The sequence below is a fragment of the Ixodes scapularis genome, unplaced genomic scaffold, assembly GCF_016920785.2.
Source record: "Ixodes scapularis isolate PalLabHiFi unplaced genomic scaffold, ASM1692078v2 PGA_scaffold6__148_contigs__length_123643588, whole genome shotgun sequence".
NCBI lineage: Eukaryota > Metazoa > Arthropoda > Arachnida > Ixodida > Ixodidae > Ixodes > Ixodes scapularis.
Window position 1 is genome coordinate 25274865 of NW_024609881.1, and position 60948 is coordinate 25335812.

General features: G+C 46.4%; 2 protein-coding genes across 3 annotated transcripts; both read left to right on the plus strand.

Moving 5' to 3' along the window:
* Nucleotides 1-17066: 17066 nt before the first annotated feature.
* LOC115309144 (zinc finger protein 431) lies at nucleotides 17067-39600 on the plus strand. Its single transcript, XM_040217727.2, has 4 exons — nucleotides 17067-17270; nucleotides 18915-19008; nucleotides 29790-29888; nucleotides 33091-39600. The coding sequence occupies exons 1-4, from the start codon at nucleotides 17118-17120 to the stop codon at nucleotides 34146-34148; spliced, it is 1404 nt and encodes a 467-aa protein (XP_040073661.1). The 5' UTR covers nucleotides 17067-17117; the 3' UTR covers nucleotides 34149-39600.
* A 5207-nt stretch (nucleotides 39601-44807) lies between these two features.
* Nucleotides 44808-59999, plus strand: LOC120846073 (zinc finger protein OZF-like). Of its 2 annotated transcripts, XM_040217728.2 has the most exons (5): nucleotides 44828-45059; nucleotides 46702-46795; nucleotides 48728-48850; nucleotides 52186-52284; nucleotides 58037-59999. In XM_040217728.2, the coding sequence occupies exons 1-5, from the start codon at nucleotides 44907-44909 to the stop codon at nucleotides 58858-58860; spliced, it is 1293 nt and encodes a 430-aa protein (XP_040073662.1). In that variant the 5' UTR covers nucleotides 44828-44906; the 3' UTR covers nucleotides 58861-59999. The 2 variants fall into 2 exon arrangements, with proteins under 2 accessions (XP_040073663.1, XP_040073662.1); XM_040217729.3 differs by lacking the exon at nucleotides 48728-48850 and having other exon boundaries at nucleotides 44808-45059.
* Nucleotides 60000-60948: the final 949 nt, after the last annotated feature.

Below are 60948 nucleotides of genomic sequence, written 5' to 3' on the forward strand. Positions count from 1 at the left end.
AGAATAAAGCTGTGTTTGGAGGTGCATTTGACCTGCCCGTCCTTTCCCCCGCCCCCCCCCCCCCCCCCCAAGATGAATGTTCAACACACCTGGGGGGCTATGTTGGACAAAGGTTTCGTTTCTCCTAAAAAGGAACGGAAGTGATGGAAGTGACGATATTGCGTCTGATTGGTTAGAGGCTCAAATGATGAAAGTTCCCTCTTTCGTCATTTGAGCCTCTAACCAATGAGACGCGATATCGTCACTTCCACCACTTCCCTTACTTCTTAGGAGAAACAAGACATTTGTCGAACATTGCCGCCCTGGTCAGTTTTCTATGAGATATGTTGGATCTAGCCAGTCATTTTCTTCAGCACAATGTTTAGCTGTTAGGTTCAATGACAGTGCGCCTTTACAACTCTGTCTCCTGATCTGCCTAACAGGGCTACTGGCCCTTCGATAGAAATATCACCTATCGACAAACCGTAAGCACCTAGAATGCCACACTCTGACTGCAGCATCACCATCGAACATTGTCGTCCATGGAAGCAACCTCCTGGCTGAGCATTCTTCACTCGTCGCCCTTGCCAACAACCTCACCTAATCCCGTTATTGCTGATCACTGGTGATGCACGCCCGCCGGCAATATGAAGGTGAACACATACCTGGATTGTTGCCCGTTTTACGGCTCCCTAAAGCTACATTAACTCTCAACGTCTCAAATAGTATGTGGCTTGGGGTCTAAACTTTGCGTTCTAGCCCTCTTTTGGAACAGAGCTTGTTCCAAAACTTGCAGGAGCGTCAAAAACAAGAAGAGGGCTGTTCACCTTCATATCGCTCATGGGTGTACCTTCAAACTCCGGCTCACGTCCCACCTGCCCCTGCTGTTCGCCGTCTGTGTTCGGCAATGTCGCCACTCTCCATTGCGACGTTCGTGATTTGTGATTCCACCAGAAATGTGAAGATGTACTCTCGCTTTGTATAGACGCCTCTCCTCATTATCAAGTGAGTGGCTCTGTGCGGCGTGCCAGCTCCCACCTCTGGCCGATGACCTCTTTCCATTCCCTAAGCAGCACGGAGCCCCTGCGTACCCCACCATCATCGCCAGCTCTACCAGGTAGTTCTCCGACCCGCCTTCGGCGAGCAACAACATCGGCAGCGTTCACCGTTCGCACGACAACTCCGCGTTTGGCATAGTTGTCTGCGAAAAGTGCGCGATCGGAGTCTACAGACTCCAATCACGTTTGGTTTTCCAACGTTTGCTTCCTAAAGAACAACCTTCCTGACTTTAAAGCGCTGAAGTAATCTTTCCCAAATACAATATTCGCTGTGCGAGACATGGCTGGACGCCTGTCTTCGGTGGGTAATTAATGGGGAATTAATCAACCTCGCACAATTCTCTTTATTCCAGCAAGACTGTCCCTCCTTGGGGCGAAGGCGTCCGTCCTCACCATGCCAAAACACCTGCCCTGCCAACGTCTCGACTACCTCACCCCTCCGGGTCTAGACGCCATCTTTGTCTAGGTATTTTGCAAACATGAAAAGCTTCTTCTGGTGTCTACCTACTGCCCTCCCTCCCTCCATGAACAATCGTACGCCCTCCTCCAAGAGAGCCTACAGTGCGTCGACCCCAGCAAGTTCTCTGCACTGTTCATCTGATCCACTTGATGACATGCTGTTAGACGTATTGGAAACTGCTGGCCTCACCCAACTTCATAACGCCTCATTCTACATTTCTCAAAACAGCAACGCTACATTCCTCGACCTCGTCCGCACCAATAATCCCACCTTATCCTATTGTTGCACAGTGAAATCCAGCCTACCAGGCAGTGATGATCGCAATGCTCTCCTCACCAATATCCATTGCTCAGCTTCTAAGCGAAGTCATCAAGCCAAGAAGTTCTAGCAGTTCTAAAAAATTGATTCCCCTCATATCAATCAGCTCATCCACCTCGCTCCCAGGTTCATCGAGTTTGATCGCCCATCGGCTGACGAGGCCGACGACCTCTTACTCAACATATCAGCAATTCAGCACAAATATGTTCACCCCAAGGATCAACAGGAGGCACGGCAGCCTTCCATGGATGACAAAGGAGATTGCAGTCTTAATCAGACGTAAACACTGACTATTCAAGAAGTGCCTCTAAATCCCACTTATCTTAACCAAGCCCACCAGGCACATACCGAAGTCAAGCATCTCATCCATATCTCCCATAACATTACCTACAGTAACTAGGAGCAAAAGCAACCTGCCAGCCATGTCTTGGCCATGTTTTCACTATAAAAAAAAAATTGTTCCATGCGCCGGTCTTCACACATCACGGCAGGCCCTATTCTAATCTTGACGACATAGCAGAGCTCTTCTCTTACCACTTTTCTCAGGGTGCAGCATTACTCGACCCTACCGCACCTAACCTTTGTCCCACCCAACCCACAACTCTGCCAGTCAAGGCCATACCAGTCAAACCACACTCTCTTCCATAGTCATTCTTCAAAGTGAAACCTACGAAGCCCTTGCCTCTGTCAACTCCTCTCAACACCCTAGACCAGACAGCCTCCACCCTGCATTGCTTAAGTCCTGTGCTGGCGGTATCTTCCCCCTTCCTCACTCGCCTCTTCAACGATTTTCTCTCCCACAGCTCTGTTCCCAAATCCTGGAAAGTTGTGTCAGTAACGCCTCTCGACAAGGGACACAGTGCCCCCTCAAGTCTAACATCCACTCATACTGACCAATCTCCATAACCTCCATCGTATGCCAAACAATGGAGCCCCCACCAATACGGTTTCCGCTCGGCAGGAGCTACGAATCGGCCCTTCGCAGCTTTCACCCATGCACTCAGCACCAGCCTCGACAACCGAACTCCGTGCGAGATCGTCCAGTTAGACTTCAGAAAGGCTTTTAACAGCGCAGACCACAGCTTGCTCCTATCCAAACTCCAACAGATGGGAATCTCCGGAATGAGGAATTAAAAATTTACTTTTTCACAGCACTACCTTATTCTTCAAGGGCTCTTTTCGTGATTTAGTACAAACTGGAAACACTACTAACAGGTAGAGTGTCCACTGAGCTAGGTTATGTGTGCCATTGCGTGTCAAAGGGGGTTTGAGGAAACTAATTGAAGAACACTTTGTCCAAGCTTAAGAGAAAAAATCTTGTTCTTGACCACTGGCTAACACAACATGATGGCAGCAACTGGTTATTGTTGTTTTCTTCCGGTGACTTCAGAACGAGGTCTACTGGCACGACAACCAGCTGTGGTTGTCGTGCTGATGGGAACAGTTCCAGTATTCAGGAGCTCGAAGTTACAATTGCCAGAACTGCTCCACAGCTTGCATGCCAAATGCTGAGACCACTCGTACAAAGCAGGACTTGATCTAAGTCATCGTCACAGTTTGCAACCTGGTTCGCAGCTTGCAACTCCATAAGGTTTTCCTTCTCAAGTGTCTCATAGATGCTGGAAACTACTATGCGTCGGTGGTATCCCAGAAACTTCCTTTCAGACTAATGACTTGAAAGGGGTTTTCAAGACAGCCCTCCCTAATACAGATTGTGATGAGGAAGAGCTAGAGCCCTCCCAGCCACTGTTTTTTTCCCAGATATGCAGAACTGCCGTTGCTGCACTTGCCCCACCATTTACGCAGTTTGTCATATGACGAGTTGCAGATTATTGTCAAGTTATCACTTGTGGCTGCGACATTCATAACTGCATAAGAGATCATAGAATAGATGCCAGAACCCTCATGAGGAATGTTATGCCGCAATGTCAATTTCGGTGGCCACATTACAGCTATAATCTGTTTCAGCCTAATTTTACAAAGAAAAAAAAACACTGCCGCCCTTTGGAGCTAATCAGAGCAACGAAGCAAGTTTTGTGAGAGCTCTCTGTAGGAGGAGTATACTCCCACAATATGTTGTCTCGTCCCTCAGCCAAATGCTCCAGTTGTCTCGTTGGTGCCGTAGTTTTGGTAACGCCCTGTAAGCTGCAGATGGATGAGTCAACCTAGTTCCAGTAACAGTTCACCTCACATACTAATATGACCAGAAAATGCTCATGCCACCCAAGCATGAGGGTCGACAAATTTCCCAGCGTACGGTCTCAGATTTTCTTCTTGTGGCCCAGATGATGAGCTGCCTCTTGAGTTTTCTCAGTTCATCCCCCTGGTTACTGATGGTCCTTGTCACTGGTGTCCGGCCCTTGCAGCTTGCCTCCACACGTTTGTCGCCCTCGGGGTATTTGCTGTGATTCTCCGATGAACCATCGTAGTGGAACAAGAAAGTAACAGCATACAGTGAATGGACGAAGTGAGACACACTTTATACTCAGGGGCAGATCCAGAACTCCGTTTGGAGAGGGGGGGGGTGCAGAAAATTTGTAAGAATACTATTCTCCCCTTCTTTCGTGTGCACCGGGGGGTCCCCAGCTATTTCAAATTGCCCTCTGAGAAGGGGGGAGGGAGGGGTTGACCTTGTTTGGGGGGGCGGCCGCCCCCGTCGCCCCCCCCTTGGATCCGTCCCTGCTTATACTTCTAAATTAGATAAGTACTGTGGGTCTTACTGCATAACGTGCCAAGCGGAGATAAATGATGTCTGGAGCTTGACGGGGAGAGGGGGGGGTCTCGACGCATGCTGAACGACAGGTGCCAGATGCTGCCATACCCACAGGGTATCCTGAGGAGAGAGAGAAGACAGGTGTGAGTCCAGCAAATTGGCATGTTTGAGCAACACTTTCTTTAGAGGTGCCTTCCCGTTAATTCCCTTCAAAGGACATCCATCTGACTAGTTAATTCAGAATTATGTCCAATGTACAAAGTCAACTTGCTTAGCCTGTTTGCAAATATATAACAACTGGTACATTGGTGTTGATGTCGCTGGCCTGTAATAAGGCGGAGCCTCCTGAGGGGGCGGTTCACCGAATGATACTTTAGCGAATAGTTGGGCGCCGCGAAGCGGCGTTTACGTGTGGGCCAATACACACACACATGTGGGTTCATATTTTTTGTAATGAGCCGCCTCAGACTGTCGCCGCGAAGCGGCGTAAAGCGCAGCGCGGCGGATGGGTTAACGCGCGCCCCCGTTATTGCCCCGGAGGCTCCGCCTTATTACAGGCCAGCGACATCAATACCGGTACATTTACTTTCTATAATGTTGCGTGTTTTTTTGTTTTGTTTTTATATCTTATGCTATGATGCCAACTTCTCTATTATGATTTTACAGATTAGCAAATCCCAGGTTCGGTCCTGATCCGCGTCATTTGCCACGATATTTATATTTTTCCAGTAAAGTGGTGTGAAAGTCTCGATACGTGGAGGTTGCGCGTGATCAAGCAATTCATTACGTTCGACCGTTTTACAAGTCACGTCCGACGTACATACGACTTAGAAATTAACCGAGTCACATACACTGCGTTGGAGAAAAGACGATCGCGCCATGGCCTGACGCGAAGGACAGCACGAGCACTTTAAAATGTTTGCACTCACCAGCAACGAACTTGAAGCGGAATCCCGGAATCTCGAACGGCGAAGTGAGTCCCCGGCTTTTTGGCTTCTTGCCTGAGCAGGCCCATTTAGAACAGATTCATAGCGTGATTCGGTAACTCACGTGACATTAAAACGCCAAGCGAGGATCCAACCGAAAGGGAAATGTGCTAGGAAAGAGAAATTCACAGAACAGGAACACCGACAACGCGACCGCCGACGTTTAAAAACATGGCTTCGGTTAGGGCAATGAACTTTGAAAGCTAACGGTAACTGCTCAATTTTTTCTTTCTATATTGGTTTATCATTATCACCTAGCTTATTATGTTTTCTAAAAATATTAACATTAACGCACTTAATTTAATTAATTGCGATTCTTTCTGACCCTGTTTTTTTGTTTGTTTTTGTTTTACACCTTCAGTTGTCGCCATCCGGCTTGAGGAGCGCTGTGTATGCGCGATTACCGGAAGTGGCCTTGAGTGGGACCGGATGGATGGATGGATGCTATTCGCGACTCCAGCGACCTATAGGGGGCGCCACCACCAAACAAACATGGCGGCTGAGTCCAGGTCGCGTCGGTTCGGCCGGGCCGCCTAAATGGGTGGCGCATTCAATTTAACAAATTTTCTTTTGTTGAATGCCCAATTTTATGGGTATTTGAGCTGAGACAGTTAAGTGTAGCCGGTGCGCATAAACTTGCCAAGCATAGTTTTGTTTTGCCGGTGTTTTTTGTTCTTTTCATGTCAAAATTTCGTTTCGGAGACTTCGATCAAAACCGAAACTATGGGCTCCGGAGAAACGGTAATAGACTCTAATTAGTTTTGATCATCTAAGAAAAGCGGCGAGGGCTACAAAATTGTTCCACCGAGAGTAATTTTTAGCTAACTCGCATGCCTCGACCATGAGACTTATCTGTCCGCGAAATTGAGCTTTTGTGCCTGTCCGCGTTTCAAGAAACAGCTCCAGTCGTGTGCTCGGTCAAGAACACAGGCTGCAGGAAAATTACGAAAATTAAGCAAGCGCTTCTTGAGCCAAGGAGCATGTCAACTCGCGGGCGCTTCACTAAGCAGCTGATACTCGTATTTCAATTCAGGTTTTAGTAGCAATCGAGAAGTCATTTTGACGAATATGTGGATAATGTATTATATTACGTACTATGGTCCCACTAAAGCGATATTAGTATATTCTTCGTGTTGAAATATGAACTTAGTTAACTAACTGTTGGGTGAACTGCTGAATAAAAGTATATTTGACAGACAGAGAGATACTACTTAAACTTAGCCAAATGGTTCTAGCCGGTAGAACGGAGACGAATGCGGACAAACTGAGGAGAGTCTTCATCGGAGATTCACTCAGACCTCTCTGCATTGAACTTGACTTCGAATTCTGAACGGATAAAATGAGTATTTTTTGTGGCCGGTCAACCTGAGCAATGTAGACGTATATTGCTGCTGGCTTCGACAGGGGTTATAATATAAATATTGGAGGCGCGATAGATCCTGATGACGTGACAGCTTCTAACTTTGCGAGGCGCGTCCCCCACCTTTTGAAAGCAGATAATTTCCCTCATTAATCATATGCATGCAGTAAGCAGGTTTTCTGAATCAAGTAATAGCGAAATTAGCCCAACTCCTTTAATGTGGTCTTTTTCGGCGAAAAGCCGCCAAGATGAATACCCAACACACCGGCCGGCCTTAGTGGCTCAAATTAACTTGAAGCTAATCGAGCACAACTAAACTCAAGGAAAGCAGCTATCGAACCTTCCCATTCACTTGACTGCAACATTCGTGTTCCCTCCAGTGAAACACTTCGTCTGTCGACCTCAGTCCACTGTTCTACATCCTTATAAAGAAACCACTTATCAGTTACCAAGCAGTCGTCACTTTGAATGTGATTAGAGACAGACGAGAAATCAAAACGTTTTTTCGTGATTCCTCCTCATCCAAAAAATTGACAGCACGCGACCGTGTGTTGTGGAGTAAACGGGCTTTCAAACACGTGATGGAACGAAACAATCTACTGAGGCTTCACCACACTAATGAACACTTAGGCAAACTTAAGAAATTTTCGGACCTTCGTCAAATTACATTGCTCGCCCCCGCGCCGACAGCAAATGTCCGCGAAAGCCATCAGAGACGCGGCGGGGCGGGGAGCGACCTGGACCGACTGGTTCCCGGTTTTCCCGCTTGGTGGCGTCCGTTTTGCTGGAGTCGCGAATAAACCCTTTGTATCGGGCGGTAGCTTGCGCCACCTAGCCTAAGTCTAATAAAGACAAACATTTGATTCCCCCGCCCTTCTAAGCCAATTTTCTCTCCCCCCCTCCTAACTATCACCAGGTAGTGCGGGATATCGCCAGGCTGACCTTTGGGGGATCGGGCAAAAAAACTAAAAACATCACCCCCCGCCTCTTCCCCCCGGCGAGGGAGTCGCCAATTTTCCTCTGGTCAAACCTTTTCGGCGTTACCCCAGCACCGGACCCACTGGGAGACAGGGTTGAGACTTTGGGCCGGAGCCACGCGGGAGGGAGTCCCAATTTTCCTCTGTCCCGCCTGTCCCCAGCTGTGCTAGTTAGTTGTGCATCATTCAATTTTCCCTAGATAATTTCCACCAATCTTCTAACCGCCTCTTTGTTATTGTGATCCTCTTCTCCTCCGTCCTTCCATCGTCGCCAGCAAAGCCCAGGGCCCCGGCCAAACCCGTCACACCCTCAGGAGGGGCAGGACGAAGCCTCGTGCACCTTAAAACTAGGTGCTCAAGTGTCTCACTCTCATCACGGCATGCAGCGCATAATGTGTCTATCTCCTGAAATTTAGCCCTATACGTCTTCGTCCTCAAAACTCCCGTTCTCGCCTCGAAAAGTAAAGAACTTCCCAGCGAGTTGTCAAACACATTTTCCTTTCGTATGTCCTTTTTTTGTGACCTGTAAACCGTTAGAGTCGATTTTTCCTGCATTCTTCCCTCCCACATTTTCCTCTCTGCCTCTTTCACTCCCTTTTTCACTGAAGTAGTCTGCTCAGCCCCATCATTAGTGAGTAGGTATTTAAATGTAAGCTTTCGGGTTCGGTTTGTCCATTTTGTGTTTATGCTTTTCATGTATAAATACTTGTACACCTTACGTGCCCATCTCGTATCATCCATTTCAGTCAACCTTTGTTCAAATTTCAACTTACTGATTGCTTCCCTGCTCTCAAAAGACGACCAGCCCATGTCCCCCTGCACTCCCTCATTTGGTGTGTTTCCATGTGCTCCCAGTGCCAATCTGCCTACGCTTCTTTGCCGAATTTCTAATCCTGATTGAACCTCTGATTTCATGCAGAGCACCCCATTGACAAAAGACAGTCCAGGTACCATCACTCCTTTCCATATACCCCTGACCACTTCATATCTGTTATAGTTCCATAGTGCCTTGAGCTTCATAATAGATGAATTTCTTTTCCCTTTTCTAATTATATTCTCCTCATGTTCTTCTAGATATTTCTTTCCCTCATTGAACCAGACTCCCAGATATTTGTATTTTTCTACATGGTCTATTAAAATGTCTTGTATCTGCAGGGGTCCCCTCTTTTCATCATTAAACACCATTACTCCAGATTTGTCGCTACTAAAGCTCATGCCCAAGATGTCCCCTTCCTCTCCACACATGCCGGCTAGTTCCTGTAACATATCCTGGTTGTCTGCCATAAGTAATATGTCGTCCGCATACATCAGTCCTGGTATTACCTGTCTTACCTTTCTCCCTCCTTCCATATAACTCACATAAAAACCTAAGTTGCTCTGCTCTAATTTCTTTTCCATTTCCCTGAGATATATCATGAAGAGCAGAGGCGACAGTGGACAACCCTGCCGGAGCCCTCTTTTTATTGCTGCGGGTTGTGTAATTTCTGCTTCCCATGTTATAACTACCTTATTGTCTGTACACCTGCTGCAGAAACCTAACCAAATTTGCATCCAAATTATACTCTTTCAGCCGACCCCAAAGTATTTCCTGGCTCACATTATCGTATGCTCCCTTGATGTCCAAATAAGCTAACCACAACGGAGTTTGGTTCTTGATTGCTATTTCTATACATTGAGTGGTGACGAAAAAGGTATCTTTCAGTCTTCTATCTCTTCGGAATCCATTTTGAAGCTCACCCAGTATTTGCGTATCTTCTGCCCATTCCTGCATTTTCTGCTTTACAATCTGCATAGCTAATCTGTAAAGAACTGAGGTTACCGTTATCGGGCGATATGACTTAATGCTGTCTTTGTTTCCTTTGCCTTTATATATTAGTCTCATTCTACTTAGTTTCCAATCATTGGGTACTTCTCCATGGGCGTACCAACCGGGGGGGCAAGGGGGGCACTTGCCCCCCCAGTTCTCAGAGTGGGGGGGCAAGGCATGCGTTTTGCCCCCCCTGAAACGGCCGCCATTGGGCAGAGCAGACACAGGCCGGCGGCGCCCAAGGAATACCAAGGGCACTGCCCCCCGACCCGCGCGGGCATATTTTTAACGCGCAGGCGATACAAACCCTAGCAACGGTGCTCACGCACGCCGGATTGGCTGGTTCGCAAAGCCTTGCTCCATGAACAAGGCTTCACGGTAACCTTACGGAATCCATCCGCGAGACATGGGCCGGACGGGCCGTCCAGACCAGGACGTAGGCCCTTACACAAAATAAAGTTTTGCTTGCTTGCTAGGCGCTGCCGCCGTCAACATAGGCAGCGGATGCAATGCGAGTTTCCGAAGAGGTAGCGTAACTTAGTGGTGAGATGTCTGCCTCATACGTGTCAGACCCGGGTTCTATTTATGGTGTGGGCCGGCTTACTTCTTTTTATTTTTTTTCTCGAACATTTTGTTTTGTCGAGGCATTTGGCGATATTTACATTTCTTTTTTACCATTAACACTAAAAAAACGAATGTTGTTGACGAAACATCGCTAAACTAAATCGTATCGACTCTATTTACGGAAGTGCATGGGGGGCAGCGGGGCTTGGGTTGCCGACCGGACGCCGCAAAGCGGCGTGTACGGGGGGTGGGGAGGCTAGGTGGGTTAATAGATTTGTAATTAGCAGCCGCACACCGTCACCGCGAAGCGGTGTGAACGCAGGCGCGGGGGTGGGTTAACGCGCTTCGAGTGATACACGAGCAGCCCATCCGGCGTGAGCGTCGTTGTTAGGGGTTCTATCGCCTGCACCGTAAAAGGAGCAGTGTGTGCACCTCCTGTAGTGGGCAAGGATTCCTACATTGGAGAGAAGCGGAGACAAGCCCTTTCTTCAAATGCGTCAAGTCTCCTTGAGCTTCGGAATACAAAGAAACGCCACTATTCGGAGCTAATCCCACAGTTACTCGATCTCTCTTGCGTCGTGTCTGTTCGCTCCCCGCGCCTCGTAGCAGTGTTGTTGCAGTGGGGGGGCTCGTAAACATTTTGGGGTTTTTTGGACTATCTAAATCACTTTCTTCCTTCCCATCCCCCCCTTTTCTACTCCGCATGCTTTCCCCTCTGCAAATATCAGCTGACCTTCCGACCTCTGTTCTCTGTTGATAGGCAAAACAACCACTAAAATTAGAAAGTAATTTGTAATTTGAGGGGAAGTCACTCGGAAAAGTAGTTAAAGTAAACTACTGATTACTAGAATAGAAATGTAATTAAAAGTTACTAAACTACCCAGAAAAGTAGTTAAACTACAGTAACTTGAGTAAAGTAGTTGAACTACGTACAAGTCTGGCCTGGCAAGCGCTCTGCGTAAGTGTTTTCACTGATCTGCCTAGCCCCGCACACCATCACATGGGCCAAGAAAGGTGTAGTTTTACTGCAGAGGAGAAATCAGCAGGGTCCAAGATGGTGACAATGGAGGATGGGGGACTGTTCCAGTGGCTGATGGCTTGAGAAAGGAATGACCAATTGAAAGCGTTCGTAGAGCCAGAAGTGTGTTTGATGGTGCAGACGTTGTTGAGGCGAGAAGATGTTCGGTCGAGGGGTAATAACAAAGTGGTTTTGAGGTCGGGAATGTGGTAGTAGATTTTGTGAATAAGGCACAGCTGAGAGACTTTCCTGCGAAGCTGCAAAGAGGACATGGTTAGTTCAGTTTTTAGCGCCGAGACACTGAAAGAAAAGTCATAAGTGGATGAAATGAAGCGAGCAGCTCTGTTCTGAACTGCCTCTACAGGGTATTGATGAGGTACAGTCGATGGGTATTCCAGATGGTTGAAGGATATTCTATTTTTGGTCTGACGTACGTGTTAAAGGTTAGCTTAGGGACAAAGGGTGGAGCGATTTTTTAAGTTACGTCTGCTTAGTCCAAGAGTTCCAGGTGAATCGGCGGTAATGACTTCAATGTGGTTATTCCAGGGAAGGTCAGATGTTAGTCTTACACCAAGGTATTTATACACAGTAGCGGTCTCAATCAGATCGGAGTCCAAGAAGTAATTAAATGACAGAGTGGTTTTTTTCTTGGTGAAGTGGATTAGTTTGCGTTTATACTTGTTTGGTGACATAATCCACTCTTTGCACCAATTGTTAATTTTATCTAGATCTTCCTGAAGCTGGTTATTATTTTGCACACAAGCTACTTTGTTATGGATGATGCAGTCGTCGGCGAAAAAGCATTTTTTTGAAGAAATCCCAATGGGAATGTCATTAATAAATATTAAAAAGAGTAAGGGCCCAAGTACGAACCCCAGGGGAACACCAGGAGATACATTTATTAAGGAAGATTCATGATCATCATGGACGTGACCTGTACATGGGAAAAAAGAAAGTCACGAATCCATGCAAACGGTTATTGGTCGAGGCAAAAAGATGATAGCTTAGAAAGAAGGCGTTGATGGAGGACACGGCCGAACGCTTTGGAAAAAAAAAAAAAAACTGCGTCAGTTTGGACGTGACATTCAAGGTTAGTGTGCAAGTCATGGATGAAGTCGCAGAGTTGCGTTTCGCAGGAAAGTACCTTTTGAAAACCGTGCTGCTGTTTAAAGAAAAGAAATGGGATGATAGGTGCCTCATGATATTGGAGTAGAGGATATGCTCAAGTAGTTTGCAAGAAATTGAAGTCAATGAATTAGGGCGATAATTAGATGCGGAAGAGCGGCTGCCCTGTTTAAAGACTGGGAATTACCCTTCCCACCTTTTGGTCAGATGGAAGGCAGCTTTGAGATGAGGACTGAATGAAGATGAGTTTCAAATACTCACTAGAAATAACACGGGTGTTTCTTTTAAATTTTAGGGTTGATGTTATCGGTTCCAGCGGACGAAGTAAGTTTTAGGTTATCAATCAATGTTTTAATACCAGCGGAGTTAACGTTAATAGGATGCATGCGCTTGTAAAGCTCTTCAGGGAGAGTGGGGACGAAGTCCAAGCACTCGTTAGTAAACACTGATGAAAAGTATTCGTTAAACACAGAACTATCATGCTCGACGTTGCACATCCGACATTCCTAACTCTCCCCATCTTCCTAAACGTCTGTGTGTGTCCTAACACCAGAAACCGGAATTTTAAAGGTTAAAAACGGCACGTTGCGAATATGGAACGCGCACTTTCATGCAAAGCTGACGTCAAGTGACTCAAATCGAAAAACATGCATATTTACAGTATTGTTTGTTATCTCTTCTGGTGAAGGCTAAACAACCGTTGCATCCGTTTTCGCGCACGAAACGGTGACTCCCAGAGAAAGTAAGAACGCAGTGATTGTCTTTATTTTAACAATGTAAACACACTTGCAGGCGTGCGCTGATGAAGCCTCAAAATCAAAACTCTCGTAGTGTGATTCGTGACTGCTCCGGCTACTACCCAACCTCGTTGTCACGCCACTTTCTGCAAGCAAACACTAAAATTGCCAGTAAACACACAAAAGCGACATTGATACAATTATCTTGTAGAATATCACCTTATTTAATCATTACTGTTTCAATAGGCACTACAAGTTGTATTTATTTTAAAAAGAAGAAGCAACATTTTTTTTGTGAGAAAAAAGAAAATATCAATGTTAAGTCTGGTAACGTTGTAATTTTGCCGAATCATTGCCACATCTTTAGAAAACTTCGACAAAAGTTGCGCCGAATTTTCGATTAAGGGGGGGGGGGGGGAAGAGGGTCGGGTTTGCCCCCCCACTCAAAAACAAGTTGGTACGCCACTGTACTTCTCCTTTCATAATTGCTTGATTAATCACCTGCCGTAACTTCAATTTGCTTGTTTTTCCTAGTGTCTTTATGAGTTCCATGGGTATGTTGTCGGGGCCTGTTGCTGTACCTGCTGGAACCTTACTTTCTGCCTTATCCCATTCTCTTGTGTTTGTCTCCATTGTTATACAATTCTGCTCCTCCTCTACAGTGCTGCTGACAGTGCTATCCACCGTCCCCCTCTGCTCAAGCTGGGAGAAAGCCTTTTCGATTGTCTGTCTAATATATTCCTGTGCCTCTTCCCCCTGCACTCTTCTCCCCTCCTGTGTGGTCAGCGAGTGTTGGAAATCCTCTGTTTTTCTCCCCTGTGCTTTAATGTGCTCCCAAAACCTTTTTGCCGCATTCTTATCTTTTTTATTTATTTCCATCATCCACTGCACTCCTGCCCTCCCAATTTTGGCCTGTATTAAAGCTGATGCCTCCCTTTTCCGCTCTTGGAATCTCTCCCATTTTGATGTTACCTCAGCTGGCAGAGCTCCCCTTTTTTTTGCCCACCTATGCTCCCTAGATGCCTCTTGGCGCCGCAATATGGCTGCTTTAACCTCCTTATCCCACCAGCTTTTTGGTTTTGCTTTCCTCTTTGTTTAATTCGATGCTTCTCTAATTCTCTCTTAAAGATTCCTATTAAATCCTCATATGTCCACTCTTTTTCTGGTTGTTTCGATACTATGTCCTCAATACTTTTAGATACCTTTTGAATTTGTGCTTCACTTAGTTTTTGTTTACCCGCTCGTTCCTGGGCTTGTTCAGGTTCAGATGTACCGAATTTAATCTTAATTCTTTTGTGGTCACTCCCTAAGCTTTTTGTACCTTCCTCATCTATTTCCATACTTTCTAGCCTGTCATACAGTTTGTGGGACATGAGGCAATAGTCTATCGTTGAGTGTGAGTTGTTTCGTTCCCACGTTATTTTCCCTTCGCATTTTACTTGTGCATTAACTAACACTAGGTCCAGGGCATCACAGAAATCTTCTAACATTTTTCCAGTTGTATCTGTGAATCCATCAAACTCTTCTATGTGGGCATTCATGTCTCCCATGATAATTATTTCCTGATTAAGGCCAATTTCCCTAATGTCCTTCAAAATACATGCAAAGTGTTGTGAATTTTCCTCCCTTGAGTCACTTCCTGTTTTTAAGTATGCAAACCCCAGAAGAGTGTTCAGACCTGTTACGCTACCCTTCAGCCATAAATGTTCCCTGCAGTCTTCTCTCTCCCTTTCCCAGTCCTGTCCTTTTACCAACGCTCCTAGGCCTCCGCCTTTCCTTTCCCCTGCCCTCCGGTTGCAACTCACCCAAGAATAACCTGGTATGTGGGGCGGTTCCTCCTCATCCCTAAGATGTGTTTCTGCGACACCATAAACTGTAGAACTTTCTGTCCCTAATTGTTCCCCGATCTCTTCCCATTTTAGCCTGTTTCTACCCCCCTGCATGTTGATAAAGCTTATATTTAGCTGTTTTCTTTTCTTTTTCCTACGAGGCTTCCTCCTGCCCCCCCCCTCCCACCCCCCTTACCAAAGTTTTGCCCGAGTTCTCATCTACCTTCGGGCCCTCGGTGGGTCCAAAAAAACCCTTGCCCTGTCTCCCATCTTAGCCCCGATACGCCACCCCGTGTGCTGTCCATAGTGTATCCCATCTTTTTCGAATCGGGGTGATGGCCCTCTTTGGTACACTCCCTTGTTCACCTCCAGCACCTCATAGCCCAGCTTCTCTCCCTGTTGCCTGATAGTTCGGTTGGCTGCTACAACATTTTTCTCGGTTGCTACCGACTGTTTCTCCACCTCCGGGATCGTGCACATTAAGATGTGCACCCGCTCAGAGACAGCCCTAAGCTTCCTCACCCCAGCCTCTATCTGCCTTCCCAAGTTGTGGCCCCTCCCATTGAGGACATCGTTTAGTCCAGCGTGTACAATCACCAGGTTTTTCCCCTGCTCATTTTCCCACACTATGTCCTTTGCGCTCTCCATCACTTCGCTCACCAGGGTGGGCTAACACCTTCACCCTATCGTCTCCACTCACCCTGCTCGCTACCCCTGTGGCACACCTGGAGACATTAGAGCTACCAATAACTAGTACTCTCCGAGTCCCTGCCCCTGCATGCTGCTGCTCCCCTTCTGCCGGCTCCTGATTTCCCACACCTTGGGTGCGGACGCATTGACTTGCACACGCAACCCCGATCTGGGTGCGGGAATGGGGAGCTCTGTGCCCTTGTTTTCTTCTACTGTGGGGTTCATCCCAGTTGTCCCCTGTACGTTATTCTCCACCTTCCTTTTCAGTTCTTCAAATTCGATCTGTGCCACCTCTCTTTGTTCTGCCTCGCTTCTCCATCTCCCCTCCATTTCCTCCAGTCTCGCCTTCAGGACTACAAGCTCTATAAGCTGCCCTTCAAGCTTCCCACGTTCCTCCCGCTCTATTTCCAGTTCCTTCTGCATCTCTTCCAGCCTCACTTCGGCTATCCTCCCTCCCTCCCCGGTTTCCTCTGCCTCCCTTTTCTCCACTGCTTTCCTCATGGCCTCCGCCATCTCCTCTAGCCGCGTGTTTAGAGTCGCGGTCTCTCTCGCCTCTCTCTCTCTTTCCGTTCGGCGTTGAGCTCCTGCCTCATCTCCTGCAGCGCCTCAGTCAGCCCCTCGATTTTTACGCAGATCCGGCATAGGTATTCCCTATCCGTAGCCTCCTCGATCGAGCTGAAAGGGGTCTCCTCGAGGAAACACCACCTACCGCAGCCGCCACACTCGACGTTCGGCACCTCCGGGTCATCATTCCCTCCTTTCTTTCTTTCCTCGTTCGCCATGCCTCTGCGTCTCCCACGTCCGCGGAAACTTACCCGGCTACGTGACCACACGCGTAGACTAAATGACAGCAAACACTAAACTCATTCGTCGCTCTTCAGCGACGTGTCCCGCCAAAAATTCAAACGGCACTGTTCTAGCACCACGTGGCCCCGCTAAGCCAACTTCCCTGTCGCTACCGCCACATTTAGCCAAACTACCCCAACTAAACAATATCCCACACTCTGCGCTACTACCCCATACACAGTTGGATAACAAACTGCAAAGAGTGAAAATGAAAAATCAAAGGCTACTTAGCTACGCAGCAGATCCGTCGCGATGTCGCATCCGTCTTCCGTGTCGCTTATCATAAGCTTGTCGCTTATCAGTGAAATCATAACCACTGGTTATGATTTCACTGTGGACCGATCGGCTCAGAACTGTTTCTCGCTACCACCGCCAGGGGATTCTTTTCGGCTTCTGGTTGGTCAAGAGAGCATGCCAAGCCCTCTTTCCGAGTCTGCCGCACGCCCTGGGTCTGCCCGCACCTCCCATTGACCAAACTCTCTACATATACGGCTCTGAGGCATAGTACACTTATCTAGGAGGCTCTGCTAGAGCACTATCTTTAACCCCGGTACCAGTCTTCTAGTACACCATAACCCCGGCGCCAGTTTACCAGTTTACCACCCCGATCGGCTGTCGATGCACGCGTGGGATCGCGAAGTCTTTTGCAAATGTCGGGTTGCTGCGTGCCGCAGTGTTCGAATCACTCGAGGAATGGGTGGAAGGTATACGGCGTTCCGACAAACGCCAAACGGAGGCGTCTGTGGCTCGTACAGATAAAGCGCGACGACTGGGAGCTGAGCCGTAGGTCGTATGTGTGCAGCGTGAGTACCAACTTTGTTTCCTTGCAATCGCCGCGTCTTTTGCCGCGCAGTTGATTGCTAGGGGAGGCATTCACTTGATCGAATGACGTTTTAGCGAACGCCCACGTTTCATCGAATGACACTTTAGCGAATAGTCGGACGCCGCGAAGCGGCGTTTTCGGGTGGGCCAAGTGAGTTCATATTTTTGTAATGAGTTGCCGCAGACTGTCGCCGCGAAGCGGCGTAAAGCGCAGCGCGACGGATGGGTTAACGCGCGCCCCCGTTATTCGCTAAAATGACCATTCGCTCAAATGTCGCCGTTCGCTAAAATGTCATTCGCTCTTGTGATATGGACCCGTTTGTGTGCGCCCGCAAGCAGTCGGACCATCGGCAGAATGTTGTTGTTTTCCTCCATTTCGTCCCGAAGTCCTTTCGACGCTGCTAATGCAGAATGTGAGCTCGGCATTGGCGTTGTTTTGCAGATATCGCTCTGGTGCTGTACGAACAGTTTCTCGTTTGATGAACGTCCGAAAGTAATGATTAGCTATCAAAATTTTGCGCTTAGTTTTGCGACTACTGTCTTGTTTCTAATGGAGTGCTAACTTTAATAACGATAAGTAGAAAGTATGTTATGTCACCGTCTAACCTCTTTTATTGATGAGAAAAGCTATACACACCACATAGTGCTGCTCGACTGGAAATGGCTATACGCACTATGCGGAGAGCTCGTGTCATTTGGGTCACCCTCTTCGAATGGCGCGTGTACAGGGGCGGATCCAGAACTCCGTATGGGGGGGTGGGGGAATCGAAGGTAGCATAAACAGGACTCCGGTTGCACCTTTTGTTTTTGCCGCCACAGAACCACACTGCACCGATGGCCCTTAGATGTGCGCCGCTGCGCGGACTTATTGGCTCCAAGCCGTGCTTTGAAACCGACTCCGCGGACTTTAGTCTCGGTTGAAGCGACGGAGTGCATCTCCAAGTTTAGAGTTTAAGTGTGCCTGCTAGGGTGTGACCTGCCCTACTTTGAACCCTCGTCCTTGAGTACCGAGTCTTTACCACCTGGCAGGCCGGTAGTTGGTTTTATTTCGGGGGGTTTGCCCTCCGAGAAAGGGGAAAGGAGAGCGGCGGCCCCCCCCCCCCCTTGGATCCGCCCCTGCGTGTGTATCACTGGGGAACTCGTTAACACCCCCCTGCCTGCGTTCACACCGCTTCGCGGCAGCAGTGTGCGGCTGCTAATTACGAAACTTAACCCGTATACGCCGCCTCGTGGCACCCAGCCGGCAGCCCAAGCCCCGCTGTTCCCGATTGCACCTCCGGAAAGGGAATCCCATACCATTTAGTTCTGCAAAATTTCGTCGACAACATTTGTTTTTTTTCTTTTCAGTGTTGATCGTAAGAAAGAAATGTCGTAGATATCGCCAAATGCCTCGACAAAACAAAATGTTTGAGAAAAAAAAGTAGGCCCACACTGTGGATCGAACCCGCGTCCACTTACGTATAAAGCAGAACCTTTCCACTGTGCTATGCCACCACTTAGAAAACTTGTTGTAGCCATTCGTTTTATTCGAGTGTCGCATAGTGCGTATAGCCTTTTCTGGCCGATGTGCACGACGGAGTGCGTATAGCTTTATTCTTTATTGATGCCCCATATGCTATTTCCAGGCCCACTTTGAACCCTGTGCATTCGAGGAGAGGAGAGCTGATGGGTGGCAAAAGCTCAAGCCGACTGCAATCCCAACTTTGTTTTCTTTCCGTCGTAAGTATGCATACCGTCGACTCTTTTTCCAAAAATTTCCGGCGGCGCGTCTTATACACAGGTGCGTCTCATACATAAGTCACTTTTTTTCCACAATGTTTGGCATTGCATCTTAGTTTCTAATTTTTACTTAGAAACTTGTGAAAAGTGGGGGGTGTGTCTTATACACAGGTGTGTCTTATACTCCGGAAAATATGGTAAGTACTTTAATGAGCAACAATAAGAGCAACGGAGATTTCTTTCCGTTGCTCTTTGCGTTGCTGGGTGAAGTCCAGGACTGAGCTATGTAACAAGTAACACTGAGAAGTCTCTGTCTCTTGTCGTTTGCCGACGTCGCTCGTTAAATCGCTTACATCCGGTTCAGACGAGTGACAGTGGCAAGCAATAAGTCGGCAATGAGCGACAGAAATTTCTCACTGTTGCTCGTCGCCCGGAAGTGACTGAAGCGATTAGCCAATAGCACCAAATGTTCCGTTTTACGTCTCTACCGGTTCGCTAGCGCGACTGCATGGCTAGTTTAGGTTGTATATTGTTGAGAAGCTTTGTTTGATCACCGGCTGCGATGGGTAATAACCCCGACGACAAGCATCGCTTCAGTGAACACCACATCGATGAGGTGGAGTGAGGGAGGATCCTTTGGGACATGTCCCACACCAAGTACAAAGCACAGAATTTAAAAGCTATTGCGTGGAGCCACATCGCAGCGGCTCTCGGATCACTTGCTCTATCGCTTTCATGCAGTTTTCCCTCGTCACGCAACTGACTGAGTGACAGTGGGTCCTCTTCGTCGTCACTTGTCTTGTCGCTCGCTAAATCGCTTGCACGCTGTTTAAAATTAATGCTTTATTTAGTGTTGGTGCCCTGGTACACGCGCTGACCTTGGATCATGATGGGGTACTTGAACGTTAACCCTAAAGGCGGATATGACCAGTGGCTGCTAGAGCACATGCGGTCTCAGTACGGACTGACGCTGTGCACGGACACTAACGAAGCCATGTTGCACAACAACATCACTATAGATTCAATCTTCAGTTGCAATGTACATAACAACAAACGGCAGCATATTAATCATGAGCAAATTGCAATTTAAAAAGTCACAATTGCTTGCATTCGCTAAGGTGCGTGTAGCTACAACTGCATCAACACTTTAGGCTTGACCAGGTGAGACTGGCAGGATCACGTTTGGGCTTTCATTCCATTGTCTCTCCATTCCGTTCAAACAATGATGCTCTTGAAACCCAAGAAGAAATACTTCCAAGTGTTATTGAAGTCCTATATGGCTGAGACCCCTAAATGTCTCTGCAGTACCCACCCTTTCTCGTACGATAGCAGTAGTCATGAGCGAGCAAATCTATTCGCGACTCCAGCAAAACGGACGCCACCAAGCGGGAAAACCGGGAACCAGCCGGACCAGGTCGCTCCGCGTCCTTTCGCGTCTCTGATGGCTTTCGCGGACACGTGTTGTCAGCGCGGTGGCGAACAATGTAATTTGACGAAGGTCCGAAAGTTTGCATGAGTGTTCATTAGTGTGGTGAAGCCTCAGTAGGTTGTTTCCTTCTACCACGTGTTTGGAAGCCCGTTTACTCCACAACACACGGTCGCGTGCTTTCGATTTCCTGGATGGGGAGGAATCACGGAAAAACGTTTCGATTTTTTGTCTGTCTCGAATCACATTCAAAGTGACGACTACTTGGTAACTGATAAGTGGTTTCTTTATAAGGATGTAGAACAGTGGACTGAGGACGACGGACGAGGTGTTTCGCTAGATGGAACACCAATGTTGCAGTCAAGTGAATGGGAAGGTTCGACAGCTGCTTTTCTTGAGTTTGGTTGTGTTTAATTAGCTTCAAGTTTGAGCCACCCACGCCGGTCGGTGCGTTGGCTATTCATCTTGGCTGCTTTTCGCCGAAAAAGCCCCTGAACCACACTGAAGGAGTTGGGCTGATTTCGCAATTACTTGATTCAGCAAAACCTGCTCGCTGCATATGGTTAATAAAGAAAATTATCTGCTTTCAAAAAAAAAAAAAAAGGGGGGGGGGACACGTCTTGCTAAGTTTGAAGCTGTCACGGCATTATGATCTATCGCGCCTCCAATATTTATATTATACCCCCGTCAAAGCCATCAGCAATATACGTCTACATTGCTCAGGTTGAGCGGCCACAGAAAATACTCATTTTCTCCGTTTAGGATTCGAAGTCAAGTTTAATGCAGAGAGGTTCTGCGTGAATCTCCGATGAAGACTCTTCAGTTTGTCCGCATTCGTCTCCGTGCGACCGGCTAGAACCATTTGGCTAAATTAAAGTAGTATCTCTCTGTCTGTCAAATATTATTCAGCAGTTCACCTAATAGCTAGTCAACTAGCTCATATTTCAACCCGAAGAATATACTCATATCGCTTTAGTGGGGCATAGTACGTTATATAATATATAACCCGCTCGTCAAAATGAGTTCTCGATTGCTACTAAAACCAAAATTGAAATAAGAGTATCAGCTACTTAGTGGGGTGCCAGCGGGTTAAAATGCTCCTTGGCTCAAGAAGCGCTCACTTCATTTTTGTAATTTTCCTACAGCCTGTGTTGCTGACCGCACAAAAGCTCGATTTCGTGGACAGATAAGTCGCATGGTCGAGGCATGCGAGTTAGCTGAAAATTGCTGCTGGTGGAACAATTCTGTAGTCATCGCTGCTTTCCTTAGATTATCAGAACTGATTAAAGTCTATTCTCTCCGGAGCCCATGGTTTCGGTTTTGAACGAAATCTGTGAAACGAAAGTTAGACATGAAAAGAACAAAAAACACAGGGAAACCAAAACTATGCTTTGCAAGTTTATGTGCACCGGCTACACGTAACCGTCGCAGTTCAGATACCTATAAAATTTGGCATTAAACAAAAAAAAATCTGTTAAATTGAATGCGTCACCCGCTCAGGCCGTTCAGGCAGCCCGGCCGAGCCGACGTGACCTGGACTCAGCCGCCATGTTTGTTTGGTGGTGGCGCCCCCTATAGGTCGCTGGAGTCGTGAATATCCATATTGGAGTAGGTAAAAACAGGAACATACCTGTTTTGAAGTCTCTAGGAAACTTTGCTCTATGTCTTCGAGCGGCTCCAAAGCGAAGAAAGCCACCGAAGCTAAGATGTCCCCTTCCGTTTGCTCTGTCTTCAGCAGCCAAGGGCGGTTGTCAGGTGGCTGCCACACCTGATGAGAACCTGGGTGAGAGCCTGAGTTCTCCACCACCACCTGCTCTACCCAGTCCCGAGATCCCATCATCTAAAGAAGACTTTCCTGGTCAGTGTCGGTATTGCCCGCCAGCAGGTGCAGCTACTGCATCTGCCATGAGTACAGATGAGTGTAGGAGTTCTTCACCTCTTCCTGCTGTGTATGATATGAATGTCCCGTATGCATTTGCACCACCTGGTAGTGACTTTCATGATCATTATCACTTAGCAGCTAGGGACAACCTGTTCACTAGCAAGAGTCCTGATGGGCTAGAATGTGCAGAACTAAAAAAACAACTGGCTGATGTCGCACGAAAGTACACAAACTTTCAAGAAAATCACCAGATGGCTAGGGGAACCGTTAAAAGCCTGAAGAAGAAGGTACAAACACTAGAACAGGAACTCCAAAATCTCAAGGGTAGTATGAAGTTTCTGAATGATGATGAGCTTCGTGCACTTTCAAGAAACAACACCTAAGGCTGCACATGGTCTGTGAACACTATCAAGCAAGCCCTTCAAATCAAATATGCTTGTGGGACATCAGGTTATGAAACACTGAGGACACTGGGCTGTCCATTACCATCCAACAAAACCCTTGCTCAAATGTTGCAAGGCTTAAGCTTCCTTCCATTCATTCTTACGGAGGTATTCAATGTTTTAAAGAGCGAGACACTGAGAATGGAGGACATCGAAAAAGACTGCATACTTTTTCTTGATGAGACGGAGATCATGCAGGGTTATGAGCATGACCGTTCGCACAACTCTTTTTTTGGTGATATGACACTACTAGATCGACCTAAGGATGCTGCACACTGTGCATTGGTGTTTATGGTGGGAGGCCTGAATAGGCACTGGAAGCAGGTAATCGCATATCACCTGACTGGACGATCCGTTGATGGCTCTTGAAAGACTTTGTTTTTGAGCTTGTGCAGCTGTGCTCGGAAATTTCTCTGAGGGCCTTTGTGATCACATATGATATGGGATCTGCCAACAGGGCCACGTAGCGCAAGCTGGGATTTTCCAGCCACAGGAACTCCCAAACCATTGCTTCAATTCCTCACCCTCACTTAAAGGGGAGAGGACTTTCCAACTATAATGGGAAGAAGAGTTGAAGTCATATTCGCGCTAACAGTGTCGCGCGGCGTGTTATCAATCAGCACGGATCAAAGTGGCGATGCAGGTGAATTGGTTCATGGCACAACTGGAAACAGCACACAAATATCAGACAAGTACCGTATTTGCACGAATATAACGCAAGTTTTTTTCTCGAAATTACGTGCTCTAAAATGCACCTCGCATTATATTCGGAATCGAGTTCAGCCACGAGGCGCGCGAGTCTGGAGAAAGCCATCCCTCCGGCTCAGTGCAGGAGATTGGGTGGGAAAAGAAATTGAGGTGTGGGAGGGAATTTATTAGCTATTAGGCCACGTGAAGGGGCGAATAGAAAACATAAAAAAGCATTTTTATCGCTTTTGTGTTTGTACAATGCGCGCACCACGCCGCAAAAACTCAGCGTGCGCGCGCGCGCGCCATGCGGGAATGTGGGAATGCGGGCACTGGCCAATTCTGGGCCAAGTTAAGTCAACAAGCCAAGCCAAGACCACCGTTTATGCAATCATGCAACACGAGGTATTCGTTTATGCAGAGGGACCAGAACAAGAAGTGTGATCGTGTATCCGATCCAGCAGTCTTTTTTCTGCCTGCGCATTGTTTAGTTTCTGCTCCAGAGTGATCTGATATTTGTGTGTTGGTGCTTCTGCTTCGTGCCTAGTTTGGATTGTGGGCTGCCGAGGAGCTCGCACAGAAGAAAAAGGAACTACCAGACAAGCAGGTGCCATGCTGCTGCTTATCTGTTTAGTCGCCAAGTGGATTGTAAACGGAAGGACCTGAGCAGTGAGGATGAGTGCAGCCAAAACATAAACTGATATTTCTTCCATTTCCATTGACTTTTCACATCTGCTATGCCCCCGAGTGCGAGAAATTGATGCGGCCTTGGTTCACATTATAATAGCAATAATATTTTTTTTTCTTTTTGAGGGCATCTAAACCTGCCCTCGCGTTATATTTGTGGTCGCGTTATATTCGTGCAAATACAGTAAGGTGTAGACCGGGACAAGCGCTGAACTTCCGACTGATTATTTAATATAAGAAAAAACGTCCAACCAAATATCCACATATCATGTCAACACATGCTTCAAAAAGGCTACCTCAGTCTTACGTAAACAAACCCACGTTTGACTGGCGCACATTGCGCCTTCCTTTCCTATCCCAAATGCTTCCAGCAGTTCTCTCAGTTTTATCAACCCCTTTTTTCCAGGGTCGCGTGATCTCTTGTCTTGTCGCTCCCTATGTTGTTTGTGTTCTGTCTTAATCTTTTGAAGTAGCTCTTTGGCCATGGGCACAAGCCCGACGCTGGGTGACTTGCAAGTGCCAAGCCCTCCTGCCTGCCACCCCATTTGGAGCGTATTGTGGCAAGACTTTTCTAGGGCAGCTTGCAGGCATGATGACGCAATGCCCCTCTTGACCAGCTTGGAATGAGCAATGGTTCGACTACTGCGCCAGATGTGCCGTTTCGTGCCAGAGGCAGGTTTCATACAAAGCACGGATGTCCCAGTGATTCTCGACTTATGCTGACTACTGTGACTGAACTGATGTTTATATTATTTGGCAGGAGATTGAACTATGGCGGGTGCTTTATCGAGCTTGTCCACATAGCCTGGTGTTTACTAACGCACAGGGGTGGAACGGCTGTGCCATTTGCACCATCTTGCGCCAGACGCATTTGTCTGTGCCATCCTGCGCCATTTCGTGGAAACTGCGCTACAGCCAGACTTGTACACGTTACTGAAAAAAAGTAACTGATTACAATTACAATTACTACAGTCAAAAAAGTAACCGATTACCGTTACTGATTACTGCCTCCCAGAAGTAATTGAACAATTACTGCAAAGTAATTGATTACTTTTCAAGTTACTTTCACGTTACTTCTTATTGCGATGACAGAAATACACAAATACACAGTAAAATATTGCGTACACAATTTTGTTTGGTTATTGTTCCCTTTTTTTGTTTTCAGACCCGGACCTTGTCGTGTAGCTGACGCGTCGACCTAAGGAACAAAGCCACTAAAAAGTCAATAGCGAGTTCCCGCTTCCCGTCGACTTTATCAGCAATCTGCAACGAGATCGGAACTCGCCAGCCAAGGCTGGTGGCGCGCTTGTAGAAGAGCGTGGCGCAAAAGAAAAAAGGGTTTGCCGACTAATCCTAGTTTTATTTTTTTTAGATGTTAAAAAAATGTCAATCATTTTTGCTCCATGGCTGAGTGACTATGTTGGTTTTTGTGAGAAAAAAAATAATTGTGGAATGAAAAATGTAATTGGCAATTGTGTAATTGATTTTGTAATTGATTACAGAAAAAAAGTATTTGAATTACTCCGAGCGTTACAGCTTGACAAATGTAATTGAAGCGTTACAAAATTACACTTAACTGTAATTGATTACAAGTAATCAATTACTTGTAACGCGTTACGTACAAGTCTGGCTACAGCCAATACCTTGCGCCATTATGCACCAAATCACACAACGTGCGCCAAAACAAAATTGTAGTTTGTCTTGGTTTCGGTTTCTCGATTGGCAACAATGAGCGCGTTTAGCCTGGTCGGCCTTGCAATCCTTTGTTCCGTTTATTCTCCCTGTGTATCCCGAGTCGGAAGCGCGCGAAAAAACTCGGGGATCGGATCTGAAGCGCTATACCTGCGATTGGATTGTCATTCTTCAACCATCATCGGTTAAGCAAGTCGGCCGAGGTGAGGTCGAGTCGTTATGCGTCAGATTGCCTGAGGCTCTGCGGCCCGGGATCCGAGCGTCAGCCAGTTGAAAAAAAATGAGCAAAAGATTACTTTTAGTACTTCATAGTTAGAAGTTGGAACCGCATTCCCGCAAGATAAATTGTGATTTGATAGAACTGAAATGCGGTCCGATCCGAAACCTAGCCGGCCAGCAGCTGTTACGCGAGCGGTAGATCTGCTCGGCGTACTTTAACCTTGCTCCTGCTAATCGCTTTGAATACGATAACTCGGTTAATCTTAGTCTGCTGCTTGGATATTGAGTTGCACAATAGGTTAAAGTCAAAATTTGTTGCCCTGTTCCTCCACGCAACTGCGCGTCCGTTGCTTACGCATGTCAAGAGGTTTGCACATATAGCTACTATGTCAAGCACGTGTGGGTTGTGCGATAAGCAGTGCAGGTTTGCATTTTGAGCCACTGAAAGACGCTCAGAAAATATCAAGGACACCATCTTCAGAAACATATGGTACTTGCTTTTTGGTTCTCATTAAGGCTCCCAAAGTTTCAAGTTTGTGCATCTGTTATACTGTTATCCCATCTGCCTAGGTTCCTAACCACTCATGTTCATCTGTGCTGGAAAGAACAATTGAAATTGCTCCCGTGCTCGTCTAAGACACAAGCTGAAGTGCAATGAAAACTGATCTGAGCTGCTCCTAGCCTGCTCCAGAATGTTGTTTTAGCTGCTCCCAACCCGCTCCAAAACAGCGGTTTCAGCTGCTCCCGTGGCTGCTCCCAAATACATTTAATGAGTTCCACCCTTGACGCAGTATAACAAAGAAATTGAACCTTGCCTAGCATGGTCTCGGCACGAGCGATTTGCTCTGACCAGTGCTTTAGTTGCACAAGGAGCGGCCTTCTAATCATCTTCTCTTTCTTGGAACAAAAACAAGAATAAACACTTTTTAGGAATCACAGCTGAAGAGCCAGTGGCGTAGCTAGACCATCTGGCACCCAGAGCCCTTGGGTCTTTTGTCACCCCCCCCCCCGCTCCCCGAGACCGCAAGCTAAAAGCCATAAAGCGAAGATAAAAATAAAGCAGCTGGCCACAATGGACTGTTGTGACGTTAAGTGCCTCACAATCCAGCGCAACACCACGGAAGTACAGCGCATTCGTATGCATACCTACGCTTGATCAAACTTGAACCGTAAGTATGAGCGGAGCCGAAGCTACAAGCGCGAGCGTTTAGCCTTGGGCTGTGCATAGATTGCACGAGTGCACGTGCAAGGCAGGGACGCATTCTAGATTAAAAGGTTAAAACAGCGCAAAGACACCCACCGACAAGAACGAGCTAGCCCAAACTTCAACAATAGTCAGCGCATTCTAGCTTTAACTTCGCTCAGACATTATACTCCGTTTCATACTTAGTGTGCTACGCTGTCAAGGCCGCCGGCGAGAGACCATGGCTTTGTTAAGCGTTTTATTTACATGCGCTCTCATGCAAATGAAACTCTTTACGGGTATTATAGGTCACATTCATCTCATTTATGGACACGATAGTCAAATTTCAATTTTCATTCCAGTATCTCTTTAAAGACATGCAGGTAGCACTTGTCAGTAAAATATTTGAAGCAGTGTCAAAGCGCCATCGGCACCTCGTCGGCTCCCTGATACCCCGCGACCCCCAGACATCGTCCTGCGACCGCCCTTTGCGCACCTCTGGTTTAGAGAACGTGATGGCTCAGTTTAGAGAAATGCGGTCTGTACGCAGCAGCAAGCTAGGCTTCCAAACAAACCTTGTGGTCACCCTCAATATCGCTCCGGGAAAATATGATATAATATCAAGAACGAGCGTGCACCGCCAAGGGTTCACCGCTAACGATTCGGCAAGCAACAGCATGCCGGCGGCCGCCATTTTCTCTAAACAGAGTTTTGAGGCTATTCGGTAAGATGTTGTCGCTAAAACGAGCCTTTAAACCGCACGCCTTAAAATGGAAAGTAATGCAATCAAACAATCGTTGGCATACGGTACACTGCGGCGCTGAAGCTAGTCCGTCCACGCAGATTTCCGGAAGCTCGACGGTCTCCAGACATGGCACGCTGTGGCAACAGGGAAACGCCGTCGCAGTCACAACCTTACGAATTCACTTGCCAGAACACCACATTGTGACCGCCTCCCGACGGCGAGCGACGCGCTTCTAGAACTTACGGCGGGGTCAGAGAGCGAGGGAGCTTGCTGAGCAGAAGCCTTTCGCCAGCACCTCCTCTCGGCACTTCCCCCTCGGGGTGAGGGAGACGACACGTTGAGAGTTTACCCAACACGTTTACCCCCTCCCCACGACTCCCTTCGTGTAAGACCTTCGTGTGATTTCTTTCTTCTTCGTCTGGCACCTTCTCTTGCTGTTTCGGCGCAGTCCGGCCGTGGTCGGCGCAAGCCAGCGTCGTGTTGCGCTGGGTTTGGCGTAGACTAGGTGGCGTTGGCTCGGCGTGCCCGGGCACAGCTCTTTCTCGAGTGCTCCCGCACTTTCCGCGCTTGTTTTTTCCGCCGGTGCGCGATGACCTTGCGCGAGCCAAGCCAGTTTTGCGACTCTGCACCAGACACGTTCGTGATGGAAGAGTGGTGACCTCATGCGTCTACACATTCTTTGCCACTTACGAACCAGTCAAGCCGGGGGGATTGCCGCCTTAAGTGGCACCCCCCCCTCGTGACTGAGACTCCTGGTACCCGGGGCCCACTGCCCCCCGGCCCCCCCCCCCCGTTACTACGCCACTGTGAAGAGCACTGCTGGAGGTGTGACTGTTCGATCTTCTCCGCAATACTACTAGCAGTGCTACGAAAAAAAAAGAAGGAATGTTTGATTTAAGGGGGCTAGAGGTTGAACCTCTGAACTACTCAAGTGATGAGAATAAAATTTGCAGGGGAGATTTAACTTCAGATGTAGGTGTACTGTGCAAACTTTCAGCTCTCTAGAACAACTTTACATACCTACTGAAGAAGATGTGTCACTCTTCGTTAAGAAGCCAATGATATGCAAATGAAGCTATTAAGCACCATTTTAACTGCTTGATTATAAAGTGGGGGATGTGGGACTTCGGGCTATCTGGTTTTAATAAATCAAATGTAAATATTTCAGGAAGAGTGATTACCTCAAAATTTGACATGCATATCTGTCCTATGTCAATTTTTAAAAACATAGTTTTTTTTCTCAATGAGGATTTTATTGTAAAACAAAATAAAGTAGATAGCCCGATTCCCTACTAAATTTCAGTTCAGAAACATCTTGATTGTGATTTTAGAATAATTTTACCTTGGAACAAAAGATTCCTTCGTATGAAATTTGCAGCAAAAAGTAGAACTGAGAAAAATGCATTCAAACATTGAACTCCTTTACCTTGTTACTGCCTTACAATGTGTTGAAAATATTTTATATCAACGTAACTGTTTGGCGCATGGTTATGAAATATAGTGTAAGGGTGTATAATTAGTCTCTAAAACCAAAAACCTTAAAATTAAAAAAAAAAAAAAAAAAAATTTCAAAAAATTTTGAAACTCAGGCCTATGTCCCCCCTTAAAAGTAAAATCCACCTCAAAGATTTTATAAGTCAGATGGCACAAGCTACCCTCATTGCTAGGGGCACAGGTATTGCTTTTTAATTTTTCTTCATCTTTATGAACCTTTTAATGTGTCTGAAACGAATCATTCTTCTAGCTGTCTCGTTAGGTTGATGCACTTGATGGCTTTGTTCTTAATTAGTGCTGTTGCTCTTCGTGTTTGATCCCAGGCATCTCAAGTGATCCGCTGCCTCCTTTGCTGTCCTGTGAGTCATACAAACCTGACCCGAGAGCAGTTTCTATGGAACCGATTCAGTCCTCAAGTCAAGGTAAGTCATTTTTTTTCTCCAGCTTGTTCTATGAATCGAGGACAGGGCATTCTCTAGAATGCACGTGGTCTTCCCACCTACATTCTAGAAAATGGGCAAAATAGAAAGTCAGGTAAGAAGACAGCAAGGGAAGCAGAAAAAGGAACATGTGAGGCCAGAATGGAAAAGAGGATTAAGGAAAGTGAACATTTCTGACAATTCAAAAAAGAGAGTTCATTGTTATCAGAGGCAAGAAGAGCTACATTAAGAAGTAGGACTTCTAGGTCGACTTCAGATATGACGAGTGCAACACAAATACATACAAGATGGGGAGAGGCGAGGGAAATGGCTGAACGTAAGCACGGAAAATCCGATAAATGCATAGAGGGAGGCATCCTTTTTTTTGCATTGTGATTTGAAAGGGGGGGGGAGAGAAAGAACAAGGAATAAAGTATTTTAAAAAGTTGGAAGTGGACAAGGCTGAAGGAATGGCAGGAAGGGGTGAGTGAAGTGATTTAAGGAGAAAGGGGGGGGGGTGTTATGATATGGCTATATGGTAGTTATTATGGTAGTATGGTAGAGGGTGGGTGCAGCAGCGTGGTGTGTCGCGTTGGTCCGCCCCATTTACAAACTAGGAGGAACTGCCAAAGCTGTCCAAGTAGTTCATCCATTGTATCCCATTCAGGAAATAAAGCTTCCGCAGCAATCTTTTTCGTAGTTGGGACCTTTTAAAAGGGGAGTGTAAAGGCACTGAAGTATGTGAATCCACCAACACAACGGTTTGACCGAATAACCGAATCTCTTGACTGTGACCTCGCTGCAAGCGAGCTAGAGCTGGTGTTGGGGCTGACTAATGTCGTCGTCGTAGTAATAGCAGGAGTATCCAGCCATAGCCTTGGCTGTTGAAACACGCTTTCCATGTCTGAGCGAGCGAAGAGGCGAAAGAGAGACAAAAAAGAAAGCAGGAGAGGGAGGGGTTGGTAAAGAATGTCGCACGCTGTTTCGCTGACAAACGTGCCAACAGACGGCACTAGTACTCTTGCCAGCCAATTAGCCGCATGGGTTGCTGCCCACGTAGCCTGCTTCGTCGCCGCTTGCGTTGCCTGCTTCACCTCTTCCCCTTCCCACTCCTCGCCCTTTTCCGCTCTGAACTATTCCAGAGCGCTTTTTCCTGGGTTACCGCAGAGGAAGCTCAAACAGCTTGTTCTTCAGTGGGCGACAGGCAGGGATCGACGCATGTTCTTTTTATTCATAGTTAAAATAACGGAGATTACGTACTCAACATTTCTGCTGAACACAGGAAACAATCGAATGGACAGCATGTGAAAAAGGGAAAGACAACATAGGACAACATGTTACAAACCAGTGAAGAAAGGCACACCAGGTATATGACATAGACACCAGTGTTGCGGAATGGCCACCGCCATTCCATTCCAATTTCATTCCGGAGAATTAGTTTCTGACAGTTCCATTCCTTTCAACCCCTTGGAACGGAGAAACTGGGCCCATTTTCACACCTGGAATAGCTGAACTTCACCATTCCATTCCTCTAGTTCCTAAAGTTTAAAAATTGGCCATTGACAGCCACATTGTGTTACTGAAAAAAAGCAGCATGAAGCTGCTAACAATTTGAAGCGTGGAGACGACTGCAAAAGTATGCAAAAGCATTTTCAAAGCACTCATTCCGCTAATCCAAAGGATGGTTGCAGAGAGCGCTTCATGGCAACCGCTTGTCACTGCAGACATTGACCGTGCGATGAAGCGTAAAAGGCTTGCACGTCCCAACAGTCGTCAAAAATTAAAACCTCCCATTTTCTTGTCAAACGGACCATATATACAGGATGGGATCGAGGGAACGGTGCAGTCGTGTAGTGGTTCAGTCCTTCAGCACTTCGATTAAGCTAGATTGTAAAGTGTTGATGCCACCTGGCGGCAAAGCTCATAACTACAGTATGCCTTGCCCTGTCGAGGCGCATGATGTTATGGACGTGACTGATATCCCAAGACGTATTGTGCTCCTTGATGGTTAAATTTGAAGCGCTCTTCAAATCCGGTATCTAGGACCAGAGATATAGCCATCTGTTCAACATACAAACTGTGATTAATATTTACAGGTATTGATTCCATTCCGGTTCGTTGCGGATGTTATGCGCCTTCCGTAAAATCCCGTAATAAGAATGCCTGCCCAAAACGAAGATAGATGGTGAAAAACATTGGATGGGCTACCTTTGGGATTGGGCAGCAAATCTTCATCAAAAATTAGTAAAGAATATCAGGGCACCAGCTACCTACAAACCACATGACACGGGAACTTTTACATCAGATTGCAGACGCAGTTAATTAGCATTTCATGATGCGATAGACACGTGAGAATTTGCTACCGACTCCTGTATCACGGGTGTCACAGGTACTGTAAAGACTGTATGAACGCCCACCTCTGAGAGACTGCCCACCTTGTTTTTCGGGCTGAATTTCCATTAAAAAAATTTCAAAGCCTATAACAAAGGTTTAACAACTAAGACCTAAGCTGTCAGTCAAACTCTTAGCCGATGAGAAGTATAGCTGCCGATTGGGGTTCAACGTTACGGAATCCCAATATCGTGGCGCGCGATTTAAAATGGGCGAAATAGCCGCAAACTAAAATCAGTCTCGTGCAATAAATATTGCAGTAAAAAATATTTTTTATTGCGGAAAAATTGTTTTTTGACATGCTTGTCCCAAATTAGGCTGTTTAAAAAAAAACTTTTTTTTCTTTGCAGTTTCCCTTTAAGGTTTGGTTAACTTGTGTTAGCCCCAAGAAAAATAGGTTCTTGCAATTTTGCTCGGTTGTTTGAGGGAGCAAATTAGCTTATTTTATTTGACTCTTTTAGGTGTTTTGTATATTCATTGCATTCAGGACATGAAAAACAAGCTTATCAAGACACCAGATTTATAAAAAAAGGAGGTCAATCAATATAACTTAAAAGTTTTATTCAGTAATCGTAAATAATATTACAAATGTCCTTGTGTGTCTCCTTTAACATAATGTTGTTCATGCTAATAGAACAATTAATAGAGTTAATTGTTTTTAAATGTTTTCTGGAACTGAAATAAAAAGGGCACAGTGAGATTTTAATCCACTCAGTTGATGTCGAACTGCAGTGATTACTATGTAGTTACTTTAAAACCAATTGACTATCTTGGTTAAGCTTGCCATGTACCTCTTAATACTGTTTTATTTTAGGAGATGAAGCTGCACTGTTGGGGAAGACCAGCTGCCCTTTGAAAGTCACGGAGGACATCTGGTTTGGATGCCGTTCCTGTACCTACTTCACGAGAGATCAGCATGGAATCTTGAGCCACTTGGTTGCCCATGGTGATGAACAATTCAAGGGCCTACCTCCTTCCACATTTCCTGCCTCAAAGTTTAAAGTGCACAGCAACACTCAAAAGCACAGAAGTAATAAGCTTTTCAAGTGCAAGCTGTGTCCTCACGTCTTTACTCGGAATTCCTCTCTGATTGAGCATAATCGAACACACAGTGGTGAAAAACCTTACAAGTGCAAGCTGTGTTCCAAAGCCTTTGCTCACAGGGGCAGTCTGAACAACCACAAGGAAACCCACACTGGTGAAAAACCTTACAAGTGTGAGTTGTGTTCCAAAGCCTTTGCTTGTAGGACCGGTCTGATCTACCACAAGAACACACACACAGGTGAAAAGCTGTTCAAATGCAAGCTCTGTTCTCACGTCTTTACTCGGAGTTCCTTTGTGATTGAGCATAATCGAACACACAGTGGTGAAAAACCTTTCAAGTGCAAGCTGTGTTCCAAAGCCTTTGCTCACAGGGGCAGTCTGAACAACCACAAGAAAACCCACACTGGTGAAAAACCTTACAAGTGTGAGTTGTGTTCCAAAGCCTTTGCTTATAGGGGCAGTCTGATCTACCACAAGAACACACACACAGGTGAAAAGCTGTTCAAGTGCAAGCTATGTTCTAAAGAGTTTGCTTACAAATGCAGTGTGATCTACCACATGCAAACACACACAGGTGTAAAGCCATTCAAGTGTGAGCTTTGCCCCCAAGAGTTTACACGCAGTTCCTCTTTGAAAAACCATAATCGGATACACCGTGGTGAAAAACCTTATAAGTGCAATCTCTGCCCCCAAGCCTTTGCTCGAAATTCTGAGGTGAGAAGGCATAATGTAACACACAGTGGTGAAAAACCTCACAAGTGTGAGCTGTGTTCCAAAGCCTTTGCTTACAGGGGCGGTCTGATCCTCCACAAGAGAACACACAGGTGAAAAGCCATACAAGTGCAAGCTGTGCCCCCAAGAGTTTGCTTACAAACGCCATCTGACCTACCACAAACGAGCACATACAGGTGTAAAGCCACTCAAGTGAGGTTTGCCCCCAAGAGTTTACACACAGTTTCTCTTTGAAAAACCATAATCGAATACACAGTGGTGAAAAACCTTACAAGTGAGCTATATTCCAAGCCTTTGCTTGGAAGTCACATTTGGAAAGCCACAATCAAAGAGTGCTGAAAAGTCTTTTAAACCTTTGCTTCTTAGGCCTTTGCTAAAGATAGCAGTCCGATCTATCACAACCAAACACACATGAAATCCATTGAAGTGCGCACTCTGTCCCCAAGCCTTCACTAGTAAGTGCACTCTGACCCATCATTACGAGAACACACAGGTGAAAAGCCCTATTAGCCGTATGCATCAGTCATGACTAACTAGCGCTGTTTTAAAGTTAGTATCGCGACTAAGTAGTCACGAACTAAGAAAAAATCAGCGATTAAGGATCGACTAGTTCTGCGGTACTCACAAGCGCGAAACGAGCGGGTGACTATCAAGTCAGAAATAAGAAGCGGAAGTAACTTAAAAGGTAGGTCACAGACACGCATACTTAAACGTCGCTGCGTAAATGGGTATTTAATCATATAAAAACTAATATTTAAATGTTTATTAGGCAGAAAAAGTTACAATGAGAGACTAATTGCCCGAGACAGAGTTTTACAAAGAAAAATTAAAAGAAACTCAAGGAAGAAATACGAAAGCCGCATCGCCAACAACATAAACAAATATGGATGCACCCGTATGTGCGTTTTTCCCCGCTATCCAGCGTCCTGCTGAGGTCGCTTTAGCGGTACCTCTGGCCATTGAACATGGCTATTTACACAATATTTTGTCCTCTAATTCTTTTTACATGTGTCCCCCTGCCTTCCGAGACAGTAAGTGCTTCGTTAGCGCTGGCGGTCAGCGGTGATACGAGTCGGCCATGGCACTGAGCTGCTAGTCACCCGCTAAATACCGGCTAAGCTAGCCCTACCTCATGACTAAGATTTGTTAGTCGACTTAGCCGCGCGGGGCGACTAGGCCCTAAACACGACCGGTAAATACCAAGCGCTCACTTAGCGGCGACTATCGCTCGCCACGTGATCATTTTAGTTGACGACATCGCTAGTCGGTGGTTAAACAGGCGCTACTTACGCCTGGTGAATACGGGTGTATATGTGTAAACTTCCCGAAACCCTTGTTTCTACAATTGCAGTTTGATCTCGCATAATCAAACACGCAGTGGTGAAAACCTTACAAGAGTTCAAGCGATGTCCCAAAGCCTTTGCTGAGGTCAGAAGAGGCAAACATGCGGGCCGTATGTGGCCTGCGACTCGCTAGGATGCGGCCTGCTGGCAACCTGCTATGGGCCGCCGTTTCCATGTCTGGAGTACTAGAAATGGCATACGGCATAATGATCTCGTGTTGCCAATATATTTTTACTCGGAATAGCTCTGCTCTCAATACATATTCACGTAGTTTATACTATTTTGTTTTAGAGCGCACCTCTTAGTCGCCCGTTCCCGGCTTGAGCGGCGTCCCCGTCGGCGTAACCAATGTCACGTGACCCCCCCCCCCCCCAAGGTCACGTGGCACCCCTCACCCAGGTCACGTGACTCCCCCTCCCCTCCCCCGAAGTTACGCGACACCCCCCAGGTCACGTGACCCCCTCCCCCGAGTCAGGTGACCCCCTGGAGCATATTAAAGAATGAGGGGAGGAGGAGGAGGGGTCTACCCTCCCCTCAGTACCCTTCACTCCTCCTCCTCAAGAGCTGCACTCCAATTCGGCGTTACAGGGAGTTGTAAACGGCTTACACTTTTTGCTTGCTTTGTTTTATTTTATTTTTGCTGCCCAGCTTTATGTCGTGTTACCGCTACCAGGCTATGCTTCAGTCTTTGACGTCCCAGAGAACTTCTGGTTTATAAGAAAAATGAACAAAGGCAACCTTAACACCGCTGTTTGATATGTCGATTACATGTTGACCTGCCAATTCTCCAGGTGTATGCCAAAAAGAATGAAGTGGGAGATCTGTGAGATCTGTTAAAATGTTAATATTCTTGTAAACCAACTTGCCTCCTCCAAGACAATAAAATATACAGCCGAAGGCCTTGTTATATCTCCAACTTTGATGTCCGTGTAGCATTTATACTTTCTAGCACTGGTGACAGAAGCAAGCTAGACAGGCGTGCATAGACAGAATGACTGGAAGTCGCTTTCAACGCAAGCGGCAGTTTATATTAGTAAACAGCAAAAGGGTCTATACTTCGTGTCACTAGTTGCATGCAGTACAGGTGAAGGCAATGCCAGCGAGAGAGAAAGGGCAAGCACTAGGAACTTTCCTAGAGGTCTGCCTTTCTCTCGTCACCCTCCTCTTATATCCAGCCTTCCTAGTGCTCAATCTTTCTCTCCGTCTGGCATTGCCTTCGCCTGCACTTCACACGACTAGTGACATGAAGTACAGTAAACTTTTGTGAATTCAACCTCGACGGGACCTTGAAATTTAGTCAAATTATTCGAGTGATCGAATTTAAAAAAAAGGACAGAAAAACTGTTAAAATTAAACTTCCTTTTATTGTCCAAAGTACTCGCGTACGGTCTGCTGCCGTCTGCGCTCAAAATGTGCGTCCAAAAGTAGGCTTCGGAGAGCAGCGTACCCAAAACATCACGTCCCAAAGCATCACGTCCCCAAAAAATTGTGCACTACAAAAAAAAACAAAAAAACAATTCAGTTTTACGATTGAGCTTGGCGACAAAAAGCATAAGGAAAAGAAATTTTGCGTTCTCCTACGCGGAGGTGGACCGCACACAATGCTAGAGAAGCGCTTTGAGAGTGAGCGCTGAGAAAGCTTCGATCCGACTTTGGCCCCGAACGGCCAGACCTTCAGCGACACAACAAAAAGTAACGACAACAAAAGAAAAAGGAGGAAAAGAGAACTTATGCTTTCCGGTGCGCAAGATGGAGTGCACACGATGCTACAGAAAAAACGCTTTGAAAGCGCGCGCTGGCTTGTGCGCGCCCGACCACTTGCTATGTTCTCCGCGCTACTCCATGCCAGATTGGTTGCGTTGGCTCTTGTCATTCGGTAGGGTCCATCGCAACGGCGTAGAGGAGCAGGCGCATATTTGTGCACGTTCGGCTTTGCAGCAAAGGGCCCGTGTTTTGGTGTTTCGCCATACGTTGGTGGTTTTTCTGTCGTGCCGTGCAATGTGAGCCCGCGCTCATTCGCTCGGACGAATTATCCGATGCGGAGTCTTCCCGAGTTTGAATTATTGAACTTTTCCTCCCATAGAATTGTATGGGCACTCGCCAGGACTTTTGAACATGATCAAATTAAACGAAAAGTTGAATTAACCGAGGTCGAACTAACAAAGTTTTACTGTATAGGGTGCAAGCTCTCGCTCTTCACTCAAAGATGCACATGGGCTGCACGACGGCTCTCGGAACACTGCACTGCCAAAGATCTTCGGCACTGCCAGAGATAAAGTTACAAGTTTGGTAATTCTCGCCTAAGAAGATATCACCATTCCTCTGGTAAGACTGCTGCTATAAAAAAATGTGAGCAAAGCACAGGCAACAGCAACTAACCGCAAAGCTGCTTTTGTGTGATTTTTGAGTGAAGGGTTAATCTATAATCTTGTAGAGGAAGAATAGCGACGTCTGAGACAAACAAAAGAGAGTCCCGTTTAGTGGGGAGTTCCTCGCTCCCCTCTTGGGCTGGCCGTAGAGCTGTCGGGATGACGTCGGGTTCAAAGAGACGGTTAATGTCACTCACTACCTGTCAAGGTTCCTATACGCGCATTACAAACGAGGCTTTAGCGACATCCACTAAGTACTCTTTGCTAATCCTTTAATTTGTTTTAAAATTCCTCTTCGTGTCTTTTGTAATAATATTATGGTGTGTCCGATAGCATATATAGACCAAAAAATAGGCAGTGAAATTTTGTTGTAGTTTCCCTTTAAGGAACGATGGCTTGCCAGCAGGCTTGCCAAGGGGCTTTTTAGTGTAACAATTAATAAACATTCTTTTTAATGCAATAAGGTGGGTCAAAGAAGCTTACTCTCAATGTTCTACCTCTTAATGCATACTGGGCCATGCCTCTGTTCTTGTTCCGAGTTCCTTTCCACTTGCTCGTGGTGTGTTCTATGATGCTCATAAAATTTTCTGTATTGTTTTGCTTTGACATATTCTCCTCTTTGTGGAGAAGATATAAGCTTGAGAAAGTAAATGTGTGACCAGAATTTCACTTTTCTTTTTAAGACAAGGTAAGCAGTTTCAGGCCCCATGCTGTTGTTTCTTTTGGCTCTTGCAGATCTCAATACTGAAGCGAGTGGGGAGTAATGTTTTATCCGGTTTTCATTTTGACGTTTTGTAGCGTGCTATCTTTAGGAATCTCCTCGGCGGGAAATTGAGTGAAGGGCATGTGTACGTACCGCGGTGCTTTGTGCTGCCGATTGGGGTGTCGGCAGTTTAGTTCCCACATGACCCGGCAGGTTTAGCGATTAATTGATATTGTATCTAAAGCCCTACAAAGTGACGGTGTGGAGTTCAGATTGCAGTTAAACTGAGTTTATTAGAAGGAGGGAAAAGCGTCGGGGCGAGAACCGGTGCAAAGCATCTGCTTGCCGGTGCTCTTAGGTGGTCTGCGAATGTTCATATTCCAGGCGGGAAAGAGGTGCATATTCCGGGCTTCTGCATGTAAACGTTGGGGTGCCGGGTCACACTCCGTTGGCTGGGATACATTCCTCGTACCGTTGAGTATGTGTATGTACCAGTACCAATGTGCATGTTTTTAGTTGTGTTATGCGGTTTCAAGAGTACACTGAAAAAAAGGTGTTGAGAACTTGGTACTGACTTTAACACAAGCATACTTAATGTATTTTCTCCTTCCTTTTCTGCACTGGCATTTACATCATCACATATTATGCAATACCTGCTTTGAGGCATCACTATGTATTGTCCAGGTGGTCTATATTTTTTGTTACTCAGTGTTTTTGGGTCTGATGGTTGTTTCTGTGTTGCCTGCCTCTCTGCATCATAATTTTCATATCGTGTCATTTTATTTCAGTCTATGCCTTTTGCTCATTTTTTGTATAGCACTGAATAGTAGCTGGTTTCTATGCTGTCCTTGTTGCAAACATTCTATTTCTGTAACAAAATGAGATGGGTCAGAGCAGCTAAGTCTCAAGGAATACAAATTCAGCCATGATTCTGCTTATGTTGCAGTGTCCGTTGTATTGCTGCTTTCCGGGTGTTTGTTTTTACATTGTGCAATACATTTGTAAACATAGCTCCATTGCAGTTATATGTTGTTTTTTTTTTACTTTTATCTTGTCTTCAGAAAAATCTGCAGAAGACAAATCTGTATTTGGACTTGTGTTTTGTGGAAGTAAAGGTTGACAGTTCAAGCTTTCACATTGTTGCTCTTTTTTTTAGCCGTTGCAAATCTTAGTTGAGGCAAAATGTGCTTCTGGCAGGGTGTCTCTTTAAAAAGTTTCTATTTTGCCACCTTGCACCATGCTGGGATCTCGCAGTAGCAGTTTCATCGCCGAAAAATTGACTGCCAAGTGGATGTGTACACTTACAGCACATTGAGATTGGCACTTTGTGCTGCCGATTGTTAGCCTAATTCCAGCCTTCCCAAAGCTTTTGTTCAAGAGAATAATCTAGCTCTCTTCGCTCAAGTTGGTATGCACAATAAACGTTAAGAATACCAGCAATGTCCCGCGGCATTTTCTGACCAGTCTTCCCTCAGCCCACAAGTCCCAACACAGGTTCACAAATAAAAGGGCATAGGTGGAACAGCTCGTGCAGTTTTTTCATGCAGAGCGTGAGAAGTATTTGGCATCGCGCATAAACCCTTAATTAAAATGGCAGTCCGAACCCGGTTTTTTGCACCGCAAAAATAAACTAGACATTGCAGGTAGCTCCAACTCCATCAAAACGTAGCCTGAACCGTTCGAGCAAGATGCCAAAATATCAACACTTTCCATTACCAGAATAGAAAGTTTGAGATAAAAAACCGTTTTCGCCTATGGGAGGACGCCGTCCATGAGACGCAACAGACGAAATGCCTCTGTTTGCGACCGCATCTCACAGATGGCGCCACTTGTCCTCTAAGCTTCCCGCGCTCCCCCACTTGTCTAATCCGAACGACTGGCGGCAAAGTTAAAATACCTGAAAAAAGTATTGTATCCTTGCACCCAACTTTGTCCGTTATTAATAGAAGGAAACAAAATTAAATGTCTGGAATTGTAGTCACTGTTTTTTTTTTATAAAAAAATGTCCCGATAAATATTGAAACAGACGTCGTCTGCTTTTGTCTTCACGAACGCCGACAGCCACCTACACGCACCTGCATTGATGGTTCATATTGTTTTATTTTACTACCAACTGGTACTCCTTATGTGGCAGTTAACGCGCAAGCAATGGAGTCGGGTCATACTTTGGTACATTGAACTGAGGAGCTTTATAAAGGTCAAGCGCAAGTTTTGTTTCGGATTGCGGCTTACAGCCACCTTCGAAGTCTGTGTTCTGGATGTGTGCTTGACGCTTTGCAAAAGATTGTAGCGTCAAGAACAAAACACGTCTTCCACGTTGCTCCTCAAAAGGAAGAGCACTGCTTCCTCATCGTCGGAGCCTTCGAGGCAGATCCCCACCTGTGTTTGAGAAGAGCCGTGCGTTTGTTCAGAGTATCCACGTACACCATGCGCAAAGCTATCGGCGAGATGCGCCCGTACAAGCTTGGCCTGATTCATGAGTCATTGCCCGGAGACTACGAGAAGCGGCTCGACTTTTGTCGAGACGAGCTCCTCGGGATTGCACATCTGCAGTTGCTGTTGTTTAGTGATGAGGCGACATTTCACCTGGACAGGCAGGTGAACACGCAGAACTGCTGTTATTGGAGTTCGACAAATCCGTGCTGGACGCTCGAGAAAGCTTTGCAGTCGTTGAAGGTAGCAGTCTGGTGCGGAAACTGGAGAGAGGGCGTTGTTGTCCTCCCTTTTTTTTTTTCTTTTTCAATAACACCATAACGGGAAGCAGTGCCTACCTGGAGATAATGTAGGATAAGTTCCTTCTTCTCGAGTTGGAAATACTGCACATGCGGTGGAACGTATGCTTCTTCATGCAGGATGGTGCGCCACCCCACTGGTCGACGAGTGTGAAGGCACTGGCTGGACAACGCCTTCCCAGGACGCTGGATGGGCCGGGGATTACCGAACATGCTGTGGCCGCGCCCCGGTCGCCAGACCTCGATCACGATATGCGGCTTTTTCGTTTGGGGGTTTGTGAAGTCCCAGGTGTACAAGCACCGCATCCCCCGACTCGACGAAGCAGCGCATCGAGGCAGCTTTCGCTCTCATCACGGACGAGATGCGAGCTGCTGCATTCGGAGAGTACGTGACCTGGGAATTGTCCTCTTCACTTAGCGCCTAGGAGGCAATGTCGAAGCCCTGGTTCCAACCGAATTTGAGCCGTAGTGCCCTGCCTAGAACTGACCTGACAACAGTTTTTATGGAACGAACTCGCACCTTCCCGTCAAGTGTACGGTTTATTGATTTTAATACCCTGACAAAGGCCCCTTTTAGGGCTGCCAAATGCTGTCGTCATGGGGCCTGGCCACTCTTGACGTGCCTGCTCTCCCGTGTCTCTGAATGCCCATGCAAATTAGATTCTTTGTATGTGCCCTCTTCTTTCCTCAGATAGCGCTTGTCTTATTACCTTCATCTTATGCAGTCCGGTGTCGCACACGATGTTACACCTGTAAATCAGTGAAAGGCATGTCGAGCTGCGTAGACTTTCCATTTTCCTGGGGGTGGGCAGGCTGAGAAGTTCTTCGGGTGGGGGGGGGGAGGCTGCTGGAGATTGAACTGGAGATTGAAGCTTGGAGCTAACGAAAGCACACTGGGATTCCATTTCCCATATATTTTGTCAATAAAGGCAATGTGGGCGTTATTTTGTTTACATGCCACTACTAGAAGCTCGTTACATGGCACGTAATCAGCGTCTCGGTAAGGATGCCGGAAACGTTTTTCAAACCGGAGTTTCGATGATCGGATCAAGCGGTTCGAAAGATTTCGAACTTTCCATATTGAAAAATTCGAAGTTATTAATCTAAGAAGCTCGACGCTTTTCGAAATTTTGAACTTATTACGCTGCAAAATTCGATGCTTGTCGAACTTTCGACCTTGATAGACTAAAAAATTTTATGATTTTCGAACTTCCGAACTTCTTGCACTAAAAAGTTCTAAGCTTTTCAAACTCTCGAACTTCCTATGCTAAGAAATCGATAATTTTCTAACTTTTTAACTTATTAATCTAAAAAATTTGAAAAACGTCGAACTTTCGATTCCTGAAAAGTCAAAAGTTCGACGAACTTCAAACTTTTAAAGTAAAAGTTCGAAGTTTGTCGAACTTCGAAAGACCGGCGGGTGGTTTCATTTGGATTCAAGCAGTGAGGTACATTCGTAATTTTTTTTTCGCAATTTTACATGTGGTGCTGTGAATTTTAAGTTGTGAATTTTTCAAATTCGAACCTCCGTACGGTCGAAAATATTGAAACCTTTCGAATTCGCGGCATCCCATGTAAGGACCATGGCCCGGGCCCGGAGGGGGGCTCTGCCCCCCCCCCCCCCCCCCCCCCCCCCCCCCAGAATCTACACCTATGCTTACATCACAACAAAAACGCAGCCAGCTGGTGAAGCAACAAAACGTCTTTATCCACACTAACAAAAGCATTATACGAATAAACAAGTTAGCGAGCCTAACCTGAGTTTAAAGAAACAGTCCACTAATAACCTGGAATTGTACCCGGCGGTGCTGTGCCGCAAACCGCCAGACCGAAACCGAAACTAACCAAAATCCCTTGGCAGAGGTCTGACCTTTGGCAGAGCCGTATATAGGGAGAATTTGTTCAGTCTATGATCTCGCCGCTGTAACGCTCTCCTCCCAAGTGAGCCAATCAGCACGCAGCGTAGAGCGAGAGGCATGAGCGCATGCGCGTGAACTCCTGGCTGCTCCCACCTGAGTGGGGAGGGCCGCCATCTTCGATCATTCTCCCGGCGGAATGCATGGAATCGGCATCTAAATCTCGATTATTGCCTTTTATACCGCTGGCTCTGGCAAGAAAGTGCCATTCTGCTATTCCTCGCTGGGTTAGAAAGCTAATAAATGAAGATTTTTCGGCGTATGGCCACCACCTTTTATTCAGGCGAAAAAGAAGTCGGCCCGTAGCAGACGACGCGTAGCCTCAGCAGTGCTCTTCTCCGACCAGTCTCCGACAGCGTTGCTAAAAAATGGCAGTCGTCTACCCCCTGCTCCCTTCTTTCTCTCTCGCTCCTTCGGCGCTCTCCTCCCTTTCATTTACTTTTCTCGTCTCCGGTGCCTTCGTCGCCACACCAGCCACACCAACTGGCGCCCCTTGGCAGATTGGGGCGCCGTGGGTGATATCTGGCCGGCAAACGCCGCAAACAGAGACATTTCGTCTGCTGCTTGTCACGGACGGCGTCCTCTCATAGGCAAAAACAGTTTCTTACCTCTAACTTTTTATTCCGGTAATGGTAGCTGTTTACATTTTAGCATCTTGCTTGATCGGCTGGGGCTACGTTTTGACGGAGTTGGAGCTCCTTGCAAAGTCTAGTTTATTTTTGTGGTCCGTAAAGTCGGGTTCGGATTTCTCACAATTAAACACCCGGTATATTCCTTTCGATTGTTATTTTGCTTTGAACCGTCGCTTGTCTTTACACACCTGCCGCGGAACACACGTTTGAGACTGAAATGTAACGAAGTAAACGTCGTTCACTGACGAAGAAAAAATGCACTAACTAGATCAATTACACTTTTACAATGCTAATCAAGGTACATGTTATTCGGTACGACCCAAATAACCAAAGTGTTTCATGTTATTTTCCGGCGAAGAGGCAAAATGCACTAGCGTTTTCCCATAGGAATGCACAGGGGCACCGCAAAAGAAGACAGATGTCTGCTTCACATTGCGGCCACCATGGAGAATAGAAGGGTAGGAGACGGCATGACGTCAGCCGCGTAGCCTCCGCAAGCCATGCTCCCTTGACGCCTCGCCTCTTTCGCATTTTTCTCCTTACTCTCACCACACCACGTGACCGTAGCTAGCCTTCGTCTAGCTATGGTATACTAGAATACACCACAACCTAGCCTTCGATCTGATAAAACCTACCGGACGGAGCGCGCGCAAGCCTGCAAGGATCCTCCTACAATCAACCATCCATCTCGCACGTGACATGTCACGCGCACCAATTGCCAGACAAATCTGCGGCCATGCTGGGCACAAAATCGTTTAAACTTTTTATGACTAGGCTTCACCAATATTGCAACGTGCCCCCTCCTAGTACTTCTAACCTCCTTGGCGGCCACGGATGTCGCACAGACACTAGCGCCAGTTGAACCTGTGCATTATAATATCTTTATGTTGTCCACTTATTCGGTCAAACGGCGTTAAATACAATGATTTTGGTTAAATAAAACAGCGTGAGAGCAATAACAGATTTATATTTGCTGGCTAGGTGGCGCAAGTCGTTGCCCGTTTCGGAGGCTTTATACCGTATTTATTTATCCACCATGCATTTAATTTTAGTCAAACGAAAAAACGGAAAAAACGAAAATGGACGAGTTCACCCCGCCGCCATTTTGCCGCCCCGATCAGCTGTCGATGTACGCGTGGGATCGCTAAATCTTTTGCAAATGCCGGGTTGCTGCGTGCCGCAGTGTTCGAATCACTCGAGGAATGGGTGGAAGGTATACGGCGTCCCAACAAACGCCAAACGGAGGCGTCTGTGGCTCGTACAGATAAAGCGCGACGACTGGGAGCCGAGCCGTTCGTCGTCTGTGTGCAGCGTGAGTACCAACTTTGTTTCCTTGCAATCGCCGCGTCTTTTGCCGCGCAGTTGATTGCTAGAAAGTGGTATTTCAGGTCGTGATAAATTATTTCAAATGAAGGCTTCTTCGACTTGGTTCTGCAGTAAAGCGCCGCAAATAACTTCCGCTTATCGTGGTCGAGGAGCGGCGACAAGCCGCGACCGCTCGATCGACGGAGGAATCGAGCGATCGTGGACAAGCAATGGAACTTTTTTTTTTATATATCCTCAGTTGCGCGCGTGAAATTCTATCGACAAGCAGGACATGTTCGTGTGAGCCCGCAAGCAGTCGGACCATCGGCAGAATGTTGTTGTTTTACTCCATTTCGTCCCGAAGTCCTTTCGACGCTGCTAATGCAGAATGTGAGCTCGGAATTGGCGTTGTTTTGCAGATATCGCTCTGGTGCTGTACGAACAGTTTCTCGTTTGATGAACGTCTGAAAGTAATGATTAGCTATCAAAATTTTGCGCTTAGTTTTGCGACTACTGTCTTGTTTCTAATGGAGTGCTAACTTTAATAACGATAAATAGAAAGTAAGTTATGTCACCGTCTACCTCTTTTATTGATGAGTAAAGCTATACGCACTATACATAGTGCTGCTTGACTGGAAATGGCAATACGCACTATGCAGAGAGCTCGTGTCATTTGGGTCACCCTCTTCGAACGGCGTGTGTACAGGGGCGGATCCAGAACTCCGTATGGGGGGGGGAGGGGGAGGGGGAGGGGGAGGGGGAGGGGAGGGGAAGGGAGGGAGGGAGGAGGGAGAGGGGGAGGGAATTTGTGGGGGGAGGGGGGGGAATCAAAGGTAGCATAAACAGAACTCCGGTTGCACCTTTTGTTTTCGCCGCCGCAGAACCACACTGCACCGACGGCCCCTAGATGTGCCCCACTGCGCGGACTTATTAGCTCCAAGCCGTGCTTTCAAACCGACGCCGCGGACTTCAGTCTCGATTGAAGCGACGGAGTGGTTCTCCAAGTTCAGAGCTTAAGTGTGCCTGCTAGGGTGCGACCTACCCTATTTTGAACGCTCGTTCTTGAGTACGGAGCCTTTACCAGCTGGCAAGCCGGTAGTCAGTTTTATTTCGGGGTATTTGCCCTCCGAGAAGGGGGGCGGCCAACCCCTTCCCCCCCCCCCCTCCTTGGATCCGCGCCTGCGTGTGTATCACTGGGGAGCTCGTTAACACCCCCCTGCCTGCGTTCACGCCGCTTCGCGGCAACAGTGTGCGGCTGCTAATTACAAAACTTAACCCGTATATGCTGCCTCGCGGCACCCAGCCGGCAACCCAAGCCCATACCATTTAGTTCTGTGAAATTTCGTCGACAACATTAGTTTTTTTCTTTTCAGTGTTGATCATAAAAAAAAGAAATGTCATAAATATCGCCGAATGCCTCGACAAAACAAAATGTTTGAGAAAGAAAGTAGGCCCACACTGTGGATTGTACCCGCGTCCAGTTACGTATAAAGCAGAACCTTACCACAGTGCTATGCCACCGCTTAGAAAACTCGTAGCCATTCGTTTTATACGAGTGTCGCGTAGTGCGTATAGCCTTTTCCGGCCGTGGTGGACGACGGAGTGCGTATAGCTTTATTCTTTATTGATGCCCCATATGCTATTTCCAGGCCCACTTTGAACCCAGTGCATTCGAGGAGAGGAGAGCTGATGGGTGGCAAAAGCTCAAGCCGAATGCAATCCCAACTTTGTTTTCTTTCCGTCGTAAGTATGCATACCGTCGTAAGTATCACCGGCCCGGGCAGTGCAGTTTCTAGACATGAACTCTATTTAAACGTATAGAAAAAAAAAAAAAAAAAAATCTAGCCGAAATTTTGGGTTGACACGGAGGAATCCTTTGGGGATGAGGCATCTCTCGGGATATTATTAGATATAAATTGCATTTAAGCAATTTGACGAGTGATCAGACAAGCGACCCACTTCGCTGTCACTGGGTCAGTCGTGTGACAAGGCAAACCCCATGAAAGCGACGGCAGCAAGCGACCAAAGCATGAGCGACGTCCTGTCGCCGTCGCTTGCTAAATCGCTTGCACGTGGTTCAGCCTTCCAACAACCTAGAGACACGACAAGCAACAGTGCCTTTGAACCGCATGTATCGTATTTTCCGAAGTATAAGACACTCTTTTTTTCCAAAAACTTCCGGCGGCGCGTCTTATACACAGGTGCGTCTTATATACTCGTTTTTACTTAGAAACTTGCGAAAAGTGGGGGTTGCGTCTTGTACACCGGTGCGTCTCATACATAAGACGCTTTTTTTCCAGAATTTTCGGCGGTGCATCTTAGATACTAGGTTTTACTTAGAAACTTGTGAAAAGTGGGGGGTGTGTCTTATACACAGGTGCGTCTTATACACCGGAAAATATGGTACGTGCTTTAGTGAGTAACAAGAAGAGCGACGGAGATTTCTTACTGTTGCTCTTTGCGTTGCTGGGTGAAGTCCAGGACTGAGCTATGCAACAAGCAACACTGAGAAATCTTTGTCTCTGTCTCTTGTCGTTTGCCGACGTCGCTCGTTAAATCACTTACATCCGGTTGAGACGAGTAACAGTGGCAAGCGATAAGTCAGCGATGAGCGACAGCAATTTCTCACTGTTGCTCGTCGCCCGGAAGTGGCTGAAGCGATTAGCCAATAGCACCAAATGTTCCGTTTTACGTCACTACCGGTTTGTTAGCGTGACTGCATGGCTAGTTTAGGTTATATATTGTTGAGAAGCTTCGCTTGATCACCAACTGCGATGGGTAATAACCCCGACGCCACATCGATGAGGTGGAGTGAGGGAGGATCCTTTGGGACATGTCCCACACCAAGTACAAAGCACAGAATTTAAAAGCTGTTGCGTGGAGCCACATCGCAGCAGCTCTCGGATCACTTGCTCCCTTCGGTTTCATGCGGTTTGCCTCGTCACGCAACTGACTGAGCAACAGCGGGTCCTCGCTGCCGTCGCTTGCCGTCGCTCGCCAAATCGCTTGCACGCGGTTTAAACTTAATGCTTTATTTAGCGTTGGTGCCCTGGTACACGCGCTCACCTTGGATCATAATGGGGTACTTGAACGTCAAAGGCGGATACGACCAGTGGCTGCTGGGGCACATGCGGTCTCAGTACAGACTGACGCTGTGCACGGACACTAACGAAGCCATGTTGCACAACATCACTATAGATTTGATCTTCAGTTGCCATGTACATAACAACAAACGGTGGCATATTAATCATGAGCAAAGTGCAATTTAGAAAGTCACAATTGCTTGCATTGGCTAAGGCGCATGTAGCTACAACTGCATCAACACTCTAGGCTTGGCCAGGTGAGGCTGGCGGGATCACGTTTGGGCTTTCATTCCATCGTCTTTCTCCATTTAATTCGAACAATGATGCTCTTGAAACCCAAGAAGAAATACTTCCAAGTGTTATTGAAGTCCTATATGGCTGGGACCCCTAAATTTCCCTGCAGTACCCTCCCTTTCTCGTACGATGGCAGTAGCCATGAGCGAGCAAAGCTATATCCATATTGAAGTAGGTAAGAACAGGAACATATCTGTTTTGAAGTCTCTTGGAAACTTTGCTCTATGTCTTGGAGCGGCACCAAAGCGAAGTAAGCCACCGAAGCCAAGATGTCCCCTTCCGTCTGCTCTGGCTTCAGCAGCCAAGGGCGGTTGTCAGGTGGCTGCCACACCTGATGAGAACCTGGATGAGAGCCTGAGCTCTCCACCACCACCTGCTCTACCCAGTCCCGAGATCCCACCATCTGAAGATGACTTTCCTGGTCAGTGTCGGTATCAGCTGGCAGCAGGTGCAGCTACTGCATCTGCCATGAGTACAGATGAGGGTAGGATTTCTCCACCACTTCCTGCTGCGTATGATATGAATGCCCCATGTGGCACCTGCACCAGCTGGGAGTGACTTTCATGATCATTATCACTTAGCAGCTAGGGACAACCTGCTCACTAGCAAGAGTCCTGATGGGCTGGAATGTGCAGAACTAAAAAAATAACTGGCTGATGTGGCACGAAAGTACACAAACTTGCATGAAAATCACCAGAAGGCTAGGGGAACCATTAAAAGCCCGAAGAAAAAGGTAAAAACACCAGAACAGGAACTCCAAAATCTCAAGGGTAGTATGAAGTTTCTGAATAATGATCAGCTTCATGCTTTTTCAAGGAGCAACACTCAAGGTTGCACGTGGTTTGTGAACACTATCAAGCAAGCCCTTCCAATCAAATATGCTTGTGGGACATCAGGTTATAAAACACTGAGGACACTGGGCTATCCATTACCATCCAACAAAACCCTTGCTTGAAGATTGCGAGGCTTAAGCTTCCTTCCAGGCATTCTTACGGAGGTATTCAATTTTTTAAAGAGCAAGGCTCTGGGAATGGAGGACATTGAAGAAGACTGCATACTTTTTCTTGATGAGATGGACATCACGTAAGGTTATGAGCATGACCGTTCGTACGACTGTCTTTTTGGTGATGTGACACTACTAGATCGACCTAAGGATGCTGCACACGGTGCATTGGAGTTTATGGTGGGAGGCCTGAATAGGCACTGGAAGCAGGTAATCGCATATCACCTGACTGGACGATCCGTTGATGGCTCTCTTTTGAAAGACTGTTTTTGAGCTTGTGCAGCTGTGTTCGGAAATTTCTCTGAGGGTCTTTGTGATCACATGTGATATGGGATCTGCCAACAGGGCCACATGGTGCAAGCTGGGACTTTCCAGCCACAGGAACTCCCAAACCGTTGCTTCAATTCCTCACCCTCACTTAAAAGGGAGAGGACTTTCCAACTATAATGGGAAGAAGAGTCGAAGTCATATTCGCGCTAACAGTGTCGCGCAGCGTGTTATCAATCAGCACGGATCAAAGTGGCGATGCAGGTGAATTGGTTCATGGTACAACTGGAAACAGCGCACAAATTTCAGACAAATAAGGTGTAGACGGGGACAAGCGCTGGAACTTCTGACTGATTATTTAATATAAGAAAAAACGTCCAACCAAATGTCCACATATCATGTCAACACATGCCTCAAAAAGGCTATCTCAGTCTTACGTAAACAAACCCAAGTTTGACTGGCGCACATTGCGCCTTCCTTTCCTATACCAAATGCTTCCAGCAGTTGTCTCACAGTTTTATCAACCCCTTTTTCCAGGGTCGCGTGATCTCTTGTCTTGTCGCTTCCTACGTTGTTGGTGTCCTGTCTTAATCTTTTGAAGTAGCTCTTTGGCCGTGGGCACAAATGCAATGCTGGGTGACCCGCAAGTGCCAAGCCATCCTACCTGCCGCCCCATGCTCTCTTGGAGCGTATTGTGGCAAGACTTTTCAAGGGCAGCTTGCAGGCATGATGACGCAATGCCCCTCTTGACCAGCTTGGAATGAGCAATGGTTCGACTACTGCGCCAGATGTGCCATTTTGTGCCAGAGGCAGGTTTCATACGAAGCACGGATGTCCCAGTGATTCTCGAGTTATGCTGACTGCTGTGACTGAACGGATGTTTATATTATTTGGCAGGAGATTGAACTATGGCAGGCGCTTTATCGAGCTTGTCCCATAGCATGGTGTTTATAACGCACAGGGGCGGAACGGCTGCACCATTTGTGCCATTTTGCGCCAGACACATTTTTCTGCGCCATCCTGCGTCATTCGCGGAAACTGTGCCACAGCAACATTGAGCGCATTTAGCCTGGTCGGCCTTGCAATCCTTTGTTCTGCTTATTGTCCCTTAGTATCCCTAGTCGGAAGCGCGCGAAAAAACTCGGGGATCGGATTCGAAGCGCTACACCTGCGATTGGATTGTTATTCTTCAACCATCACCGGTTAAGCAAGTCGGCCGAGGTGAGGTCGAGTCGTTAAGCGTCAGATTGCCTGAGGCTCTGCAGCCCGGGATCCGAATGTCAGCCAGTTGAAAACAAAGAGCAAAAGATTCCTTTCAGTACTTCATGGTTAGAAGTTGGAACCGCATCCCCGCAAGATAAATTGTGATTTGATAGAACTGAAACGCGATCCGATCCGAAACCTAGCCAGCCAGCAGCTGTCACGCAAGCGGTAGATCTGCTCAGCGTACTTTAACCTTGCTCCTGCTTATCGCTTCGAATTCGATAACTCCGTTTATCGTAGTCTGCTGCTTGGATATTGAGTTGCACAATAGGTTAAAGTCAAAATTTGTTGCCCTGTTCCTCCACGCAACTGCGCGTCCGTTGCACGTCAAGAGATTCGCACATATAGTTACTATGTCAAGCATGTGTGGGTTGTGCGATAAGCAGTGCAGGTTTGCATTTTGAGCTGTTGAAAGACACTCAGAAAATATCAAGGACACCATCTTCAGAAACATATGGTACTTGCTTTTTGGTTCTCATTAAGGCTCCCAAAGTTTCAAGTTTGTGCATCTGTTACACTGTTATCCCATCTGCCTAGGTTCCTAACCACTCATGCTCATCTGTGCTGGTAAGCACAATTGAAATTGCTCCCGTGCTCGTCTAAGACACAAGCTGAAGTGCAATGAAAACTGATCTGAGCTGCTCCTAGCCTGCTCCAGAATGTAGTTTTAGCTGCTCCCAACCTGCTCCAAAATGGCGGTTTTAGCTGCTCCCATGGCTGCTCCCAAATACATTTAATGAGTTCCACCCCTGACGCAGTATAACAAAGAAATTGAACCTTGCCTAGCACGGTCTCGGCACGAGCAATTTGCTCTGACCAGTGCTTTAGTTGCACAAGGAGCGGCCTTCGAATCGTCATCTTCTCTTTCTTGGAACAAAAACAAACAAGAATAGACGCTTTTTAGGATTCACAACTGAAGAGCACCGCTGGAGGTGTGACTGTTCGATCTCCTCGCCAATACTACTAGCAGTGCTACAAAAAAAAAAAAAAAAAAGGAATGTTTGATTTAAAAGTAAAATCTACCTCAAAGATTTTATAAGTCAGGTGGCACAAGCTACCCTCATTGCTAGGGGCACAGGTATTGCTTTTTTTTAATTTTCCTTCATCTCTGTAAACCTTTCAATGTGTCTGAAACGTGTAATTCTTCTAGCTGTCTCGTTAGGTTGATGCACTTGATGGCTTTGTTCTTAATTAGTGCTGTTGCTCTTCGTGTTTGATCCCAGGCATCTCAAGTGATCCTCTGCCTCCTTTGCTGTCCTGTGAGTCATACAAACCTGACCTGAGAGCAGTTTCTATGGAACCGATTCAGTCCTCAAGTCACGGTAAGTCGTTTTGTTTTTCCAGCTTGCTCTATGAATCGAGGACAGGGCAGTCTCTAGAATGCACGTGGTCTTCCCACCTGCATTCTAGAAAATGGGCAAAATAGAGTCAGTTAAGACAGGAAAGGAAGCAGGAAAAGGGACATGTGAGGCCAGAATATCAAAAAGGATTAAGGAAAGTGAACATTTCTGACAATTCAAAAAAGGGAGTTCATTGTTATCAGAGGCAAGAAGAGCTACATTAAGAAGTAGGACTTCTAGTTCGACTCCAGATATGACGAGCGACACAAATACAGTTGACTCTCGGTAATTCAAAGTCGCATAATTCAAATTTTCGGTTAGTTCGAAGCATGGGCCTGGTCCTGGCAATCGTATGTACAATGCTATGGGGAGAAACACGCAGTAATTCGAAGGCTAAATGTTGGGAGCTGGTTAATTGGAAGGATTTTTTGTCTGCGCCTGAAGTCCGGAAACTCCGGGAGCGAAAAAAGCAAATGCCAAGCGCAAATACGCAACGCCACGACCCGCGGCCGCGTCACTGGCGTCGCTGCACTAGGGATAATGCAATGTGCGATAGCGCCACGGCGCGTTGCGGCTCGGCGGCGAGGAAGCAAGCAAACAGCCTTGCGTGCGCGGCTGTTTGCTTATTTGCTTTGGGCTCTGCTCTCCCTCTCTGCACTTTCCCCTCGAGAGGAGAGAGGGAGATAGGTGGCGAGAAGGTTGGGTTGCGTTCTGCGGAACGGCGTGAGCGGGAGTTTTGACAACGAAGATCCGAAAGTGTGTTGGCTCGTTCGTACGTGCTTTCGCACAACCCAACAATCGCTCCGTTGCGCTGCTTTGGTACTATCACGATGGCTCAACGGAGTAAGTACCGTGCACTGGACTTCGCTACCAAAGTTAAGGTGCTGCAAGAAGTCGAAGGGAGTCAGTCGCCAAAGCAGATGTCGATGTTGACAAGCACGTCGAGGTCTCTGGTCCGCTTTCGGACGTCGAAATAATCAAAGTGGTTAGGCCTGGTGTGGTGGTGCGAGGAAGTGACGATGACTGACGACGAGGAACTCTCGCCACCGTCGATTCCCACGCCGAGTGCCGCTGATGCGGAAACTGCATTGGGCGTCGTAGAATGTTTTTTATCGGGCGAAGAGAATGCCGAAGACGCCTTACGATGCATACGTAACTTGCAGAGCCGAGTGACGGTGGCGCGGATGCGTCAGCGAAAACAATCTAAGATCGACCAGTTCTTCTCCTAAGTGAGTACTGAATAAAATAAACTCAGTTTTATATGTGCTTTTTTAATTCAAAGTTCGCTTAATTCGAAGGATTTTTGCTGTCCCTGTGAGCTTCAAATTACCGAGAGTCTACTGTACATATAAGATGGGGAGAGGCGAGGGAGATGGCTGAACATAAGCATGGAAAACCCGATAAATACATGGATGGAGGCATTCTTTTTTCTCCCATTGTGATTTGAAAGGGGGGGAGAAAGAACAAGGAATAAAGTATTTTAAAAAGTTGAAGTGGACAAGGCTGAAGGGATGGCAGGAAGGGGTGAGTGAAGCGATTTAAGAAGGGGGGGTGGTTATTATGATATGGCTATATGGTAGTTATTATGGTAGTATGGTAGAGGGTGGGTGCAGCAGCGTGGTGTGTCGCGTTGGTCCGCCCCATTTACAAACTAGGAGGAACTGCCAAAGCTGTTCATCTAGTTCAGTGGTCGGCAACCAGCAGCCCCCGGGCCTGATCCGGCCCGCGAGATAGTATCATACGGCCCTCAGCCTCCCGGTAACACCCACTCGCCCCCTACGCGGTCAGCTAAAGAAAAAAAATAAAGTTGACTAATTCGCTGCCCGTCTGCTAGCAGGCTTTTTCACGAATGAAGTGCATAAAATCCAACTTCCGCTCACGAATGACTGACGAGAACCTCCACAATGTTTTGCGACTCGCAGTTAGCAGCTTCAATGTGGATGTTCGTAGTTCAGCGAGCGCAGTTAAACACCAAAAGTCTCACTGAGAGGAGTCTCTAGGTTTTCGTGGAAATGTCGCATCTCATGTTGTTTGTCGTGAAATAAAGAAACTGTTCATTTTCGATTTATGTACGTCAATGTAAGTTCGAGCAAGTGCTTTTTTTTAAATTTTAACTCCCCCCCCCCCCCTCCGCTGCTTGCCGTCTGGCCCGTTCCGCCTTGGCTTCGCGGCGACTCGGCCCGCTTCGCAAAAAGGTTGCCGACCACTGATCTAGTTCATCTATTGTATCCCATTCAGGAAATAACGCCTCTGCAGCAATCTTTTTCATAGTTGGGACTTTTAAAAGGGGAGTGTAAAGGCACTGAAGTATGTGAATCCACCAACACTTTGGCTTGACCAAATAACCGAATCGCTTGACTGTGACCTCGCTGCAAGCAAGCTAGAGCCAGCGTTCTGACTAATGTCGTCATCGTAGTAATAGCAGGAGTATGCAGCCATAGCCTTGGCATTTGAAACGCGCTTTCCATGTCTGAGCGAGCGAGGAGGCGAAAGAGAGACAAAAAAAGAAAGCAGGAGAGGGAGGGGTTGGTAAGGGATGTCGCACGCTGTTTCGCTGACAAACGTGCCAACAGACGGCACTAGTACTCTTGCCAGCCAATTAGCCGCATGGGTTGCTGCCCACGTAGCCTGCTTCGTCGCCGCCTGCGTTGCCTGCCTCACCTCCTCCCCTTCCCACTCCTTGCCCTTTTCTGCTCTGAACTATTCGACAGCACTTTTTCCTGGGTTACCGCAGAGGAAGCTCAAACAGCTTGTTCTTCAGTGGGCGACAGACAGGGATCGATGCATGTTCTTTTTATTCACAGTTCAAATAACGGAAATTATGTACTCAACATTTCTGGTGAACACAGGAAACAATCGAATGGACAGCGTGTGAAAAAGGAAAAGACAACATAGGACAACATTTTACAAACCAGTGAAGAAAGGCACAACACCAGGTATATGACATAGACACCAGTGTTGCGGAATGGCCACCGCCTTTCCATTCCAATTTCATTCCGGAGAATTAGTTTCCGACAATTCCATTCCTTTCAACCCCTTGGAACGGAGAAACTGGGCCCATTTTCACTCCTGGAATAGCTGAACTTCACCATTCGATTCCTTTAGTTCCTGAAGGTTAAAAAATGGGCATTGACAGCCACATTGTGTTACTGAAAAAAAAGCAGCATAAAGCTGCTAACAATTTGAAGCATGGAGACGACTGCAAAAGTATGCAAAAGCATTTTCAAAGCACTCATTCCGCTAATCTAAAGGGTGGTTGCACAGCGCTTCATGGCAACTGCTTGTCACTGCAGACATTGACCGTGCGATGAAGCGTGAAAGGCTTGCACGTCCCAACAGTCGTCAAAAATTAAAACCTCCCATTTTCTTTGCAAACAGACCAAATATACAGGATGGGATTGAAGGAATGGTGCAGTCGTGTGGTGGTTCAGTCCTTCAACACTTCGATTAAGCTATATTGTAAAGTGTTGATGCCACCTGGCGGCAAAGCTCATAATTACAGTATGCCTTGCCCTGCCAAGGCGGATGATGATATGGACTTGACTGATATCCCAAGACGCATTGTGCTCCTTGATGGTTAAATTTGAAGTGCTCTCCAATTCCGGTATCTAGAACCAGAGATATAGCCATCTGTTCGACATACAAACTGTGATTAATATTTACAGGTATTGATTCCATTCTAATTCGTTGCGAATGTTATGCACCTTCCGTAAAATCCCGTAGTAAGAATGCCTGCCCAAAACGAAGATAGATGGTGAAAAACATTGGATGGGCTACCTTTGGGATTAGGCAGCAAATCTTCATAAAAAATTAGTAAAGAATATCAGGGCACCAGCTATCTACAAACCACATGACATGGGAACTTTTACATCAGATTGCAGACGCAGTTAATTTGCGTTTCACGATGCGATAGACACGTGAGAATTCGCTACCGACTCCTGTATCACGGTTGTCACAGGTACTGTAAAGACTGTATGAACGCCCACCTCTGAGAGACCGCCCACCTTGTTTTTCTAAATTTCAAAGCACCCCCCCCCCCCCCCGGTTTCTCACCAGATATCAATAACGCAGTGTCAGACGGCAATCACAGCAATTGTGCCATCTGCAGTTGTTTAGTGCACTCTGACACGTGAATCTGTTTCGTCTGCAATCTGTAGTGTCCGTTCCTGCAGCATGCAAGTTCATAGGTCGTTACCGCATCTATTTTTGTCCACAATTTGTGTGTGAAATAGCTGTTCCTGTGAGACACGAGTTTTTCTTTTTTACTGTGTTTATTGCACTGTGAAACATGAATTTGCTGCGTCCGCAACCAGCACATGCAATATTGCTTTCCATTGCAGTAGAGTTAGGAACTGGTTTTTGCTTGTTTATCACGCTGTGAAGCGCGAATGTGCTGCGTCCTCATTCTGCGGTTTTCGTTCCTTCGGTAAGGCAGTCTGTTGCTGATTCCGGCATACTTGTTATGCTGTAGAACTCGAATTCGCCTTATCCGCCTTTTGTGGTATCAGTTTTCATTTCATGCAGTTCAATATGACCCCCCACCCCAACCCTGCTATCACCAGTATTTTAGCAACTTTTTATGCCGCATCCCGAAAGATCGCTTACTCCATAATTTTCACAATTTATCTCTTCATTTTTGGGTGAGTATTCTTTCGGGACTTTACGGTACCTTTAGCCAGGAACCCGAATTCACTTAGAGATTGCACTACTTACAAACGTGACAATCATCTACAGCTTGTAGCGGAAACAATAAGCGCTGAAGGGGACATGCAAGTAAAAATGGCAACATTTAGCCAAATCATTGATTACGAATTTTAGGCTGTTTTATTATTTTTTGAATCTCCATATTAAATGATAATAATGATAAGGATAGGATATTATTGTGAAATTAGTGAAATACGCATTCGAAGAATTTCCGGCGACCCAAAAAGGCATAAATTTGAGCCATTTCAATGTGCGCGGTTCTTCAACTTGTGACGTCGTCCGCCTTCACATTTATTTCGATAAGTAAGCCTTGTCATCTCTACGTTGCATTCTTTGGTAGTTTTAGTTTCTGATAGAAGAGAACGAAGAATTATATTTCCAAAAGCCAATGTTGCTGCTATGCTTCAACATTAATATTCAAATGAATTGATTTTTCCTTATTTCAAAGCGTCTTCACTGTCTGCAAAAAAATTTGTCCCTAATATAATTTATTACGAAAAGCATTTGGCATGAATATGTATAGAATATCTAGAATGCACAATTAAGGTTTGGTTAACTTGTGTTAGGCCCCATTAAAAATGGGTTTTTGCAATTTTCAGTAAAAAAAGGTCTCGCTTGCATTTTTGTTTGTTCATGTAACTTGATGATTTAAAAGGAGAAAACTAGCTTATTTTATTTGACTCTTTTAAGTGTTTCATATATCAATTGCATCCAGAACATGAAAAACCAGCTTATCAAAACACCAGATTTATAAAAAAAGGAGGTCAATTACCATAACTTGAAGGTTTTACTCAGTTATCATAAATAATAGTACATATGTCCTCTTGTCCGTGTCTCCTTCAACATACTCAATGCTGTTCATGCTAATAGAACAAATAATAGAATAAGTTGTTTTTGAGTCTTTTCCGGAACTGGAAATAAAAATGGCAGTGAGATATTAATCCACTCAATCCACTGCCTAGTTAATTTGAAACAAATTGCCTATCTTGGCTGAGCTTTCCATGGATTTCCTAATATTGTCTTATTTTAGGAGATGAACGTGCACTGTTGGAAAAGACCAGCTGCCCTCTGAAAGCCAATGGGGACATCTGGTTTGCATGCTGTTCCTGCACCTACTTCACCAGAGATCAGCATGGAATTGTGAACCACTTGGTTGCCCATGGTGATGAACAAGTCAAGTGCCAACCTCCTTTCACATTTCCTGCTTCAAAGTTCAAAGTGCACAGCAACACTCAAAAGCACAGAAGTGATAAGCTTTTCAAGTGCAAGCTGTGTCCTCGCATCTTTACTTGGAAATCCTCTTTGATTGACCATAATCGAACACACAGCTGTGAAAAACCTTACAAGTGCCAGCTGTGTTCCAAAGCCTTTGCTCACAGAACAACACTGATTAACCACAAGAGAACCCACAGAGGTGACAAACCCTTCAAGTGTAAGCTGTGTTCCAAAGAGTTTTCTTACAAATGCAGTCTGATCTACCACATACAAACACACACAGGTGTAAAGCCATTTAAGTGTGAGCTTTGCTCCCAAGAGTTTACACGCAGTTCCTCTTTGAAACACCATAATCGGATACACAGTGGTGAAAAACCTTATAAGTGCAATCTCTGCCCCCAAGCCTTTGTTCGAAATTCTGAGGTGAGAAGGCATAATGTAACACACAGCGGTGAAAAACCTTACAAGTGTGAGCTGTGTTCCAAAGCCTTTGCTTACAGGGGCGGTCTGATCCACCACAAGAGAACACACACAGGTGAAAAGCCGTACAAGTGCAAGCTGTGCCCCCAAGAGTTTGCTTACAAGCGCAGTCTGACCTACCACAAACGAGCACATACAGGTGTAAAGCCACTCAAGTGAGGTTTGCCCCCAAGAGTTTACACACAGTTCCTCTTTGAAAAACCATAATCAAATACACAGTGGTGAAAAACCTTACAAGTGAGCTATATTCCAAGCCTTTGCTTGGAAGTCACATTTGGAAAGCCATAATCAAACATAATGCTGTAAAGCCTTTTAAACCTTTGCTTCTTAGGCCTTTGCTAAAGATAGCAGTCCGATCTTTCACAACCAAACACACATGAGGTCCATTGAAGTGCACACTCTGTCTCCAAGCCTTTGCTAGTAAGTGCACTCTGACCCATCATTACGAGCACATACAGGTGAAAAGCCCTATTAGCCGTATTCACCAGTCGTGACTAACTAGCGCCGTTTTAAAGTTAGTATCGCGACTAATTAGTCATGAACTAAGAAAAAATCGGCGACTAAGGATCGACTAGTCCTGCGGTACTCACGAGCGCGAAGCGAGCGGGTGACTATCTACTGAGAAGAAGCGGAAGTAACAAAAAGATAGGTCACGCACACACATACTTAAATGTCGCTGCGTAAATAGGTATTTAATCATATAAGAACTAATATTTAAACATCTATTAGGCAGAAAAAAGTTACAATGAGAGACTAATTGTCCGAGACAGAGTTTTAAAAAGAAAAATGAAAAGAAACCCAAGGAAGAAATACGAAAGCCGCATTGCCAGCAACATAAACAAATATGGATGCACCCGTATGTGCGTTTTTTCTTGCTTTTCAGCGTCCTGCTGAGGTCGCTTTAGCGGTATCTCTGGCCATTGAACATGGCTATTTACACAAAATTTGCTCCTCCAATTCTTTCTACATGTGTCCCCCAGCCTTCCGAGACAGTAAGTGCTTCGTTTGCGCTGGCAGTCAGCGGTGATACGAGTCGGCCATGGCACTGAGCTGCTAGTCACCCGCTAAATACCGGCTGAACTAGCCCTACCCCATGACTAAGATTTGTTAGTCGACTTAGCCGCACGGGGCGACTAGGCCCTAAACATGACCGGTGAATACCAAGCGCTCACTTAGCGGCGACTATCGCTCGCCACATGATCATTTTAGTCGACGACGTTGCTGTGTCGTCGTGTTTGTTTACTTCGACTACAGTGGTGATTTCTAAGCATTTGTGTCCTCGAACATTGCCCGGATTTCTTATTTGGCGCATTTCATGCGTGTGCTCAAGTTTAAGGTATTACTGGCGCGTACTGTATGGAAGGATGCGAATTTTCACGCGTTTTCATCACCGGAGAAAAGTGATTAGGGTTAGCAATCCTGAGCACTCGCAACGTCCGTCCGCAACCCGCGACGCCGTTAAAAGGCTGCGCCAGGCAAAAGCCGCTCATTTCTTTCAAAATGTGTGACACACTTGAGATAGAACTGTACTAGTCTAGTGAAATAAAGACTTTCCTCAAACTAAGCTTTATTTTTCATCTAACATATAATAAATTATTTTACGAAGGTAAGTTGTCTCATGGCATGTATTTTGGCCTGAAAAATTGATGTTTTGGTTATAGCACGGTACCGCTTATAGTGCGGATTTTCGCGACTCCTGCGGCATACGTTATATGCGGTCTACACTGTAGTAAACAGCAAAAGGGTCTATACTTCGTGTCACTAGTTGCGTGCATTACAGGTGAAGGCAATGTTAGCGAGAGAGAAAGGGCAAGCACTAGGAAGGCTGAGGGGGAGAGGAAAGAGAAACCTCTTCTCTAACTTTCCTAGAGCTCTGCCTTTCTCTCCTCACCCTCCTCTTATATCCAGCCTTCCTAGTGCTCAATCTTTCTCTCCGCCTGGCATTGCCTTTGCCTGCACTTCACACAACTAGTGACACGGAAGTATAGGGTGCAAGCTCTAGCTCTTTGCTCAAAGACGCACATGAGGTGCACGACGGCTCTCAGAAGGAGCACTGCCAACGATACAGTTATCAGTTTTGTGATTCTTGCCCTCACAAGATATCACCATTTATCTGCTGCTATAAAAAAATGTGAGCAAAGCACAGGCTAGAGCAACTAACTGCAAAGCTGCTTTTGTGCGATTTTTGAGTGACGGGTTAATCTTCTATAATCTTGTGGAGGGAGGATAGCGACGTCTGAGACAAAC

Bases quoted from the DNA above. Each gene is read 5' to 3' on its own strand.
- LOC115309144 (XM_040217727.2), top strand. From the start codon at position 17,118: ATGTCGGGTTGCTGCGTGCCGCAGTGTTCGAATCACTCGAGGAATGGG. The intron at 17,271-18,914 runs GTGAGTACCAAC...TGCTATTTCCAG, and splicing joins GTAGGTCGTATGTGTGCAGC to GCCCACTTTGAACCCTGTGC. The intron at 19,009-29,789 runs GTAAGTATGCAT...GTTTGATCCCAG, and splicing joins AACTTTGTTTTCTTTCCGTC to GCATCTCAAGTGATCCGCTG.
- LOC120846073 (XM_040217728.2), top strand. From the start codon at position 44,907: ATGCCGGGTTGCTGCGTGCCGCAGTGTTCGAATCACTCGAGGAATGGG. The intron at 48,851-52,185 runs GTCAGTGTCGGT...GTTTGATCCCAG, and splicing joins ATCTGAAGATGACTTTCCTG to GCATCTCAAGTGATCCTCTG. The intron at 52,285-58,036 runs GTAAGTCGTTTT...GTCTTATTTTAG, and splicing joins GATTCAGTCCTCAAGTCACG to GAGATGAACGTGCACTGTTG.